General features: G+C 41.7%; 1 protein-coding gene across 1 annotated transcript; it reads right to left on the reverse strand.

The window, feature by feature from the left end:
• Positions 1-21,924: 21,924 nt before the first annotated feature.
• pard6a (par-6 family cell polarity regulator alpha) lies at positions 21,925-51,225 on the reverse strand. The gene is made up of 6 exons (XM_076112607.1): positions 50,882-51,225; positions 45,741-45,963; positions 26,583-26,872; positions 26,183-26,308; positions 25,777-25,976; positions 21,925-22,246 (listed from the first exon to the last, which is right to left on the reverse strand). Exons 1-6 carry the CDS (start codon positions 50,966-50,968, stop codon positions 21,925-21,927), a joined length of 1,248 nt encoding a protein of 415 aa, XP_075968722.1. The 5' UTR covers positions 50,969-51,225.
• Positions 51,226-72,089: the final 20,864 nt, after the last annotated feature.

Below are 72,089 nucleotides of genomic sequence, written 5' to 3' on the forward strand. Positions count from 1 at the left end.
TGATTAAAAGTTATTTCCCCTAATACTCACAGCGCCACCTGCTGGCCAAAGGAAATCTGCATTTTGTGACAAACACCATCCGATTTACATGACTTTTACACAATGTGGTTTACATTTCATATAGAGCTACATGATGCACGTGTTCTGTAGCGCCAGGCAGCGGATACAGGAAGCATCGGACTATTTGCAAAGCATCATTTCCAGCATCAGGCGGTCCACGCGGGATTAAAAACGTCTCGCTCGCGGACGCGCCGTCCGACGGAAGGATTGCGAGGGTCCGTTCATCGCTGCTCGCAGTTTTAATTTTCATCATATTTCCTCTTTTTTTTCCCAGTCTGATGCTCACTCTCGTTTCCTATTTTTTCACCTTGACTCCGTGATGGGCCTATGTGCTCCCGATTTGTCTGTGCTATCCCTTCCTCCTTTTCGGTCTCCTCCGTCTCATCTTTCTCTGACTCCTGCTCGATTTCTTCTCCCGGTCTCTCCCCAACGCACCTCTCCGCTCCTCTCGCCTCTGATTCCTCTCTCTCTCTGTCCCTCTCCTCTTTTATGACTGATAGCTTCAGATGTCCCACCTGACAGTTTCCCAGATTTCAGCCAGTTTAGCATATTAGCATGAATGTTGCTGAATGGATGAAGTTAGCTGTTAGCTGACGTTAGCTGCACAAGCTAGGCTAGCTAGTGTTTACGTAAAAGTGTACATAAAAGTGCATTTATTTATTAAATTGTAAGTTTTAAAATTTAAATGTTACAAAGGGAATTTTTATGATTCATGTTTTTGTGAAAAATCCCACTTAAATTTTTTTAAATTATATTTAATATCAATTATTACACCATTAGACCACCATTACATTTTTCCTCTCGCGCACCCCCTGGAGGCACCCCGCGTACCACACTTTGGGAATCCCTGCATTAGTGTATAGTCAACTAAAACCAAGAAGTGTTGATCTTTTGATAGCTTAGAATGAGCCGCTCATATCTACATTCGTTCACTAATCAGAAGATCGCTGGTTCTATCCCCGACTCTTCCGGTGCCGATACTTGGGCAAGATACTGAACCCCAAAAATTCTCCTTAAGCTATGCCATCGGTGTGTATTAGATCAGATCCTGATGGATAGATTGCAGTGGTGGGCCGTCAGGGCCAGCTAAGCCTTCTCTGCTGGCCTAAACAGAATCACAAAGTTATAGCTATTTTATAATTTAATCATTTTTCACAAATACACTACATGTATTATAATTTTTTTTCCCATTAGCTTATTTTCTCATTGCACAGCTACTGTCTTCCTCTGTTGCTCTCCTTCCAGTGCAACTTGTTTTAAGTAGAGCTTTTATCCAATCAGATTTCACCTCTGTGTCTCTAGGTAAGAAGAGAGAACCGATGACCGCCAGAGAGACTTTGCAGTTTAAGTGAATGGGGACGATATTGTTGATTGTCATAGTCTTCAACCAATCAGATCTTTAGTTTGACATGTTGGGCGTATTCTTTGACGTGCCAGTGGTACCCAGGTAGCCTCCTAAGTACGTCGGCATTAACGTGCGCCGTGATTGGTCAGTGTGCCAGCGCGTGACTAATGTGAAATATAAGGAAGCTGGCAGAAGTTAGTTGGAGGAGTAAGAGTTCAAATTGAAAGATATGGAATAAATTACAACATTTTTTTGTGTTCCTGGCTGACAGCCAGGAACACATGTTATGGCTGTGAATGTGTTTCATTTTAACTGAGCGTCTTGGTGTTTGGAGCTACGCTACGCTAACCTGAGGACGCCATAGGGCAGGACACTATGGTGCTTTTGAAAACTTTTGGAGAAACCTGAGTGGATCTACAGATCAACGAACACGTTCGCAGGGAAACTGAGCCCATGGTGGGATCCCGGCCCCGCTGCGAACCGGCCGCGGCAGACCGGCGAAATACAACTGGGGAGGCTCGACTGTCACTGAGGTCCATGAATCGAGGAGGACTTCTTACTGGAACTGAAACGATGTAAACTCTTTGTCAACAAAGAAAGGAGGATGGACTTTGTCTTTAAGTGAACAGCATTCGGTCAGTGACAAACTGCATTTGTTTTTTTTATATCTGCAGTAACGTTACTACTGTTCATTTGTCTATTGTGTTGTTTTATGAATAATATTTGAATGGCTCGTGCTCTTGTGTGGTGGAATGCGTGGATCCGCTGCAGGTTTGCTGGATTGATTTGTTGCTTTGTTGTCATATAAATATATGTGACTGGTTCTTATGACTTTGTTGTTGTCATTGTGTTAATTACATTGATTTGGACTATATGCATTGTCCGTTAATTACGAAGCATCCCAGACAATTGAATCCATTCGGGCTGTTGTTTCCCCGCTAAGCTAGTTAGCTTAGCCTCCCTGAAGACACGTGCGGTGCCGCAGCTGTGTTATGTTATTGTTCCGGGTTCAAAAGGTCACACAGTCCGTTGTCTGTTCGTAAGCCTCATACCGAACGGTTTTATACGAATACATGTATTATTAAACTCCTAGAAACAAATTATCATAGCTGTGGCCTCATAATGAGGTTATTAGGAGATGGCTCAAGTGTAGCAGGACAGCACAGAAGGCCCAGGTATAAAATGCACGGCCCGCCACTGCTAGATTGGAACCTCTGCTATCTGTGTGTGAACGGGTCAATGTTAACATGAAAATGTCTGTACAGTACATGAGAAGTGGACAGAGTCACTGTGATGTCACCCATTGATTTGTGGGCTACGACTGTGGTTTTAAAGCCTTGATTTTGGCCTTTTTGTCGTCGCCATCTTGTTTTTTTGGAACTAGAAGTGACACAAGAGGGTAGAGACGACTTCAAACCAGACGTCTGTATGAGAATACTGGTGTGCTGTTTGTGGAAACTACAATCAAGCTGCTGCCCTGTCGTTGATTTCTCCGTTCCAGTTGACAGCACTTGCATAACTACTGAAAGGTGAAGGTATGACACAGTCTTATACATGTTTAACGTTAACATGGAATGTTAACGTTCCAACGTTTCTAACATTTAGAAAGTGACAGCATGTTTGTATATATATATTACAAATGTTGAAATTCTATACTCCATTCATATCGCCACTGGCAGACAGTTACTGTTCACTGTGTTGACGCTACCACCTGGTGGTGTGGTTTTCCACACGCCCTCGCAATATGTACATACCTGAGCAGGTTGCAGTCATTTTCTATATAGCCTCCAGAATGATATACATACATATATATATATTAGTGCTGGGCAAGTTAACGCGTTAATTTTGCATTCATTAATTAACGCCGACAATTATTTTATCGCGCGTTAACGCATTTTTAAAATTTATTATTATTATTATTTTTTTTTTTATATTGAAAGACAAGAGACAATACATAGATATAACAACAAGAGGATGACAAGAACAGTGGGATAAAAGCCAGCAAACATCCTATAGTCAGTTATGTATGTATGTGTGTGTGTGTGTGTGTGTGTGTGTGTGTGTGTGTGTGTGTGTGTGTGTGTGTGTGTGTGTGTGTGTGTGTGAGTGAACGTGTGTGTGTGTGTCCTTGAGCCTTTTGAGATGGGAAAAAAAATTTATAATAATAATAAAACAACAAAAAAAAACAGGTAAGTATTTTTAATTTATTATTATTGTAACAGACTGTCTCATGTTTATCGTTTTGTATTGGAGATATGATGTCCCTTCAGGGTTGCCGTAGAGAAAAGGCGACTTCCGCTTCTGGTCGAGGGGGGCAGAAAGAGAGAAGCTGCACCAGCTGTTGCTCTCCCTGGAGACTACTGGACATCGCTGCAGACACTCAGATCTCCGTGGTCAACTCAGCAGACACTTACACTTTAGTGCACCTATATGCTAACATTCACGGTAAATGAATTTAAACGGCACAGATCGGGAGCGAGCGAAGGACTTTGAAAGTTAGCGGAAACATTAACGTGAGACAACATCCGGTTTCTTCAGACGAACATCCGGTTTTCAGAATAAGATGCCAAGAAAGTATGAATTATATTCACATTAAGTATAAAACATGCTACCTGCATCTCCTGAACCAAATGGTATTGCCCTTTTGTTCATATAGCAGTACTTTTTTAAATAAAAGTGCGCAATACACTACTTTTGAATTCATTATTGGACTTTGCCATAACAATGCGATTAATTTTAATCGATAAAATAAAATAAATATTTTAATCGTTGCCCAGCACTAATATATATATATTTATATAAAAATGTATACATAATATTTATATTTACATAAAAATATTCTATATATTAAAATATAGTGTATCTTTATGTAAAAATATATATATATTTATATATATATTCTATAATATATATATATATGAAACATACATATTTAAATGTCAGTTCACCTTTAATTGGTGCCCAGCACCAAATGTTTGCCCCAAGGCCAACGAACAGGTTAATCCAGCCATGTGAAGTTGTTTACCTTCATATCTATATATAGTCCATGCATGTACTAAGTCCAGTTCATGAAGATAATAGGGGGTGGATGGTGAAGGCTGCGTACTCGGACTGTTTGTGAAGATGAGCAGTGATGCTCAAGCTGTAACCTTTCAGAAATGAGGTCAATTCCTGATACTGGGAAACCTCTAATGGAACCAGAAACAGCAGCAACGTGAAATATTTCTGTGTTACTCACTAGGACAACAGCTCACACACACAAACACAAAGCCCAGCACTCGTGGGCATCACACAGCAGGGCCATACTATTGATGTTCCTCACTGCAGATCACGGTCGTGACGTCAGCCTGTGTTTTTGTGCTGTTTTTTTAAACCTCCAGTAAACAGGAGTCCCGCCAGGCCTCACGGGGAGCAGGATCGAACCTGTTACTGCCGCGGCTGCTGCTGATGGGGGATATAAGCAGCCCGGAACATTGGTCTGAGCCACACACACATGCTGCTCCCACTGCAGCAGATATGGTAAGTGGAGACAACTTTACAATCACTTTAATGTGTTTCTTCTTTAAAAACAGTGCAGGTGCAGTTCTGTCTGCTTTCTCTGAACTTTAATGTAGTTTTGTAAACGTATATTTTATGGAATTGTTTAACAATCTACATTTGAAATGTGTTCTGTTGAACCTGTCAAATTACATTTGTGTAAAATTGCTTTGCTGTAGAAAATTATGAATTGATTTTTGTTTAATTATTAGTCTAATTAGTCTAATCTTCTCCTACTCATGACACAGTCATTAAAGTTAGGATAATGTATTTGTGTACTACTCAGTGTTTTGAAGTAATACTCCCAGTAAACCGTCAGCATGTAAACAGTGAACATGGCTAAAACATGCAGACATCCTGTGTGTACATTTATAAATGGTATCATGAATGTTGTGTTTGAGTGTGTTTTGTGTGCGGAAGAGAGAAGAGTCTAACCCACATGGTTTGTGCTGTTTGCATGTTCTTGTTCCAGAAGATCAAAGCCACAGTTGTCTGGACGTGTGCTTTAGTCGTCTCCCTGTTCGTTGAGTCCTGTCACGCTCAGAAGGTAAAACTCACCAGCTGCTCTACTTTCCCTTTGACTTCCTGCATCACACCCTCTTACTGAAGCAAACTGTTGTCGTCTCTCCCCTCAGCTGAACATCCACTGGGGTCCTCAGTCCATGATGTACTTGAAGGGCAAATGTGAGTTTAACCACAAAGCAGACGCTCTGCCGTCTCTTTGATTTACAGCTGAAGTGAACTGTCAGGGGACAAAACCACAGCTTTTGAGTCGGGTTTGCTTCCACACTGAATGTAGTGTGTTAACATCACATTCACAGTGTATTTTAAATGCACCACAGCTCATTGATGCTTGTGAAATATCTGTCCGCTGTGTTTTCATTTGCCGTCTTGTCATTTTATAAACATTTCTCCGACAGTCAGCCTCACATATTTTGTACATTTCTAAACTTTGGAGTCTGCACAAGGAGTTTAAGAAGGGTTGCAGAGATTAAATGTGATCTATAATCAAACATCTGATACCAGCTAATGTAATTGTTTATTTGAAAAGACTACATGGTCAGACATGATGATGAGTTCATTACTGTAAACTGTAGTTTGGTTCTGCATTAGCTGTTTCTTGTTACACTGTTCCTGTTGTTTACCATCAGGCCATTGTAGGTAAAAATATGTATATAAGTATGTACAAATGTTATTCTCTGAGATTATTATTTTTTTCTTTCAAATCTATGATTTATAATCTTCAGGTTTTTTCTGGTGAATTTATTACTTTAATCTCTTAAATGCTCGTGTTTGTCCTCTGAATATTACTCCCTACCTCTGGCTCTTTATTGTTATTTTCTTTTGACCTGCAGTGGCTTTATTATACGCTGCGTCGGCATGCTGTCATTATGTCAGACAGTCCACTAAGCAGATGTTAAGATCTGGAAGAGATGCACAGAGTTTTTGTGCCATGTTTTATCACCGTCACACAAATGTAAATATTTGGACAGAAATGACAGCACCCCCATCTGGCCAGTTGGGGCAATATTTCTTTCTTTCTTATTCATTTGTAATTATGCAACAGTTTGTCCTGAAAGGAGCAGTGTGATAGAATGGTATCTAGAGGTGAGGTTATGAATGTTATATTCCATTTCTGCCAATAAATCCCCCTTAATCCTACACATTGCTCCTTAAAACCCTTAATAAATGTGCAACTCGTTAAATTCACTTCGAATTTGTCGTTAAAAACCGGAAGAAGTTATCAGTTGTACCACAGATCTGTAATAAATCATCAGTCAGATGCTAACGAATCTCTCTATCTACAATATCTACACTATTGGCGCAGCAACACATCAGTGTCACCCTGTTTTCTGCTGTTGATTCCAGATGGCAGGAGGTTGGTGTCGGAGGAGGACAACAGTGTCCAGGGTCTGCAGGGCTGGTACGCCGTGCTCAGAGGTACGACCACTTCTCCTCAGTCTGTCAGCGCACACTCACTGGATTATATCCTTAAAAGCTACATTATTTGGTTGTTCATATTACCAATGAATGAAATGACTCGTGACACATGTAGTAAGAAGAGAGAGCAGACAGACACAGCTGGAGACCAGCTGCTGGACGCAGTGCAGCATTTAGCAGCTAAAGAGACAGATGTTCCACCGTTCATCATCAACTCCTAATGAATGATAATGTGTCTCTGTGTTTGCTAAATACTTATTGCTGTGTGTGTCTGTCTGCTTGTTTTAAAGTTAGTGCGCCCCCTACTGGACAAAGATGAACTAATGCGGCTTTAATATGATGATATGATATATTGCTCCATATATGCACTGCTATACATTTCAAGTTTCAGGTTAGCGTTCTCTCTAAACTCTTTCCCTTCTCATTCCTCGCCCCACAATATTGTCGGCAAGTAAGCAGTTTTGTCGATGTTTACGTGTGTGCTAACGAGCCATGTGTTCCTTTGTGTCACTGATTGTTACCATGGAGACATGTCTTTTCTGGAGGCTAACTCATCTCAGTTAAACCGGCCCCATATATCTGTTCTTTGAATAGTGTATTCCAGGCAAGTGTGTGCTGGCATGGAGAGGTTAGCTTAGCATCAGTTCTATCACTGAAAGAAGAACAAAGACCAAAGACCGACAATGAAGGCTTTTCTCCATCGTGAAGATGTTTTCGCAAGAGTTTGATTGACAGGTTCATCCAATCACCTTCCAAGTACTTGATTTCTTCCTTTAGGGGTTGTACAAAGGCAATAAAGTAGTCCATGATTATGAGGTATGAGTTTACAGATCGTTAAAATACCTTGGTTGGTTTATGGATTTTTGCCGGTTACACCTGCAGTCTATGGGCGTATCTCTGAGTTACACTCGTTGTCTTTTGGTTTCTTCACAGTTCATTTTGTTTGTACGCCCTCTGGTGTTTAGGAGAATAATGCAGCGCACAGAGTATAAACGCCTCCGGTTATGCTCGGAGCTTGCTCTCCTTCTGCGGAGACTCGTGCTGCAGCGCCGAGCACGAGTAAAAGCAAAGCCTGAATCGTTTGGAGGAGACGCGCCGGGCTTTCTAGTAATTTGCATGTAAACCCACCCGTGTCAATATTAGACGCTCAGAGCAAGTGTTCACCTAGTATAGAAGACGTTCCCAGTGGGAAGTTTCACTTTCGCTTGACAAACGTCATTTTTACCAAAACCGCCATTTTTGTCCCTAAACCTAAAGAAGTGGTTTTGTTGCTTAAACCCAAGCAAGTTATTTTGTTTGAATTCACAACGTCAACCATGTGTGTCCTGCAACCACAGTGGAGCGGCATAGTTTGACGCGCTGGGCTACCCAGTGTGTTATATAATGACACCAAGGGGGCGTGGCCAAGCGTCAATATGTGATGAGTCGGGAATGAGAACGGTTATCAGACCATCTGGTTCGAGCCCTGGTGGCCTGACCATGAACCTCAAAGTGCACAGTTTGAGTCGTACTGAACCTGCGTGTCATCTCTCTCTCCCGTCATCTCTTCTCCCCTAACTACTGTCTAATAAAATATATTTATATCTTTAAATACTTGGAAGAGGCTCCTCAGATGCAAAATACAGCCCAATTTATTACTTACCCCAAAAATGTAAAAAGTTTTGGTTTTAGGATCATCGTTAAAACAACTTACAGACTGTCAGCCAATCAGCAGGAGCAATGCAGAAGGTGTTTTCCATGAACTCGACAGATTATTGAGTGACAGGTAGACTATTTACAGCTTGAAAGTATAGATAAAACAGAAACATCTTTCCTTTGTCATGGTCTCTTAGTGATTGTTTTGCGTCTCTTCGTTGTCATTTTGTCTCTTTGTAGCTGTTTTGTGTCTCTTTCTGGTTATTTTGCCCTTTTCAGTCCTTGTGAGTCTCTTTGTCTATTTGCAGCTGTTTTGCATCTATTTGTAGTTTTTTTGTGTCTCTTTCTGGTTAGTATGTGTTTCTTTGAGTGACATTTTGTAGGTTACCCACCCTAGCTTCAGGTTGTACAAATGAATATTTGCAAGCCACAAAAGTTTATTTTGAAAGGATGTTTCAACCAACAAGATCTTCATCTAGGAGAACATCTTTGACCCTGTAGTTCAAAAATAATGCATCAATCCAAACCTTTCGGAGCTTACAAAGTACAGTGTACATCATTTTATCTGAATAGAGTAAAGCGATGGACTTAATAATAATAATAATAATAAATCGATTTTCTATAGCGATTTTCAAAATACCCAAAGACGCTTTACAGGGCAAGGACAAACAGAACAAACAAACAAAACAAAAAAAAGATCAGGTTTGTGCTTTATTTTTTTATCTGAAACCGCCTCGTGTGTGTGTGTGTGTGTGTGTGTGTGTGTGTGTGTGTGTGTGTGTGTGTGTGTGTGTGTGTGTAGGCATCCAAAAGCGGGACTTTAGTAAACCCAGACACATCGTGAGCTCAGAGAAAGTCCTCATCCACTACTTCCAGGAGAGATGAGACACGCCGAGTCGGACTGTCTACACGTGGGAACAGAGCTAACACTGAGAACATGCCCTCAACGACACGGTTCATACCACAGCAGTCCAGTTTCTATTGAGTGTGACAGACAGAGACACAAGTGGTGCTAATACCCGACCGGACCATCGGCAGGTTATCATGAAAGCTCTGGTTTTGTTGTTACAGTATATGAATATTTCACAGTTTCCTCAGTGAACAGTCCCGTTTGTATTTTTCATGCATGAATACCCTGTGTGTACAGATTTCTGCTTGCTGTATATAAAGCAACAGGAAACTGCTAAATGCTCTGAATAAATGATGGAAGATTGTCTTTACATATTTTCTGTCTTGATCCTTCTGGCTGCAGTGAGTCCTTGTGGCCACCAGAGGGCAGCATCTGACTGTAGAAAGCCTGATCGTCACACAGAAAGGCATTCACTCTCACTCCCGTGTGGGACTACTGACGGGTCACACACATTGCCCATCATATTTTCTCTTTCTACTTCCCTTCATCTTATCTTGTCAGTGTACCAAATCATCAGATGAAGTCATTAACCAGATATGCCTGAATGTATACGTGTATGCAAAATATGTTCAATGAAAACTAGCGTTGGAAGTATAGAATTGAATTTAGAGATATTAGTTCTGTGTTTGAGTAGCCGGTCGTGATGGGAGTGAAGCCTCATTACAGCCACTAGTTAAGCTGTCTGGCTTTGTCGGCACTAACTGAACGAGCCCTGCTAACATGAACGCTATTATCACACGATTAAAGTAAACACTAAAATCATGGTCATTTAGCAAAGAAACACTCTTTTCACATCTCTCGGGGGCGTGTCCATAGTGTGAAAGATGTTCGCTGACGGTGCTCTCGCGCTCTTGAAGCTGGGATGGATTCCGTGTCTGTTCAAAGAAAAGAGACTTGCGCCCTCAGAACAAGTACAATTGTCAATTACCACAAAGTTCTGTGAGATTCAGGCAGATTGAAGCAGGTGTGGAGGCTAACAGCTGGCTGAAATGTTGCATGAGTGGTGCAATAAGTCATGTGTAGTGCAATAAATAAAATCATTTCTAGGTTGAAATGTAAGTAAGGAGAGTTTAAGTGTTCTCTGTGTTTATGGGGAGGAAATGCTGATTGTAGTTCATATTCGGGCTGTGACTCAGTCCTCTTTAGGCAGAGGTAACGCCAGTGGATCGCCAGTAGGTGTCAGTGTTGCTACATGAGCAGTTTATGTGACGGGAGAGTCGAGGGGAAGTCTCGCGTGAATAAGATCAACATAATCTCTGTAAAAGATTGAAGCATACAACGCTTTGTCGCGAATATACCTAAAGTGATATTTTTGCATTTTGCAGGTAAGCTGGTGATGTTTTTAGGTATCCCGGGCTAGTACAATGGTGTACTGTACGTCTACTGTACTGTGTACTGTACTGGCACTGTGTTCTGTTAGTGCTTGCATGCGACTGCATTAACTGTTTAGCTAATTAGCAGTAATTCAAGGTTCCCGGCCACCATTAGCAGTAGTACGAGCGCAGGGCGGTAGCCTTGGAGCCTTTCTCAATAACAAGTACGCTGAGTACGGATTTGTATACCTGGGAGTTTAGACTCCCAAGGACGAGAGGACGCAGTACTATCATGACCAGAAAAAGTATTTTTACTATCAAACTAAATATGACAACCCTGCCTTTTTCCTTTTTATTTAAAGTATGTTTATATATATATATATATACACATATATACGTATATATCACATATATGAGTGAATGTATTCACAGTCCCAAAGAACACTTTATATTAAGGCCACTGCATCCGTGTTGTTATCTGTGTTAGGATTCCTCGACAAAGACCAAGGATCAAGCCCTTCACCAGACAAACTCACAGAACGCTCTCTAAATCAATACTCACTCACATCCAGTCTGCTGGAGCTGCTGCCGGGCTAAAGGCTCTCGTCGGCCGCCTGCCAGTCGATGAGGGTCCGGGTTTCCTCAGTTGTCCCTTAATTACAATATTGCTTAATTGTTAGTTATAATGCACAATGATATAGCCAGCATAACAAGCCTGTACAACATAGATAGAGACAAGCAAACAATTCGGTCAAAAGTACAAAGACAGCGCTCTAGTTCAACGTGAAATTAAAATTAAAATATGAAGTTATGAATCTTAGCTTTGCCCTCAGCCAAACGGATTTAACGTTACCTGTAAACAAACAATAGAATCTGACACTAAATTATATCTCATGTTTAAACACGACGGAGACATCAGAGCCAGCGGATCATTTCAAAAAGTCTTGCTGCATGACAGGTTTGGGTTCCGGTGGAGCCCAGCGATACGGCCTGGGTCTCCAGGAATCATGTTGGCTCCCCAGCGAGGAGAAGCTCTGCTCCTGTCCAGGAGGAGGAGACGCCGCTGCCGGGCGCTGAGCTCTCTTCCGGCTGCCGGCGCTTCCGACTGCAGGTCGAAGGCGGCAGCAAAGCTGGATCGCGGTCTGTCCAGGGGGGGCTGGATGCTGAAGGAGTTTCTGATTGACAATCTTCTCACTGATGGTCTCGTCTACTTATGTAGGTCATACAGTATTAAACTGAGAATGTTTCATAACCGGTGAAAAAGTTTCTCACAGTAACTTTAGACTTGAGCAAGAGAAGCTCCATCTGAACACTGTGACCTCCCTGTTTCTCTCTCTCTGTCCTCTGCACAACCTCCTCCACTCCAAGCCCGTTTCCTTCAGCCGTATAAACAGCCTCTATTAGTCTTCAGCTAAACAAACAGCAGCGGGGCTTGGTTTAGCTAATCCCGTAATGGACCCCACCTCTGCTCAGACTGATCACCTTTCTAGGACGGACCAACGCTGCTCGTTCCATCACGCTGCTGCTGTAATCACTTTAGACATTTCTTCCTCTTTTCTTTTTAGAAGGAAGGCTGGGAGAGAGCCAGGTGTCAACTTAACCCTACGTTCACCTTGAAGGAGGTCTGAGGTTGACTGTAGACCTTGAAGATGGCTGTGGTCCGAATCTTTTGAATCATTTGAATCTTCGTGTGACGTAGTCATCGTGACGTCACCCATCAGTTTGTGGACTGACATTCTGAAGCTTTGAGTTCAACAATTTTGCCGTCGCCATCTTGGCTTTTTTGCAACCGATGAACTGAAGTGACCATATTTGGAATGTGGAGGAGTGACGTAGTGACACCGGATACGTCTCTGGTAGCGGCAGCGACCTGTCAATCATCGTGTAGCCCCGCCCTAAAGCATCCTTATGGTCTGTTTGACTCTAAATGGACCATAATTTACAAGATGAACATCATGCTGTATTGAAGAAGACTTGAAACTAGAGATTGAGACCATAAACTCATGTTTACAATGTTTACTGAGGTAATAAATCAAGAGAGAAGTAGAGTAATTTTCTCATAGACTTCTATACAACCAGAGGAGTCGCCCCCTGGTGGACAGTAGAGAGAATGCAAGTTTAAGACACTTCCAACTTGGCGTCACTCGGCGGAACCGGAGGTTGCCACCTGGGTCCGACCAGGGTGCTGGCCAGTGGCCCCCCTTACGCCTCTGGCCTGATTTGCTGTCGTGGCTGCTGTGCACATGTTAAATCGTGATATTTTTGTTAACCTAACGAAGTAGGTTTGTTACCTAAACCTAAAAGAGTTTTCTGGCAGAAAGTCCTGAAGAAAAAACTTCTCCCATGTGCGGCTGGCGTGATTCAATCGCAAGATCGTCTCTATAGTTTGTTTTTATTTTTTTTGTTTATAGGGTTTTAAGCCCCAAAGGAGCAGAGCCCTTTTGAACTCGTGTTGAATTGTTATTAATTCCTGTGAGCGTACACAAGCTACTAACGTGAAACGTATTCCAATAAATGAAAAATGATGTACAAGTGCCTCCCGAGAAATATGAGCACATGGCCACATGGTGGCGCACCCGGTGCAGATTTCTTTTCCCCATCTTACTTTGTATGTAACAACTGTCTTCATCATTCTGAAACAAACACAAGAACTGTTGAGGATGACTCATTATTACATTGTTATTATTTTAAAGTGACATAACACACATAGGTAGGGTAGGAATGTGAGTAAACAGCATGACTAATCTTGAAACCTATTGTTGTTCCACTGAGCTGGAGCAGAGTTCACAGAATGAACGACGAGCTGACAAATCTGCTACATTTGAATCCATACCATAATAATCTGCTGCTCTACACTGTAAGACAACAACTAATATATAACAATAATAGATAACTAATAACTGGTTTTGGTATTGAGTTCATAATTAAATGAAACCCTCACTAGCTATTCATTTAATTAATTAAAAAACGAAGGCTTAGGCACAGTTATATATTACAATTTGTGTATAATTTTGATACAAAGAACAATATCACACAATAGTGTAAGGTTTCTAATATGACAAGCAGCAGAAAGTATTCCAGGAGGCTTCTGTTGCTCAAGCCCCACATCTTTAGTTATTTAACTGTCCTGACCTCTCATAGCTCAGTGATTAGAGCAGGCTGTTCTCTTCAAATGTCCAAATAGCACCCTGACCCGTCAAGTGTCCTTGATCGGGACACTGAGCCCCAAGTTTACAGCAGCCCCACTGCTCCTACATGCTTAGGATGGGTTGAAATGCAGAGGAAAAACTTCATGCGTATGACGATTAAAAAAAAAAAGACAAAATATTCAAGAATTCCAAATGTCATGAACTGACCTTCATGACATTTGACTAATTGATACTTAGCCTCCCACCTCCTCTCCTTCTCCTCTCTCCTAAAGACAAATGGAACCCGAAAGGAGTTGTGAGCAGATTTATTCATCACGGCATCATATAGATATACTTTTCATTATTTTATTTTAGCTTGAGGGTGTCCGGTAGGACACTGACCTTGGTCCTACATGTCCGAAGACTCACAGCACCTGTGCCTGCTGTGATACAGGTTTCCTCCATTGTTGTGATGCTTTTTTTAAACACTGTTATTTTACTGGTCTTTGGGCCATAGCTGTACAAATGTTAACCTTACACGTGTACACCCCGACATCACACCTGTATTACTCTTTGCTGATTTTTTTCACCAAATGTGAAACTAGACACTTGATGTTTTTAAATTGGATATGACGTTACTAATTGATCATGTGCATATTGGTACAGACTATACTGTTGAAAAAGGTCATAAAAAGCCATATTCTGGTATCGTAAGAAAAAGTGAACATATAGTGACTTTTTAGTATAGTATAGTATATTTCGAAAACAGTTACACATGTTATCGTATCATATGTCAAAAAACAGTATAGTATGTCCAAAAAACTAGAAAAGAAATATGTCAAAAAAGTAATTTAAAAAACATGGTATAGTATGTTAATAAAAAGGGGGCAAGAACGAGGACAATAGGAACGAGAGAGAAGGAAAAAAACTAAAAGATTTGCAGGAAAGAAAAATCAGAAAGGAAAATAAACAAAGGGGATGACTTTACTTAAGTCATCTGAAAACAGAAAGGGACACACATAGGGCCTTTTAATAATACTTTATTTTTGATAATCATTATATTTCATCTTCTAATGACATTCAGTTTAGTTACAGACTCCTATAGAAACCAGCTGTGTGTTCATGTCCATAAGAGGCTCGTTGTCCTCCGTCCGACACGAGACGCTTACTCAAGTCTCCTTACTCAAGTCTCCTTACTCAAGTATCCTTACTCAAGTCTCCTCACTCAAGTATCCTTACTCAAGTCTCCTCACTCAAGTATCCTTACTCAAGTCTCCTCACTCAAGTATCCTTACTCAAGTATCCTTACTCAAAAAGGCACTTCCTTTGTTTTCTAACAGCTTGTACAGTCCGGGCAGGTCACCCTCACTTTTTGCTCGACCACACGACCATCCATAATCCTCCTCATCATCATCATCATTAAAATGATGTAAACGGACTGCAGACACAGTTAAGCGGTGATGTGACATTGAAGGGTTTGGCAACATGGACCATCACAAGCACAGACATCAGCGGTGTAGTTTAGATGTCATGTTGGATCTTTCTCCCACAAGAGACACTTTGCATCGATCACACTCGGCCCCGTAGGTCAGCCTGGTCTCCTCACGATGACGCTCTCATACAACAAAGCTGCTGTGTCAAATACGTTCCGAGGGAAGCGGATTTTTTCCCGGATCACGTTTGTTTTTGACGCACCACAAAAACGTTTTGAATTATAGTCCACGCAAGTCAGAATAGGAAGGAGGTCAGAGTGGAGGTGTGGGTCAACAGAGGACCTTCACCCAGAGGACCACTGTTCAGACAAAAAATGTCCATGTTGACCTATTTGAATTTATATCCGTAACTTAAATAAACTTATTTGAAGCAAAACCGTGATGTTTTACAAAACATAACCAAGTCCTTTTGTTGCGTTTGTTTCAATTTAAAACTTTAACTATTTATTTAAAACTGTAACCTGGGAGAAAATACGTTTCCCTCAAAATGTAATTGAGGAAGCAGTTTAGTCATATGCACGTATTGTTTTTCGAGACAGGGTTGCACATTGTTAACATGAGCTTCATTTCTTTCTTTATTTTATTTAAAAGGGACCATGTAGAGTTTAAAACATAAATGTCACCATTTAAAAGAACAGTCTGATGTTTTGATACTTGCTTACGCTCTTATTCAGAGTCAGATGCTCGTCCAGTACTGAGATAGGTCCAGGACATGTTTAGCCTAGCTTAGCACGAAGACTGGAAGTGGGGAGAAACCACTAGCCTAGCTCTGTCAAAAATGTAAATAATAAACCATCTAAAAAAACTCCACAACTGTCTGATTTAGGGCCTAAAGAATGTAAATAGTAGCTTGGAAGCTATTTACCAAGCCGTACATTTTGTAAGTGTTTAAACAACCCGTTCTCACTCCCAACTCGTGAAATAGCGACGCTTGATCAGTGCTCCTCAGCACCGACACACTGTGGCAACCTTTAGTGTCTTTACGAGACGCACCAGGCTCCAATGTAAACCCACTTGCGTCAGTATTAGACTGTCAGAGCAACTGATGTAGTATAAAGTAAGTGTAAGACGGGCAGGAGGGGAGGTTTGACGGGCCAAACAAACACACGACTTTCACCCAGGGGACCGCTGTTTGTTTCCCGTGTGAAACAAAGTCAACGTTGACTTATTTTGCCTTAGTTTTGTTACAGAGCTTACGTACTTAACGCACTTATTTGAACCAAAACCACAATCTTTTCCTAAACCTAAGGAGTTTTGTTGCGTAAGTAAACCTATGTTGGAAGTTTATTTTGAAGACACAATAGGCACGTAACAAGTGGTAACTGTTCATTTCCTGTGAACACAGAACGTTATGTTGAAAAGACACTTTGCATGTAACGAGCGGAAACTGACACACCGTCCGTGACAAGTCTAAATGTGACGATGGAGGGTTACATAGAGCGTCATAGTTTGAAGCTCAGAAGAGTTGGGAGTGAAAATGTGTTTAACCAGGCGACCCCTGCCACCAGGTGTTTCTGGGCAAACTACTGAACATTTAAATCCAGACTGAAGGGCTCAAAGAACCTCCAGGACACACATCCAGGTGTGTGATAAAGTGTTTCTGTACCTTAAAACCCAAAACAAAAGTGACATTCAAACCAAATGGAAGTTGTGAAACGCAGTCACAAAGAGATTCATGAGCGGTTGCGAGGGGTGACAGCGGCAGCAGAGATGTGATTGAGCCATTTATAGCAGATCCGGGGTCAGTCCCCAGCACATTAATGACATAGCTAACTGCTTCCCAATCAGAACCACACCATCTGCTATTACAGAAATCAAGCTGAAATGATGTCATGATGATGGTACATTTTACGTTCTTCTCGTGCAAATATCACAATTATCGTGCAACTGGCAACACACGCCTGATTGGTTAAGAAATAGCTCCACGCTGATGGCTCCTCAACAAAAACGTTTTTAGTTTTTTACAATCTTACAATCTTTTATTCAGCAAACTAGAGGAGGAGCTCGGCTAGCTAGCTATGCTCCCATTATTTGTGCTAAGCTAAGATAAAGCGGTCCTGGATCTGATGCTTCTGATCTTTTTACCAGACTCTGGGTAACTGCTTCACTAATGCTGGGGTATACTCGTGACCACCCTCCACCTCCCACCCCAAGTTAGCTTGAGATCATTTTACTAAACAGCTTAAATAAAGAATACACCCCATGTCAGCGCAACATCAGCTACATATTACAGGTAAAGAAGGCCCCTGGTCAGTTCAGTTTATGTGGTGCAATCTACTAAACAAATCTACCTTTAGTCCAATTGCTGTTGGTCTGGTACAGTTTGCCCAGTTGGTAATACATTTATTATTATATTTGCCTTCAAAAGCTCAGCTCCATCATTTCAACCCTCGTTGGTACACAAGGATAAATGATGCATATAATGAATTTAGAAGCCATGATACGCACAAGTGAACCTCGGAATGACTGTGCAGACATGCACACCAATAGTACTTCATTTTGGGTAATATTCCAGGGTTTTCATCATTAACATGGAACATTTAGGCATGCATTCAGTACAAATAGACTTTAATTAAGCTAAACTCAGAAATACCGAAAAAAGACATCCTTCATCTTATATTAATCTAATGGAACCACACATGCTAAACTCAAAGAGAACGCTGTGTGTCGACACGTTCAGCAACGACCTACCTACCGCACGCACGCACACTTCATCTCAGTCCACCGTCTCCTCTCATATACAATTTAAAAGTCTCCTCTCATATACAATTTAAAAGTACAAGAATAAGAAAAATACTCTCCATATTTTACAGATATTATAAAATGTTCTCTTACATTAAAAACATTTCCCAGGTTCTGAAGATCTCCCTCGTTTCATAATCTCACATTTACATTTCTATTTTACAGTAAATTACAGTTAAATAAACAAAATAAAAAAGGTTCTGTGTTTTGTGTGTGTGTTAAATCACGCTTTCTTCTAAAGTCCTCCAGCTGTTTGCTCGTAGCATTTTAACATTAAAATGCATTTAACATTTGACCCACTGATCAAGGTGGAGTGAACTGGCTTCATGCTGCATTCACACGTAATCAGGCAAACAGTGAGCGACACCTTCTGGATGGCACAAGAAAAAAGGACCAAATAAGCCGATGGAATGGCGGAGCGGCACAACGAAAACATGCACGATGATACGTGTTGCTATGGTGATGTCGTATTGTTAAAAAAAGAGCTTTCTCTTAATATTCTGTTGCAAACTTTTTAAACGTTTTCCTTGTCTGCGTCTGCGGTTCCCGTTGTGGGCCTCGCCTCAGCGCCCTGGTTCCGTGGGAATGCAGCGCTAGTGTGGAGGACCTCAGGGTTCGGCTGGAGATGCTACATCTACTCCGGCCTCCATGGCAGCTCCGCCGTTAACGGGAGCTCAGTCCACGTTGTAATTGTAATTTGAACTGCAGCAAGAGACAGTTTACATCAGGCTTTGCCGTACACACAGAGTAGTACTAGGGTTTAGGTATTTGTCTGCTGCAGGAAAATGCACTGGCCAACCAAACCTTTAATGTAACCTTTCAATGTAGGTTCAATGTCACTTTATGGTTGAGCTGTGAAACAAACGGCGTGACGACCAGGAATTCAACTCTATATGAACGGGTCCAACAGGGGCTGAACGTGTTCACTAGACCGTGTTTATCTGTGAGGGGTTGGAGAGCAGGGCAAGCTTTGATGATACTTTAAAAAGGTTGTGGATCACTTAATCTCTATAAACACGCATACGAATGCAGAATCTGGAGGTCACAGGACAAGATTTTGGGATCAGAAGCATTCTGCTTTCTGTTTGTAGCATTGGAACATGAAACAATCTTGTCGCTGACGCCGTCTTTTAACTCAAACTCCAGTTTTGCATCTGAAGTTGTTAATCGCTCTGTAAACAAGCAAGTCTTGGCCCTGATATCCCTGATACCACCAGAGGGTGAAATCGTCATCATACCCATGGGCTCCGAAATTGTTGATCACTTTATCTGTGGGGGGGATTTCTTTATGTAAGTCACTGACCTTTCCGTCACAAAAGACCTCTCTTACGCACTGCTTCACTTCCACACAAGCTAACAGACGGTTGAAGAACTGTCTGGTCATCTCTTCAATGCTTGTTCTCATGTTTGCTGTAATTTTCCTCAGTGTGTTTCTTAGATGTCGTCCTACAAAGCTATGTAGTGTGTCTCAAACTAGAGGAAAAAGCCATCAGTGACAAATAACTGGTTCGTTAGTATTTACTTAAAAGTTGAAATGCCACTTTAAAAGGACAACTTACCATAATCGTTGCTTTCAACCAGTTAAAAGTCTTGATTCTTTCAGCCTATAATGGGTTCAGTAGCCAACTTTCCATTTAATTGTTGTGCAAATGTTGGTTACGTATGTCTGTAATCCGCCAGTTAACAGAAAAGAAAGTAAAGGTTGGGAACGGCAATCAAAACAAATCAGCAGGGCCGTCTAACCAGCTACGAGAGAAAAATTGAATTTATTGAGTGAAATGTTTGCAACGTCAGAATTTATTTGGCAAAAGTGTTTCCGTAACCCATTTACCTTTTCCAAAAAGGTAAAACCAGCTCAAGTGAGGGTAAAGAAACATCGTTCACACAATTGAGGACGCTTTAAATGTTTCCGTTTTCTAACGCGAGACTCCAGAATGTTGAGTGGAAACAGGGTTTCCTCCCCCAGGGCACAAGGACTGTTCAGAGCAGGATTAGTCCAACTGGCAGACGACTCGAAACACAAGCACACCATAGAGCACCATCATATTTCTTTTAGGGTGTTGTGATTTTTATTTCTGACAAATAATAAACTACTTGGATTCATAATCATCTGTCCATCTTCTGTTGCGCTTCATAAAGCCGATATTATCTTGTAAAAAAAAACGTGACATTGATTCGGTTTGACCCAAAAATGTTTTGGTGTAATTGGAAGCAGAACGCGAGACAGAGGAGGAAAGTAAAGAAAGAGTGCAGTGCAGAGCAAGACCGCCAACATCTCGTAAGGCGATACTCCCAGAGCCCAGAACGACCCGGCCTCACACACATACACACATGCACAAACACTGGTTTATACGGTCCAGATAGCAGTGACAGGAGTTTCCTTATTTTGACCCCTGCTCCGTGATGCTTATTAGTGTGTTTGTGTGCATAACGCATGAGTGAGTTTGCTGCCCTTTAATTCTCAAATTTAGTGTGAAAATCATGAAATATAATCGCACATTTCCTCCCAATCCTATTTTCTAAATAAATGTTGGTGAAATTATGATATATGCGATTCACAGTGTTTCCATATTTGCAATGCCAGAAGGTAACAGCTATATCTTAGCCTGACAATACCATAGAAGTGACCGTTTTAACCCATAGTTTCTCTTTATTTATACACATTTAAAAATCAAACCAATGAGATCATGATTATTGTTCGACAGCTGATTTAGAGAAAAGAAAAAAAAAATCTAAATTTAAAAAGAAGAAATTTGAAAAAAGTATTGCCGAAATCCCTTTTGGGTCATTTTACTCTGTCTTGAATATATTTTGGTATGTTATGATTTCTAAAACATTTAGGGCAATACTTTAACGTTGCAAGTGCGACAACCAGTGCAAAGCTTTGTGACCTGCTATTTTGGTGCAAACGGGTCGGCTGAAGTGGAATATAGATTAGAAGGTGTGGGAGATCAATAAATACACTCTCAGCCAATCACATCACTGCTCTCGCAGCTCTGAAACAGCTGCCTTCTGATTGGCCCTATTCAAATCTGAATAATCCACGTGTGTGTGTCCTGATGCCTTTAGGTGTCGGCACCTTTTCATACAGTATAAAGCAGCCGTGAAGAACCACTCACATCCCTTTCTAGATAAATGCAGACAGATTTCATTTTGCAATGCACATATTTAAAAAAAATTATAAATCCTGCAAGTATTAACTTTGCTTGTGTCCATTAAAATCCCCATAATGGCAAACAGACGTGGGCAAAGTCCGGAAACTACCAAACCGTTGGAGCGCTGTTTGCACTGGTCGTTGTGCTGCCAAGAAAATAGAGCCCTGCCCATTTAACTCTGTACCGTTCTGTCACCGTCTTCTTGTGGTGAACAAGTCGTCAGTCCTCCAGCTAATAGTGATGTTTCTGATTGGTGCTGCTGGAGAAGAGGTGATTTTTCTCCAACGTGTTGACATCAAACTGACTTATGGCTTTTACAGGAGCTCTCTGCTCTCTAAAGGTCTCCACGGATTGGCTAATACATTATGGCATTTAATCATTTCCTTCCGTTGACTATAAATTATTGTTTTGAAGCTGATAAATCAGCTCTGTACATTACCTCAGCCGCATGAGGCAGACCTATAAAAAGTGTTGTTATGCCGGGAGATTGTGAAAACACATGATCCGCCAAGGCTAGCTAGCGCTAAGAAGCTAGCAGAACCTTCTGTCCCGTATCTCGGCGTTGCAGGAGCACAGCCATCTGTCGTTGTCCTGGTAACCGCACCGTGCGGGTGTAACATCTCAGAGTCCCAACTGCCACAGGGTCGCTGTCAATGTCGCCACGGCTACAGTGTGATTATGTTGCCGTCTTCTCTCATGCTCTCTTGACTGCTGCTAGACGTGTGGGCGGGGTTTCCGTTGTGATTGGACAGCGCCGTCGAGCTGTCACTCAGGGACGCTCCGACGCTATTGGGCAACGAGACGCTCTGTGGGAGGGGCCGAGCCGCGGCCGGGCTGTGCGGCCTGCCGCCGGCCGCGTCTCTGTTGAGGTTAGTGTTGTTGCTGTTGGTTACCAGGTGGGAGTCGTAGGGCGTCAGGCAGTCGTTCTCAAGAATGAGGTCGCCGTCGTCGTCGTCGTCATCGCTGTCGCCCTCGGCAATGCTGTTGCTGTGGTAACAACAAACGACAGGGCAAATAATGATTATACAACAGTTCCTACACCTGAACAATGCAAGTCCAATATTCTCTCTTTTAGCTCCGTTTTTGGTCTCCACCATCTCTTGAGGGAAATACATTCCTTTTTAGCTGCTAAATGCTCCACTATGGTCACCTGCTAGCAGTGGTGTATAGTAACGAAGTAGAAATACTTCGTTACTGTACTTAAGTCGTTTTTTTGGATATCTGTACTTTACTTTACTATTTATATTTCAGTTGACTTTCACTTTTACTTCACTACATTTTGCAAAGAAAACTGATACTTTGACTCCGATACATTTCCCCTGAAACCTTCGTTACTCGCTACAAAATCAAATCTATCTTTAGAAACAAAATGAATCATGAGACCAGCGTCGGGGACTGTGGTGGAACACAGACTGCAACAAGCAGGTTTGGCGAATCAGTGGTCCTAGCTTGCAAGTTAAATCATTGGTTAATCACGTTAATGCGCAATTGCAAACAAGTGCTCTCAAAGCCGCGGTGTTTTGATTCCCAGTGATGCCCAGGATGCTATATGCTATAGCTAGCGAGCGACTACATGAGTATAATTCCACTCTACGATGACTGATTTCATGACGGAAGCAGAAATGGAAGCACCTGCTACTCCCGCAACAAACGACAAAGACCAACACCCGTGGATCGCTAGCGAGTTAGTGAGCTGAGGAAGTGTTGACAGTTGTGAGATTTTGTTGATTTGAGTCATCTTAGGTATAATCATTGCAGCACTAGTTGACGTTAAGTTAGCCAACATAACGTTAGCCAACATAACGTTAGCTAGCCACCACACCATAGGATTGACAGGAGCCGCGAGAGCGCAGCATTAGGGTTAGCATTAGTGTTAGCATTATGGTTAGCATTAGTGTTAGCATTATGGTTAGCATTAGGGAAATCCTTCCCAGCTGTGCGCAAGCTGTCTGTGAAGCTGAACACACCTCTACCTGCCTCAGCGGCCTGTGAAAGGCTGTTTAGCATCGCAGGACTAGTCTTCAGCCCAAGAAGAGCGAGACGGAATTCTCGCAATTTTGAAAACCAACTTCTTTTGAAGATGAACAGGACATTTTTCAGTTTCAAGTAATGACTGGGTTGTTACTTTCGGTGCTGCTTTAGTATTGATCATGTTTTGATATTTGAGTCATTTTGTGGATGATCAGATGGAGTTATGATGGTAGCAGTCGCCCAATTGCAGATTCAGCTTGAGCAAAACCTTTGCCTATTGTGTTCAAATCAGGCCCATAGGAGTTTACAAGGCAGGTGTCCTTTCTCACAACACTGACCTGATGCATCAAGTGGATATTTTTTGCTGAACACAATATTATGCATTTGCCCTCTACATCCTCTAGTCCAGTGGTTCTTAACCTGGGTTCGATCGAACCCCAGGGGTTCGATGAGTCACTCTCAGGGGTTCGGCAGACACACACTGCGGTCAAGTGAGCCGCCGCTTTAAAAATGAATGACCGTCTATTCCTTAAGGTGCGTTCACACCGAGCGCCCCGTTCGGTGTGAACGCAGCATAACGATAGGTGGCTTGGATAGCCCTACGGTGGCTTGGGTAGCCCAAAAAGCACGGAAAAAGCTAAAACTTATGCTGCGTTCACACCGAACGGGGCGCTCGGTGTGAACGCACCTTAAGGAATAGACGGTCATTAATTTTTAAAGCGGCGGCTCACTTGATCGGTGGGGTTCGGCAGACACACACTGCGAGGTAGTTTACATGTAAAGTCAATGCACAGACGCGAATGGTTGCGAATGACGCGAATTTCCACCGGGCTGCGCGAATGACGCTGGAAGCGGCCGTCATTCAGACGCAGTTGTGCGACTACGGAAAATATTATAAACCCAGACACGGGGGCGTTTGATTGTCCGACGTTTGAGGGACTTCCACAACAAGTATAAAGCAGAACTAGTGGTTAGTTCAATGGTGGATGGCGGAAACGGTACTGTTTTTAGGGAGATGTAACAAACTCACACCGTTTGTTACAACGTATCTTTGTGAGCAATCCTTTTCGAGGATGGTGGACATGAAAACTAAGAAAAGGAACAGACTTTGCTGCGAAAATAATATGAGAGTGGCAGTTGCCAAGGTGAAGCCGCGCATTTCTGAACTTGTATCTGAAAGGCAACAGCAAAAGTCACATTAATTTGCAGTAAATATTCACTGAGTTATGTTTTTGTGTGAAATTCATGTTTTGTTTGTCGACAAACCGATCCTCACAGCATCGTACGAAGTTGCGTACCTGATCGCAAATCATTCATTGAGTTATGTTTTTGTGTGAAATTCATGTTTTGTTGGTTTTGTTCTTTGCACACAGTGATTTTGTGTGCAACTGATGCATGGTTCATTTTGTGCACTAATAAAATATATACCTATGTTTTGAAGAAATCATATTTTATTTTTCGAATTACGAAGGGTTCGGTGAATGCACTGATGAAGCTCGCAGGGTTCAGTACCTCCAATAAGGTTAAGAACCACTGCTCTAGTCGGAATGAGCATACTTATAAACGCACTGTTACAACTCCTTCATAGTGTCATATTGCTTTTCGGAGAATTATGATGATAAGTTCATAGTAGATGCAAAAGTATACTATGTACAATATATTATGTTGAACATTGTTGCTCCTGGATGGATCACAGCCAACCCAATTATTTTCAACACAGCTCCATGTCCTTGGTCCTGGTGCCACAGCACTTAAAAGAATAAACTTCATAATTCTCAAAATTCTGACCCTTTTGCTTTTTTATTAACAGCATTTACTTGTACTTTTACTTTCAATACTTAAGTACATTTAATATCAGAAAATTACTTTTGATACTTAAGTACAATAAATATCAGATACTTTAAGACTTTTACTCAAGTAGTATTCTAATAGGTGACTTTTACTGGAGTCATTTTCCAGTAAGGTATCTTTACTTTTACTCAAGTATGGCTTTTGGCTACTTTATACACCACTGCCTGCTAGCCTGTGTGTGTCTGCTGTTTGCTGCTGAGCAGGTAGTGTACAGTGGGTTGATCTGAGCTTTTAAACTGAAAACAGCTGCCTGCTGCTGCTGGAGACCAGGTTGATGAAAACAGTGAGACAAACCCAGAACAGTAAAGTTGTGAGAAACCAAAACAATGAGCTAAAAGACTCCGTAGAGCCGAGGGGAACTGCAGAGCTGAAGCTCATTGTCTGTGGGTTCTTCTGCTGCAACACCCCCTGCTTGACTTTGGACAATATGGGTATTTGAGTTTTTTTTAAAAACTCTCAATTTATAACGCAAATGAACGCTGGAATAAAACATTTAAGAGGCAGTAGCTTGGCCTCTAGTTTGCAGAGTGCATATTAATAACCATAAGCGTTCATAAAGAATACGCACAGGGTCACAGTTACGTTTACGCTTTCATGTCCTGAACGATGGAAGGTTTGTTAAAATGTTAGACAGTGTTTTTTGACTCAGTAACTTTGGTGCAAAAAGCAGGCCCTCCATCATGGCCACGTCTCACCTCGCAGTGATGGGGTTGCTCTGGGAGGCGGGGCTTGGTGAGTCATGTGACAGGGCGGAGTTGTTGGATCCAGCTGAGCCCACGGAACCAGAGTTGCCCATTGAGGTTTTGCTCCCGCGATGCACCACGTTGTTCCTCTGGTTAGCCGGCTTGACAGTCACAATGAGATTGTGACTGTTTGCCACCATCATGTCTGTAACCTGAAATGAGACTTTATTTACCATAATACAACACAAAACCTGTGAGAAAAGCCCAGAATTAAAAGCACTGTATTACTGTATACTATGCTGAACTGCTTTCACAATAAAATATCAGCTTTTGGTAACCTTTCATAACAGCAACAAAAAAATCCTCTTAAATCCTTGGCAGGTCTCCATACACGGTTCATTTTGGACACTGAATTTACCTGATCCAACGATTTTCCTGCTACATCGATGCCGTTGACCTCGAGGATCTCGTCATTAACTCCCAGCAGCCCTGTGCTTTCTGCTAGCCCACCGCGTACCAGACGAGATATGAACACCCCAGGGACCTACAGGATGACAGAAGAGGAAAATTGTATGTTACATCTGGACATCCACATCAAATTTATGACGCACTCAGACATGTCCAAATATTTTTTAACAAGTTCAGTAATTAAGTTGACATTAGGGTCAGGGTATTATTCAAGACAGACAACCCAAAAATGTCTATGGTTTTACTCCCATTAGAGCAATAAAATAAAGTGCCCTCAAAAGTTTAATCCTCCAGATTAAAATGTCACGTAATATTTCCAGAGATGTATGAAATTAAATAGCTGATCACACCTTCTCCACGCCCTGTGGTGTCACGCGCACGCTCACGCCATCACGGATGTAGAAGCCCAGTGGCTTGTGGGTGCCGTGCTTGTGGAGTCGCACGCGCCGGTGTGTCTCGGGTAAGATGTCCACGTCAATGATGGATGAGATCTGCCGGAAGTTCTGCGGCAGGCCAATCATGAGCCCCGGTCTGCTCTTTGAGTGGGTGGAGCCTGAGCCGCTCGTGCGCAGTCCGGTTAAGCCAAGCCCCTTTTTACGCCTCTGGAGGGAGTTGGTGGCAAAAATGACAGGTTCGCCCTCTAAGAGAAGACACACAGAAGGATGGAGGGGACAGTTAGTAATCTAAAGTGTGGCGCTTTAACAAAAAAACACATTTACAAAATTACATTCAATTCAAAGGAATATTTCAACAGTCTGGGTAACTTGCGATTGAAACGTAAGTGATAGAAAAGTCAAAGGAACATAAAATCCTTGTGTACCTGGTAGTTCATGGACTCAGCACTCTGTGCTAGCATACAGAACAGTAGTGTATGATAGCCTAGAGCAGGGGTCACTAATAGGCGGACCGCGATCCGGACCCAGACGCTGTCCTATCCGGACCCGGACGTATAACTGATGGATAATTGAGCATTATACATTTTGGCAGCACACTTCTATTTTAACCTGCACAGCTTTTCTAGCCTTTACGGCACTCGGTCAGCAGTCCAGGAAATACACCAACAAATACATGCGTTGTAAATCATCTCACGTGACGCTACTCAGCCAATTGAATATCTGTATTCTGAGACTCATCGTGAGCCGAGTGAGACTTGCACACAGACAGGAGAGAGACGGGGAGAGAGAGCAGTGGGAGAAGTAAGTCCGAGGAGCAGATTAACATGCCGTGCTCTAAAAGGAGAAAAGTGGACCACGGAAATAGAGCTTTAACAAAGAATGGACGGACTCTTATTTGTTCATTCTTCCTGCTGGCGCTACTAAACCACTCTGACTCATATGTTCAGATACCGTGGCCATTAATAAAAGCGCCAAACGCCACTACGAGACCAAACACACATCTTTAGACCAAACATACCCACTCCAGTCTGAACTGAGGGCAAGATGTTGAGATGTGTAGATTGTTTATTATAAAGTTGACTGAGATAGTTATGATGTGAAATGGCTTCAACAAAAGAGAAGTAAAAAGTTAACTCCAGCCACACTCTTTCATTTTCATTCATATTTCTAAAGTCAAACACTTTCTTTTAAGATGCAAGTTTTTAAATTAATTTTATGTGTATTTTATTTTTAGATGGAGCCATTATTTTACTTGAAATGAGAGAAGAACATTTATTATTATTATGTAATTCTATGCGTTATTTATAATCCATCCAGTTAAATTTGAAAACTGAGAATAATTGTTGAAATATAATTGATGTGTACTTTCTGTATTTGATTTGTTGTTGACGACACAGTGACGTTACTACTACTAGGCTTCTTGAATGAATGAATGAATGAAAATATATATATATATATATATATATATATATATATATATATATGGCACTAAATAGTGCAATATCGCTCACAGCTGCTATATAAAATCAACGGTATTTGCTTCGATTGACAAATAAAGTTCACCAAATTCTAACTAATAACCATGAATGCAAAAAGAAACATAAGAAGTGGATGTAGTCACGGTGACATCACCCATTGGTTTGTAGACTACTATTTTGAAGCCTGAAATTCGTTTTTTTGGAACCAGAAGTAAAGTTGTTAAGTGGTGTTAAATGTACGTTTAGGTTTTGGTTTGTCCATCAACAAACACTGCGGCTCCTCAACACCCAAGGAAAGTTCCCGTGTCTTGCTCCTAAACATTCAAATCCACCGTTGTAAACGTTACAGCCCAGGCTAAATAATATCTGTACAAATTGAAATGTATTGCTTGTACATTTTTTGAGCACTCATGTATTAGCCTGAGTGGGTACAGGGTCCACTGAAAGCCACGGAGTAGCCACATTTAGCATGCATGTAATGTTTTTTTCTGTGTAAATATATCGAACATTGAATGACAACATATTGCGTAGATTTCAAAAGCGGCAGATTACATTTCTGAGGGGCAGACAGAAAAAACAACTTGCCTGCCGCAAAATTCAGACCCTGATGATGACATGCCATGACATACTGTAGATGAAACATGCAGGTATTGCAGTAATAATCAACTTAAAGAAACAGTGGCATTCATTCACACAGAGGTGGACAGAGGAGGAGTACAGAAGGACTGCTAAAGGGAAAGGCGTGTGTATTCACCTACTCCAGAGCAGAGGTTTATCTCTATAATCAAATCAAGTGGAACAGTACATTCGAGCGGTTTTCCTCGCTTTTGTTTGGAGGACCATTAACACAATTCAGTGCAAAAATATTATTCTCCGAGTCAAATTTCATATCTGGATCCGCTACCCTGACCGTATGTGGGAGGGGCATATTTATACATTCACATCATTTTCTAATTTCACACTTTTTGGTGTGCACACATCACTTTCCTCTTTCTGTTTATTTTTCCATGCGCTGCTTCAGCGACGACGAGCTGACAGCATGACTTCACAAAATACATATTAGATGACCAGTAAGATCGGATATTTGATAAGTTCATATTCCTGAATTCTTCCTCTATTGCTCTTGAAAACACTTGACCGGCTGCTTCTTAAATTTCATGAGTGCAGCTACACTTAACGCTTCTAGTACAAGAACTACGAATGCTTTTATGAACTACAACAAAAACTTAAAACTTTAAACTAGTAACACAAACACTTAACAAGTGCATTGACTGCAACTGATATTTATTGTTTCAAGATTAATCTATACATGATTTTTGATAAATGAATGAACCTTTTTCTCTACTTACAGCTACATTTAAGGACAAATTCCCATCACCAATAACCAGAACTCAAAGTGATACACCATATATTCTAAGATATAAGCAGGTATTCAAATAACGGCTGATAAAATGAATAACTTGTCTGTTCTCTTATGTCTCACGTGGTACATTCAGTATATTTTACACAGTGATTCCCACAGTGCAACAGCATTCATGTCACACTCAGCGCTCTGCTGCTCACACGTTCTCTGTTTAACACAAACACTGTTTCCACTCACTAATTATTTCCAGTTGCTTCTACTCCACTGTACCAACAGTCGCTGATGCACAATACTTCCTTCCGAAGAATACTTTAAATTATAAACCACTGGAATGCTTTTGATGTTAAACATCTGTACATGGTCAGTTTAATTGACAGTAGCTTAACAGAAGAAAAAGACAAAGTTGAAGTGACTGGAAATAATGAGTTTTCTTTTGTTAAAAAAGAGAAACTCAAAGCAGCAGATTGATTGATTGGGTCAACATGGCAGTACTGAGTTTACACCAACAGCAAATTACAAGAAGAGCAGGTGAGAAAACAAGTCTGACTAAAATGTGATTAAATATACTTCTACGGTAGTAAAGGTCCATCTCTGAGAGAAGCCTGGTTCAAATAGAAGCCTCGCTAAAGGAGACATAACTCTTGTGTGTTGGTTGTTGATGCTCGTTAAATCATTGAATCATATTTTCACAACGCTATTAGAACATGATTTTTGTATTGTAGGGTTCCGAATGTGTGTATCCCCCTTTAGCTATGACTGCAGCCCTCACCAACGTGCCTGATTGATCCAAGATTAATACCAAAGGATTGTAGCAGATTTCTAGAGGCCTTTGTGTCCGAGCAAGCAGTGGAGGGGTTTTAAGACTCTGAAGCAGATTAAACGGCAACAGATTCCATCTCAATCCATAATCCCATCGCTGTTGTTCTGCAGCAGAGGACTCTGTCTTTGGTCTCCTTCTATGACACACTGAGCGACGGCCTTGGGAGCATCTATAAGCTCGGCTGTATTGACAGGGATGATCGGGGTCCGATTGAGAAGGTTTAAAGGGTTTATTCCATTCCAGATGTGACTCAAATGACAACCAATCAACCAACTGGTTGGAGACCTGAGACCTGACTTAGACTTGAATTCAATGTATTTTTGTGTAGCCCAAAATCACAAATTTGCCTCAGAGGGCTTTACAATCTGTACACATACGACAGATCCCAGGACCCTCACACTTGTGACCAGAGGCTTGACTTGGACTTGCCCCTCAAAGACTTGAGACTTGACTCGGACTCTAAGTCAAAGACTTGAGACTAGACTTGGACTTGCACCTCAAAGACTTGAGACCTGACTTGGATTTTCTTTTGTAGTCAGAAAGCAGCATAAACTTTACGACTTTTGCAACATGAAATACAGTAATATCTTGACAGACGTAGCATCCGATTGATTCCCATTCTATCCATTTCAATCATTTGTTTATTTATTTTACCTTTATTTAAGTCAATTGAGAACCAATTCTCATTTACAATGACGGCCTGGCCAAAAAGGCAGCAACAGGAAGTTGTTACAAATGAATAAAACATAGAAACATCTCAATCAATCTCATACAAAAATAACAAAATATGTACAATATATAAAAAAACTAACTAACAGTGTTCAGGTAAGCAAATTCAGAAACAGGTGCAGTGACCAGAGACTATGGTTTGTAATGAGTTAGGAGGATAGGAGGGTACCGGAATGAGGGTGTGGAGTTTTAGCTCGGCTTGGAGCAGCAGACTGGACGAGAAGCGGCCGAAGGCGGTGCAGACTTTCAGAATGATCATGTTGATGAAGTTGCATAAATTACGGTTACTGTTGGAGATGATGAATTTTTATTGTACTAATGAACTGTCAAACCCCACACCACCTCGTCTTAAAACAGGCCTCACAATGTCTTACTGACAGACATCTGTCTCGTTTACCTACGTTGCTATGACTCCTGAGCCAAACAAACCAACCTGCAAATGATTTGAATAAAATGTGCCAGCTGAGGGAAGAACACCTGCTGTGATGTCATCGATTGGGGTGTGACCAAAAGTGCAGGAGGCTTAGTTTGAGCTCATGAAGAGCACTGAAGGAGCTGTTTGCTGCTTCTTGCGAGTCCGTGTTCATTTAGCCTTTGAATGGAACGGCCAGCGTCCGTCCCTCCAGACTCGCCTCTACATGATGTACTGTTTTTGAGCTGAGTACTGGCCTAAAGAAACACCATGGAGACAAAAAACTAAAGCAAGGGATAAAAGATGTTCTTTTCTTTTTGGAAGGAGTTTAACATGAGGAACAAAGACTTTATCCAAAAAAGAAAAACTATTACATCCACACAACGATTCACAGATAAACATCCCAGATCAGCTTAGCTCATGGTGGCAGAACTTGCTGTATGTGAATCAAAAGGTTTCACTCTTTGACCCCCACCACCAACAGTTAAACGGTTGGATCTTCATGGGAGACAACGGGAATGCCTAACTAAGAGCCTGTTGTGTGCATGACGCTTAAACAGAGGGCTCTTAACTTCAGTATGTCAGCTATGTGGCAAGCTAAACTACATTCTATCAGCACTGTCATGTCATTTCATCATCTATTGTGTGATGATTACGTTTGCCTTGCTAGACATGTTTATACCTGATGTCGAAACAGGCAGACAACTACTATTTCAATTATGCTCATCAAAGGTCTTCAAGTCTATTGCAATGGCTTTTGTGTGCTGAGCTTCATTGTTTTCATTCATTCTGCTTTTGGTCTTTATGTACCTTTTATTTTGATACGAGTACTATAAACTCAGTACCTTTCTGACATTCGACAAACAACATCACTACCAATAACAGCTTACAGGCGCAAGATCAGGCCAGAATTTTAGTCTAAAACATTCGGAAAAATTAACGTTACCAATGTGAAGAAGTTACATTGTTGACGTCATGTCAAAGACGTTGACGTATTGTGTTGCGGAGACATCTACTGAAATGAGCATGCTAACCAGCTAGCCCCAGCCCATCCTGTCTTGTAATACCACTTGTACCTGGAGAGGCGATAGTGAGTCGCTGCAGCATCCCGTCTGTCCTCAGTCCAACATGAGAGGTTGAAGAAGTAGAGCTGTCTCAAGGGCTTGTCAATCACATTTTAGTAGTTTGTTTAGTGGATTGTTTAGTGGATAGACCTTCAGTTAGCGGTTAGCTGTAGCAACTCACATTCAGCCAGCGCAAATCCCAGCGGCGGTGGACTGCCCCTACTCCCCGTCGGATCAGCAAACGTTCTGTTGCTGCATTACACATGTTAGACCCAGTGCCAGCCTGCTGTGACTCCCGACGCTGGGGCTTGCCTGGCTGAATGCTAGTTGCTATAGCTAACCGCTAAGTTTCGTATCTCGGTACGAAACTACGAGTCATTTTCTCGTCTCTAAATCAGACTATCCAATACCTTAAGGCCTCCAGTTAGTGTCAACGTAACGTACAGATTAGAACACAGCAAAGTTTCATCAGTCTTGGCGTTTTTGGCAGATTGTTGCCCTGCTGTTAATTTGTAATTTGCTTTCTTTACACAACTGTTATATACTGTAAATCTAGATTGTATGGACCCAGCAGTAGAGGTGAAATGTGGCTCCTAACTTTGGGAGGGGACACCAGACTGGTATGTGCGCACAATGTCACAAAGTTTGAGATTCACAATATAGAACCATGGCTTCATAAACCGGACTAAGTATGCAACTGTCTTTTTGCAGACACAGAGTTTAGTCTGAGAGGGTTTACTGTCAGTGGAGTCACACAGCTGTATGAACTAATAAGAGAGCTTAGCACACAAAGACAACTGTACACTGTTAGTGGTTGAGGTACAAACAGCTGCTATAATCAGAATCAGAATCAGCTTTATTGGCCATGTATGCGTACGCATACAAGGAATTTGACTCTGGTTTCCACTTTGGTCTCAATATAAGTACACAAGTTTACAATAAACAAGAAAAAATATATATATAAAAAATAAAACAAGGGCAACAAAAAAAGTAGAACAGATGTAGGTATAAATATTTAACAACTATGTACAATATAAGTATAAATTAGTGCTGGGCAACTTAACGCGTTATTATCGCGTTAACGCATTAATTAATTAACGCCGACAATTATTTTATCGCGTATTAACTGAGTTAAAAAAAAAAATGCAAACACACCGTTGATGCCAGCAAATCACCCAAACAAACGGTGGAGGGAGGCTTCCGCAGACTACATTGGATGCAGCGTGTGGGAGAAGTATAGATAAAGCAAGACAAGCTAACAAATACCACAGAGAAATGGATACAAACTGCAGCCGATTAGTGTTGTGGAAGATGTCGGTCTGAGGAACGTTCTTAGGATCGCAACGAATGACGGCACGTATGGGCCTCAAGACGCACCGTCACAAGAAGAATACACGAGTAGGGTTGTCACGATACCAAAATTATGACTTCGATACGATACCTGCCATAAGTATCACGATACCCGATACTTACGATACGATACCAGAATTCGATACAATACCACAAATACGATACGATACTGGTATATTTATCTATAATAGTAATAAATAAAACATCTGTACGGTTCCCTTTTTTACCAGCTTGTTCCTGCCCAGCTTTTTGAACACTTAACAAATGGCATTAATATTAATGTTGAACCTCTTCGCATCTTTTGAGCCTCTCTCATATTTCCGCTGGCTTTCAAACACAGCTGAAGGGAACTCTGTCTCTGTGTTGCTACCGACTCTGCTGGCATCTGTTTGAATGTCTGTGGGACTGGGTGGATAAACAATGCTTCATTTACTTGCATAGCGAGTTTGATATTTTCACTTCATATTTTATCTTAATTCATGGAATAATTATTTTTCCTTAACTAAAAATAAAAATAATTAACTCAAGATCCACCCTCAGGCTCCACCAGCATGTAGCCATTTTGCATCAATTGTGTTTCATTTAGTACACTTTTGTGTGCATTGTGAGTTTGTGACCTCATCATCATGAGGCTTTTCGTCAAACTAGGCTAAGGCTACTCCTGTTAGGCTGTATATGGGAGATTCGGGGTGTTCATGTTTATAATCACATTTGCTTACCTGTCGTTCTTTGAACTCTTTGAAAAGTTCGGGGTGTCTGTCGTTAAGGTGCTTTTGCCATGTTAGACGTGTTGCCTCCCTTTGTCTGTGAGGACTACAAAAGCGACGGCGTTACAACATGCACCAGCTGTTGCTCTCACTGGAGACTACTGGACATTGCTGGGTAACCATCATCACCTCGGAGTTACAGCATTAATGGCTAAAAATTGGAATCGTTGCCCAGCACTAGTATAAATATAAATCCCAAAAGGTATATATATATATTTATATATATATGAATATAAACCTATAAATAACAATGGCAATGGAATTGAGGTGATCGTGCAAGTGGTGGTGATAGTGCAAACAGAGGTAGTAGTGCAGTATGTCTGATTAATTGTTCATCAGAGTGAAGGCCAGTGGAAAGAAGCTGTTCCTGTGTCTGGTGGTTTTGGCGTACAGTACTCTGTAGCACTCAGACATGGCAGTAATGAAACTTTACTCATCTTTCCACAGTTTATTGGACCATTGTAACAACAAGGCATGAAAAAGCACGTCACTGAAACAAGTGGAATGCTCACACACACACATTGATTTCCAAGTCTCATACCGGGACCAGTTGGACAAGAAGAAGAGCAAACAAAGTGAAGTCTCTGCTGGAGACAAATACCTGACCTGCTGCATTCCTCACACAGCATTCTTTCTTACCATCACTCACACTCTCACACACACACAGAGAGAATGTGCGTTCATTAGGTCACTTTCTGAGAAGCGGTATCGACCAACGGGGAGCGACATTAACGCAAGAGCAAATGCACCCAATGCATGCACATCACATGAAATACAGGCACACACACACCCACACTCTCCATTTAAAGAGTGTGTGTGTGTTTCCTGATGAGGCAGACAGAAGCACAGCAGAAAGGGCCAGACTGAAGCCCCAGAAGGCACAGACACTGCTAAATCCCCTCTAAACTCTCTCTGTGTGTCACACACACACACACACACACACACACACACACACACACACACACACACACACACACACACACACACACACACACACACACACACACACACACACACACACACACACACACACACACACACACACACACACACACACACACACACACAATTATTGTAGGCTTCCTCATTTCCCAAACATATGGGACCAACCCAGTCCATTAATACAGTGAGACACCCACAGTCGGATTTAAATTATAATCTCATGTAAATCAGACAGTATTGTTCAGACTGTCAACTTTCCTAAATTTCAGTTCAAATCTAGGAAAGTTCATGTCACAGACGCGCAGTGGGACTTTCAAAATAAAGTTGTATCTCAAAGATGATGATATCTATATATATATTACTTGGCATTGGTGATAATGGATCGTTGATCCTTGAATATATATGGACCTGTCTGCGGCGTTTGACACAGTGAACCACCAGATCCTCCTCTCCACCCTCGAGGGGATGGGCGTCTCAGGCTCTGCACTCTCCCTGTTTGCATCCTACCTGACAGGTCGATCCTACCAGGTGACATGGAGGGGGGCCGTGTCGGAACCACGCATGCTGACTACGGGGGTTCCACAAGGTTCAGTCCTGGGCGCCCTTCTCTTCTCGCTCTACACAACATCTCTGGGTTCTGTTATTCGCTCGCATGACTTCTCTTACCATTGTTATGCCGATGACACCCAGCTGGTCTTTCATTTCCCCCCCGGTGACAGTCAAGTGGAGGCACGCATCGCTGCGTGCTTGGCTGACATCTCGAAGTGGATGGCGACACACCACCTCAAGCTCAACCTGGAAAAAACCGAGCTACTCTTTCTCCCGGGGAAGGGTTGTCCGCACCGATTGACGATACCGTGGTTACACCAACTCGGACTGCGAGGAATCTGGGTGTGACCCTGGATGACCAACTGTCATTCTCAGCAAACATTGCATCGGTTACACGGTCCTGCTCGACAACATCAGGAGGATTCGCCCCTTCCTCACTGACGAGACGGCGCAGGTGCTCATCCAGGCTCTTGTCATCTCCCGCCTGGACTACTGAAACTCACTACTTGCCGGAGCCCCGGTGTCGGCCATCAGACCTCTGCAGCTTGTCCAGAAAGCTACAGCTCGCCTGGTGTTCAATCGCCCCAAGTTCTCCCACACAACTTCCCTTCTCTGTTCTCTACACTGGCTCCCTGTAAGAGCTCACATCCAGTTTAAGACTCTGGTGCTAGCCTACAGGGCAGTGAAAGGAACAGCTCCTTCCTATCTCCAGGCCATGGTCAAGCCCTACACCCCCGCCCGACCACTTCGCCTCGGGGCGATTGGTTGCCCAGTCGCTCAGAGGTCCCTGCGGTTGATCGACCCGGTCACGGCTGTTTTCTGTCCTGGCCCCACAGTGGTGGAATGAACTCCCCACTGACGTCAGGACAGCAGAGTCGCTGCCCATCTTTCATCAGGCTGAAAACTCACCTCTTCAAGAAGTACTACCCTGAGCCTTCCACTCAGCACTTATTGTATTTGTATTAGTTTGTTGCACTTATTGTATTCATATTAGTCTGTTGCACTTATTGTATTTGTTTGTTTCTGCACTGTACTTTTGCTCTGGTTTATACTCTTAGATGCTTGTTTAAAAAGGAGATGCACTTATGCCTTCTGGTGACTAGTAGTTCTCTTGAATACCTACGTTGAATACACTTATTGGAAGTCGCTTTGGATAAAAGCATCTGCTAAATGACTGTAATGTAATGTAATATATCGATCTATCAAGCTGGTCCATGTGTTTTTTTTGTAAAACTGGATAATGTATGTTTATGTACTACAATGCAATTAGATCAGATGTTCATACATCTGTGGAATTCTGTCTTCGTGAGAACCAATCATGAGTTTTAACCTTTTACCCCAGTCTTCGCATTTTCAAGCAGCGGCCGTGTTGATTGGTCGGATCTTCATAGTGAGGGTTAAAGTTATGAAGGTGTAGTTGTCGGATAGGTTTAGGGGGATAGCTAACGAATGCTAACAAAGAAGGGTACTCATATAATTACAAATATTAGGTGTGCGTGTGTGTTTAGAGCCACATTTGGTTGTATATTTACGCACTGCGGACCCAAAAAGCTTGATAACATATACGGATAATGTCAATAAAGATCTGTATTTCACGAGCTCGAAGAAAATTAAAGTAAACATAGTGAAATGCTGATATGTTCTAACTATTGGGGCTGAGTTTATTGATATGAAGGCCGTTCATCCCGGCAGACGCTGAGAACAATAAATAACTACTGCTGCCTGGATGAAACACGGAGTGCTGGCTGATTCATCGACAGACTGTCTGACCTGTATCTGAAATGATCTCATATGATCTGCAGCTGTCATGAGCTTGTGTGTGTGTGTGTGTGTGTGTGTGTGTGTGTGTGTGTGTGTGTCAGAGCATGCTCACTCCGTAGTGCCCACCATCTGGAGCCCAATAGGCTGCCATATGGCTGAATCCAGTGCAGGTCTACAATGGGCGTGTGTACAACAGAGAGAGACAGAGGAGACACTTCATGCTGTGAGGGGCAAGGCATTAACCCGTACCTCATATTCACCACAACAACAACAAAAACAACAACTGGAAAATACAATGTCAGGCTTCCCTTTTAGACAAACTCGTTTCAGTTCATGGGCCACGTGCAGCCAGATTTGGCATAATAACCTCCAAATGTTTCCCTTTTGGAGGGTACTGAAGAAGTACAAGTAAGCCTCCATTCATAAAGAAGTTCACAGTTAATGAACAATCCGTTTACAAAACAGATGATGAACACTGATTTCTCGGCCACGACTAAAAACCGACAGGTGTTGCCTCATACCTGCCAACAATTCAGTCATCTTCTCTGTTCACTCCGGCAAGTGGAGGAGAGCTCTGCAACCTGCAGCAGCGTCTCCTCCTCCTTCCAGGAGCCTCGCTGCCTCACTGGTCCCCACTGGAGCCAGCACCGACACCACGTTGCTGGAGGCCCAGGCCGTATTGCTGGGCCCGCTGGAGAGAAGGGAGGCCCTGGAGAACCAGGACTGGGCGGGGCAGACTGTCAGACCCTGCTGTGGTAACATTTGAGGTTTTCTAAAGGACCTGTGGTACTCGGAAACACTACCGCGTTCATCCACAGAGACCGCCAAAATCAACACAGAATTAAAATTCCTTCTAGTAGCTCGCATCAATGTAGATTCTAAAATATCGTTTGCCATCCCAAACCATTACCATGGAAACACTAAGGGATGTACCTAATTTAATCATTTGCACATCCCTCTTCTACACACCTTACTGTACTCTCCAGTGTTAATAAACAAGCCACACAGTTCTCATTCACTTGTAGCTCGACTGCGAACCTAAATCCACCAATGGTTTTTACCTTAGACAACACAAACACAATTATTCTGCTATGGCACTGAGAAGTTGCCAGGTTGGATAGGAGGACTGTACCTGACACGTGTGTGTGTGTGTGATTGTATTATGGGCGTCAGGCAAGTGAGCCCACTAAATTAGAAAATGTTAAACTAGTTTAACAAAAAAAAAAAGTCCAGTTAAACATGTTTTATGTCTGTCATAATGCAATATGATTGGCACGACTACAACCAAAAAAAATCCCACAAATGAAAATACTACATTAACCTATTCAAAATGAATCTTTAACATTGTTTATGGTGCTTAGCATGACTCGTCAGTTGAGAGCCCACCTGGCCTTCACTATAGCTCTATGTTCAGTGACCTAGCGTTTTTTAACAAAAACAAAAGTATGCAAACGGCGCCATCAGACTTTTCAAATGAAACAAAGTGCCTCAAAGACGAATTCAAGGCGAGTTACAATTCATGTAACGTTACATTAACAACGACTCCAAAGTGTTATCCTTGTTATCCCGATCCTGAAATACACGTCGTGTTTTTGTAATGTTTAAATGTGAAGTACGTGGGATTAATTGTCTTGTCTCAGAATTTTTTGCAGCGAGGAAATCAAAAGTTTGGAGAGCTTCCCGTCTCTTCACTTCTCTCTCTGTCTTTTGATTCGACCGCAGTCACCAACAGTCGGATGATGAGTCATCAATGACTTAAAAACTGACTTAAAAAAAAAGAAGTTTGTATTACTCATTACTTATTTACTCATTCATGTATTACACTGTAGTAACAGTTTTATGACTTTACTCATCACTTGTCTTTCAAACCCATTTCATAGGTTATTTGTTTTGTTCCAATATGAAATACAGAAAAAAACATTTTGTGAATGGCTGAAACAATACAATGTTTTTGGGATTATAAATGCAAACTATGAATATGTGTCATAATTCAGCATTTCTGAAATATTTTACTTGATATATTTTAGGGTGTAAAATGTCAAAATGGCCTGGTTACGCCAAGGAAAAAGTCAGCCTATTAATGGCTCGATATGCTGAAACTATTAGTTAGGGTTAGGGTTACCTAATATTACACTACTGCTTATCGGTTCGGTTCCTTATCGACGCTCTTATTGGTTCTTTTTGATTATTTTGTGAGAGAGAAAAAAAGCCAATTAAGAAAATAATTGCTTTATTATTCTTGTATGTATACAAATAGTCCAATTGCCAAACAATTAGCTAAGTGATTAGCTTTAATTCATTAGCCTGTTCTTATGATCAAACTCCGTATGGCGTCGTTAACGTTACCTGCAGTGGACGAGGATGGACGGCTGCTCCACAAACAGTAGAAAACTGAGCATTTCTGCACATTTATGTTCTGTGTGTTGGTCACATGTTGTGATAAACTGCTGCGGTTACCTTTCTTACCTTTGAGGCTTTTATTGTGTTTGAGACAACGAGAGTTCTCAGCATCTACTGGAGTAAAATGTAGCCACACTCTAGATTTGTTTTGATCTCTCTGCTGCGATGTGCGTCTCACGCTGTACTGATCTGCAGTCAGTGTGTGTGTGTGTGTGTGTGTGTGTGTGTTGGATGAACAGTGAAGGTTAGTAAGTAATTGAAAGTAGAATTTCTCTCATCTCTGCATCAGTTGCGCCCCTCCATCTCCTCTTCCCTCCTCTCCCGGTCAGAGCGTTCTGTGCCGGCGGCGCCAAAAGCGACACACCAAACATTTACATGTCTTCCTTATGTCACAAGTCCCACTGTATCTGCTCATTCTAAATACTGGACTCATTTCATCTCATTAGACGGATTACAGTGATGGCAGGGCGTCAAGACAGACAGACGGCAAACCACTTCCTCTCCAGACTCTCCTCCACTCCCTGCTTCTCGGGTATAAATATTTGATTGGCCTCCCCCTCTCATCATGTTGTACACTAGATATTTTCAGCCGACCACAGCTGGCTCTCCTGGGGGGGGGGGGGACTTTGCCACTCTTATAGAAATGCATTCCTCTTTACGTTTATAGACACAAGCATGTCAGCAACCGTGCCAGTGTCCGGGTGTGTTATTTCTGGAAAGTAATTTCTGTGGCGCACTACTGGCAGAAGAAGATAACAACCCCCCCATTTCATCATCACCTCCTCTTTTTTCCTCCTCTCCTTCCACCTGCTCTTCTTCCTCTAGCTCCGGTTTCTCTCTTTCATTTCCCACACACACACACACACACACACACACACACTTCTCTTTTATCCGTATCTCAAAGCTCGCGGTACCTTTCCCCTCAAACAGAATGCTACATTAATCTGCCGACTAAAAATACTTCCCCAGCGACGTCATTATGTCATGGATTATTTCACAAAAACATTACTGCTGAACTTTTGGTTACAGGACAGTTGTTTTGACTTAATGAATCATTTGCACAAAACCAACCATATGATCAAGACAAGTTATAGATAAAAGCCATTTTTACCACTTAGCCAGTCAGAAGAGAGTTGCCTGACACTGATATTGGATGATAATAATAATAATAATAATAATAATAATAATAATACTACAGGCATGCAAACTCATGGTGGTGAATCATATGCCTGTTAATATAGTTTCCCACTTCCAAGAAAAAAGATTTTACTTTCAAAAAAAGTATGCCATTAGTGACGTAGGAGTCCTATTTCTCTCCTTATCCCAAATTTCTTTTATTTATTTGAACTATCTAATTGTATTTTTTTAACAGGAATAACACAAATATCGATACCTCTTTATCAAATTTAAAGTCAACCAGAATAATAAAATAATTGTGTATTCCACTGTATGAGCAATGAACGGGCACAAGTCACCAGAAGCTATAAAACTGAAAAGCATCTCTTACGCTATGAAATTAAAAATACCAAAATGCATGGATTAATACAAAAATGAAACATGTAGGAGGAGTTTCACTTTGGCTACTTGCCAATATAAATGCCAATCCAAGTTCAAATATTCATCGGATCTGCACAAATGACGGGAGGTGACCTGTTGTGGATTCAACACGGAGAACAAGTTGGCATCCCTGATATCATTTACAATAATAACAATAACTTTATTTTACAACTTATTTTTGTTATTCTCTTACTTGTTTTTGATTGACACACATGATGCATCAACGTGGAGAGAGTCAGGGTAATGAGTCATGCCGCAGCACAGAACCCCAAGCAGTTACTATGAAGACTTGGTGCCTTGCTCAAGGGCGCCTCGGCAGTGCCCAGGAGGTGAACTGGCACAACTCCAACTGCCAGTCCACACTGGACCGGTCTGTCGGTACATACGGACTGAGGTACTGCCATCAGGCCTGTTTGGAGCTACTTACTGTGATATCATGAACATATTTCATTCTCATTTTTTAAATTAAGTTAAGACAAATCTTTAACCACATTTAAAATGTTTCACTTTCTTCCACTGTGATACTAACACAGTATGAGACTGTAGTACTCCTGCAAGCTGTTGCCATGGCTACCCCTGTCATACTACAGGTTGAGGCCGTTACCTTAATTGCCACTGTGGTACTCTGGCAGAATTGTAACCACGGCTACCACTGTAATACTAACACAGGAGACTGTTACCCGGGCTACCACTGCAGTACTGTTGCAGATGGATGTAATTCACATACTGTGTACTAGACATCACCCTCCTCCATGTAACACACACACACACACACTGGTGGCAGTGAATGGAGCCGATATGATTGATGAAGTCTTTTAGAGTACGATAATCCCACTCAGTGGCTAATGGATTACAACACCAGATGGGCTGCTATCACTCTCTCTCTCTCACACTCACACTCACACACACACACACACACACACACACACACACACACAAAGTGCAAACAAACACAAAGACCACCGGCGTGAAGGTCGGGGCTGACGGTTAGTAGTATGAATTTGAGGACGGAGAGAGCGAGAGGGGCACGCGTAGAAAGAGGGAGAACAAAATGAATGCTCAGTCGGAAAGATTTTTACAACCTTGCAGAGCCACACATTCACTTAACACAGCAAGACGTCCTGAGAGCACGGTGCCATATTGTAACAGGGACGCAAAAACTTCTGTGAATAATTTAAGATGACAGGGATAACATCCAGAAAACCCTTTGAAAATAAATGTATCATCAGCGCTATTATTATACTATATTCTTCATGTAGCCTGATTTTCCCTGTGTGAGTCTCTCCATTCACGTGGATGTGACGCATAAACAGGATCACACTTGAAGGATGAAAGTTGAAGTGATCGGGTGAGTGAGATTTCACGTCCTAATCCTCACTAATGAGGTGCAAGCTAGCCTCGAAAGCACAACGGAGATTGAATTACGCCGTTATTTTCCAAATGCAACTTGTGAGTGTGTGAGAGTGTGTGTTTGAGACTTTACCGGTTTTGGATTTCTGCAACATTTCTCCATGTTTTGGCCGAGGAGCTCGCAGCATATAACAGGATGTTAAAAACCAAAGTGCATGTCTCCGCCTCTCCTTTCTCTCTCCCACACCACGGAGTTAATCTGATTAGACCAGCAGCTGTCTGCGATTCTGTGGCAACAATAGCGGCCTGCTAAGCAGCAGATTAGCATCGTTACATCATGAATTATGCAAGACGTGGAGGCAGAGACGCGGCGAGGAGAAGGCTTGAGCCGGGAGATGACGATCATTCGATAATAATTCGGTCAAACAATAACCGAGCAGGAGTAGAAGATAGGTGGGGACGTTTGTTTGTTTTATCACAGCCAACCGTCATGTGCCACAGAACTAGGAATTCTTTATTAAATCAAACTCACAGTATGTCCGAGGGGTATACAACATGGTCGGCTGACATCATTATTGGCCGAGACAGTTGCAAACTACTCTCTCTGAATGTGGATGAGGTTTTGTTTTCTACTATAAGAAAGAAGTGAAATGAAAGTGAAATGAGGATGCTCACTATCAAATATTCGGTTTGGCATTACAAAGGTAGACGACCAGAGACATTACAGCAGCCCCATGTGATGAGTTTGCTTGATCTCGGTCTCGGGTAGTTTACTCTTATTGTTTCGCCTTCATTGCATGTGTTGACTGATGTTAAGTGATCGTTCAGGTTAGTAAAATCCTTTGTCTTCGTCTTCAGGTTGTCACGCCGCGCGCTGAGCTGATGACACTGTAAACACAGCCGTGTGAACCAAAACTCACTTTAAAAAGGGTGAAGTGCCTCTCCATTACAGGAGGACCAGTCAAAAACACAAGGTACTGGAGCTAAAATACCAGTATTACCGGGGAAAGGGTGAAAAAACGTGGGTCACACGTCAGACGGAATTAAAATCAGTGACCTCACTGACCACCTCCCCATCACCCCCACCCCCGAGAGAAATCAATCCAGGCCAAATGGGTTGTTAGAGCTTAGTGTTTACTTTGATACTGAACGGAACTTGAACAAAATCTAAGAGTGGCTTATTGAGAAAGGCTCCTTTTCCTCATTATATTAATTGCCACACCATCAGTGATCCACATTCACTGAGAACAAAATCTAAATGTCATTCGTTAGCTCGGGCTGCTGTCAACCAGAGGAAATCGATCTACTCTGCATGTTATCTCTAGATTAACTAAATCGAGTGCACTCCACCAAGTAGCCGAAATGAGTTATAAATAAACATTAAAAAAGCTATTTTCAGCATATTCAATTATTTTTAACCTCGTTATTTTATACTTAAATGACAACAACAGCCTCAAAGCTGACCACCTGCCCATTTTAATATGATTTCCGAAAAAATGCAACGAGCCGTCGAAACTGATGCGGGATGCACCTGTTCAACTTATCCTCATGCAACGGTTCAACATGCATACGGACTTATTAAAATACATTTCTGGCTTCACGGAAAACAACTCAGTCAGGTTTAAGTAACGGTCGTAGTTTGAGTTCAAATAACTGCACATGTTATGTCACAAATAAATACATGTTGACTTCTCCTTTCACGGTCTCCTGGGTGAAAGAGCGTTTTTTGTTTGTGTTATAGAAAACATAGAAATGTTAAATACTAAAAACAACTACAACAAATGAGACCAAATAAATGGGAATGTATGCTACCCTTCCATATTTGATTCAATGTTATAAGTAGACTACAATTATCAGAGCAATACAGGCTGTACTGTGGATAGAAAATCGACAACAGATAGCCAGCAAGCTCATTTCTGAAGCTGAAGAATAACAAAAAGTTTCAACATCCACAGCTGAGCTCTGCTGATGAAGACCCTGTAATACAGTCAAAACAGCCATCACAGTGAGTGGTTGGTATTCTTTTGTCAACTGCTGTTTCGAAGGTCAAGAATGATACTTTAAAGCTTAACAGAATATGAATTCAACACTTCCACTGTGTTCTCCGACACAAACTCTGAAGTGATGCTGTGTCTGACAGTGTATCTGCTCCTCTCTTTGCCGTCTAATGAAGTAGACATGGAAAGAAAGAACAAACAATCCACGAACTACCCAGAGGGAGAGCTGCATGAAAGCAGAGAATCATCAGGTGGCGTTGTGTTTAAAGAACAAAACCTGTTTGATGTGGAGAACAAGGAACCTTCCCCTGCAACTGTGCACAGTCCCTGGCAGGCAGGCAGGCAGGCACACACACACACACACACACACACACACACACACACACACACACACACACACACACACACACACACACACACACACACACACACACACACACACACACACACACACACACACACACACACACACACACACACACACACACACACACACACACACTGCTTGAAAGCGAGGAGGGACAGCCCACAGGTAGAGCAGCCTGTTGTATGAGAGAGCCTTTAATCGTCTTACCTTTCTTAGTGATGATGATGCGGAGCAGTGGGTTGGCCGCCGACACGGCCTTGTGGTAATTGTCGTCGTTGTTGATGGGGAGGAGGTCCCCGTGGACGTCGGCGTATCCCAGCAGCACGTCGGCGCCGGGGATGCGGTGGATGGTCTGGAGGAGGCAGTAGAACTCCTGGAAGCCGCCGGGGCCGTTCCTCTTCAGGGCGAAGCGGCGGTACTCCGCCTCGAACTGGAGGAGACAACCAACGCGAGCGTGAAAACGGGGCTTCCCACTCCCCCCCCCCCAGATGCTCCTCAGTTTAGGATCGACTTGTATAATCGAATACACTGACAGACATTGACAGTTTGCGATTTCATTTGAGAAGCACTCGTACGGACAGATTCATTCCTAAATGTATAGTCGCCATAGAAGCCGGCACGAGGCACGCGTGATCAGATATGACTGTCACAAATAGTTCACTGATAGAAGCACTACAACATGTCGGAGGATTTTACAAAGACGGTCAATTAGTTTTAAGACGCAGGAGGTCTTAAAAATCTTCATCTGAGAAAATACTTTGCAGCCAACAGTTAACAGGATATTCAACCTCTGTTTCATTTAAATATTGACTTGTTTCTTTGCAGGGCTCGTATAAAAGGCAAAAAAGTAGGCCATGAATATGAGATAACAAATGATTACAATCCCTCCTCGGCATTGTTGAGGTTGGTTTCATAGACTGTACATAATAAGTGCACGTAGTCATCGGGATGTCACTCATTGGTTTGTGGACTGCCGTTTTGAAGCCTCGAGTTCGGCGATTTGGCCGTCGCCATCTTGGATTACGGCCGTCGTCTTTTTTGCAGCTGATGAACAGAAGTGACCATATTTGGAATGTGGAGGAGTGACGTAGTGACACCGGATACGACTCTGGTAGCAGTAGCGACCTGTCAATCACAGTAAGCCCGCTTGACTCTAAATGGACCATAATTTACGAAATGTACATCATGCTGTATGGAAGAAGACTAGAAACTATAGAGATTGAGACCATAAACTCATGTTTACAATGTTTACTGAGGTAATAAATCAAGAGAGAAGTAGAGTCATTTTCTCATAGACTTCTATACACCCTGACTTCTTTTTGCAACCGGAGGAGTCGTCCCCTGCTGGTTAGTAGAGAGAATGCACGTTTTAAGACACTTCTGCATTGGCTTCATTCGGCAGAAATGGAGGTTGCCGCCTGGTTTCAACTGACAATAATATTGCGTAATCCGGCATTAGTCTGACCTTTTGAACTCTGGTCAAGTCGGGCCTGTCCTCAGCTCAAGGGGGGGGGGAAAAGCATCTTTCATTGACAGCTGCCAGCAGGACGTATGCTGGGTTTGTCCTTTCCTGGATATAAAATGCCTATTGTTCTCTGGAGCTGGCAGGACAGGTACTGCATGTGTGCTCCACACACGCAGCCTATAATTAAAGGGCACCGTGTGCACTCTCAAAGTGTTTCACAATTTCACATGGAAGAGGTCAATGGCCTTGTTTCAAAGGTATACTGTGGGTTTGTAACGCACACATACCAGTAGTTAGTGCAGAGGTGTGATTGCAGCACACAAGAAACATTTTGTCTTGGGTGGGGAGCTAATTACAACACTGGAAATACTCCAGTCTAGTTAAATGGATTATTGTAGGGAAAGGCGGGTTTATGTTATTATGTAAATGGCTTAACAGGAACGTTATCTCACTCACTGTGTTGGTATGCAGAGCTGCACACAAGTAAATGGAGCCATTATTAATGCCACAATGGAACAGCGACAGCCTGTCTTATTCAGATTATGATGAAAATATGATAATGAATCACCGGTGTGTTAGGCTGCTGATCAATTCCTCATGTCAAATCTTGTTTTGTTTTTCCTCAAATAATACACTAAAAATGTGTGCAGGAGGACGGCGGGCTCTGCCTCCAATCACATCACAACTCAGACTTGACTTCAGCGTGAGACTTAACTTGAAGACGGTCAAACACTAGAAAAACTGTGCACTGAAAACTAACTGCTCTTTCTAATAACCATCAGGGGGCGACTCCTCTGGTTGCAGAAAGAAGTCTGATAAAAGCAGTGTATACTTTTAGGGCGTGGCTACCTTGTGATTGACAGGTCTCTGCCGCTACCATAGCCTCATAGCATCTCTACGTCACTCCTCTGCATTCCAAATATGGTCACCTCCGTTCACCGGTTTCAAAAAAGCAAAGATGGCGACGGCCAAAACGCTGAAGGCTCTAGTCCACAAACCAATGGGTGACGTCCACTTCTTTTTACAGTCTATCGATCAGATTCATCCAGAGTGGAACTTAGCTGTGTCCAACTGTGTCAACCTGCCCGATCGGATATATTTCGTGGTCAAAGCAGCAGCTGTAAAACGGTGGATAAACACATTTAATTCCTCTTAAATTCTTCACAATAAAAGTCCCCCCCCCCTTTTTTTGTTGCTGCGTATTCTTCCTCCTTGCAGTATATTAGTAGACTTGTTTTATTGAAGAATAGCCGCTAACGAAGCTACGCTAATTTGGGGATAAACACATTTTACTATAAATCTTCACAATAACAAGCCCCCGTTATTTTGTAATTCAAAAGCTTTTATTTTGAAGTAGCAAAAATCTGAAAATGTTCTATATATGTATGCATATAAATCTGAAAATTGAAATGTTATATATGTCATTTTTGATGATGTATATATATTTTTCATTTAATGTTTAACTGATAGCATTAATTGGTCAAATTTGTTATGGTCGGTAAAACGGTTAATTATTAACATCTCTAAATACAGTGTGTTGGAATACAAATGTCTCCTTTTCTAGATAACGTTTGGTACCCAGCAGATCCAGAGCATGTGCAAATCTACACAGGCCTTCGCGAAAAGACCTCCCAGCTTATTTCAGCACAGGTTGAAAATGTACCGAGCGTTGGCTAGTTCACTTCCCTCAACGCTTTCTGAACAAGAAGCTGCACACAAGTAAATGACGTGACTATTTGACAGACACAAAAAGAGAGAGAGTGAGACAGACAGTGAGACAGAGAGGGAGATGATGTTTGGCAGTTCAGAACATACCCGTATATGAGACAGACCATTACAGACAGTGTGTGTAGGTCTGACTATGTGTATGTGTGTGTGTGTGTGTGTGTGTGTCCTTATTCCATGCTTAGTGAGGTGGGTATGTTGAAGTAATTCCCTTCAAATCCTGAAAACTTTGCCCGTTAGATGGAAATCCTTCAAGTGTTTAAAGGTTTGTTTTCTGGGCTTTGGGTATCGGCCCCCAATACTGAGATCCGATGTGATACCAGTGTTTCATTAATAAGCCGTACGCCTCGCTGTGTGGAAGAGTCTGGGCTTTTTCTTTCATGTGTAAAAGATGCACGTGTGTCCGATATCACCATGACTGTCTCTGAGGACGGATATTTTCATGCTTCCTTCGTTCATAATTCTCTCTTTCTCACTCCTCCCGCTATTCTATTCTTACAACAGCTGATCAAAGCTCTTTTAGTTGAGCCAACCAGATCTCGCCACTATCTCCAATCAGCCAATCATGTCAAACTTTAAATCTGTTCTCCTCTCTGTTACCGTCAGCTGCGATTTCAGGGTTCGGGTACGGTCCCTCATCAGAAATCCACTCATATTGGTGAGATCTTCAACATTCTCTTCATCACATCAGTGTCTCTATAGGGGGACTTGAAGCTTCATCACCTGCTTAAAATACACAATCTATTAACCAAAGACTACACGCATTTCTCATCTTGCGCACAAAAATGACTGAATACTGGCCTTCATTACTCTAAACTAAACTGTGATCCTTTTTGGAGGAGAGCTTGCAGAGGTCAGGAGGCGCTCCCAGGCCCCCGCTACCACTTCCTGTTTCAGTATGTGGTCAGGGGGCTGACAGAGACAATATCCACTCTTTACTACGAGACGTTCAGCACGCAGAGCTGCAGGTTGTCTCTTGACAGCCGTGTTTTAAAAATTGCTCTTGTCACACATCAACATCATCCAGTTTTAACTCCCTAACTGCAAAACCTGCTGACCATTCACTTTCTTATCCTCATTATAGTGGGGAAGTCATGTGAAGAATGCTTCCTTCCACAGCGGTGCATTATTAATGTAATAAGTATTGTTTTGATGCTTTAGCTGCTCTAAGTACTCTATGGATTGTTGGCATATGCGTCTTTACAAGGGGGCAATATTGTCAAAGGACATGTGGACACAATGCGCTGTCTGTCAATGACAATGTATGGAGCTCCAAGGCACAGCAACCAAGCAATGAAAACACAAACTGAGAATCCATTCAAATGAAGATGCTCCAGACTGACTGAGTATAATCTTTTTTTTACTGACTGATTTTTAGTGATGTATTAACTTGTTGTTGACCTGTCACACGGGAACAACTCGGATAACCATGTTTTGAATGTCATGCATGCACCTTAAAATGCATGTTGCAGCTGGCAGCAACGCCTGTTGTTTCTCAATTAGTGGAAAATTAGCCTCCAAAAAAAAAGGAAACACTCAAATAAAATAGGCTTTTAAAACTACAGACTAGTAGCCTGCTGTACGTGTGGGCTCGTTACACAGTATACACGTATCACTGTAGCTTAAAAGTAAGCTAGTACTACACTACAATAAAACAGCCTAAGTAGAGATAGAGTAAAAACAGAAGAGATAGACGGGGTCACATTGACACCCAATAGAGGCGGAGAGAGGACGAGAGTGCGGAGGCTGGATGTCAGAGTCGGTGTTTTGACACAGAAGGGGGAAAAGCGACGGAACAAATGCGGAATTAAAACGGAGCGGCGGGGTCGGGTAGCCTGCTGCAAGTGTAGCCGACAGTAGACACACTCGGGCCGCCTGACTGCTGCACCGCAGACCGCCCTTTCATGTATCCAGAATACGCTCCCCTGAATTAGCAGCATCGAACGGTAAAACGTTTGCGTAGGTCCGTGTGTATGGAGAGCGAAGCCTGGGAGAGACGTCACGTAGCCCATCTTATGAACGACAGCCGAAGGTTATGTCGGTGTCGTTTGTTGTCAGTGTACAGCGGGCGGAGAGCGGTAGCATGAACCGGACCCCGTATCCTCTTGTTAACACCTTACATTAACAGCCGAACGTCCCCATTAGCCTCGACACTCACTTTGCTCTTGACCTCCACCACGTTGTCGGTGAGTTTTAACGGCGTCCGGTGCGGCTGGTGCGGCTGCTGCGGCTGCTGCCTTGACATTCTGCTTCCCCGGTTGACTGCTTGGCTGAGGCACTGCGGATAAAAACCATCCACCGGAATTATGGTTGTTTCCTCCTCTGTCCTCGGGAAAATTGACCAAAACAAATCTAAACATAAAGCAGGCGAACAGAGCTGGAGCTGTCTGTTAACCTACCGCACTCGGTTTTACAAAAAAAAAAAAAGAAACAGCCAGGTCTCGCTCCTGTTGTTGCGTCTCGTGCAGACCTGTCAGAGAGCGCGCTGTTATCGCTCGCTACCCACACGGACAGGGAGAGAGAAAAAATAGCTCTCACGACAGGTGGAGTCCTGTAAATCCAGTATGGGATGTGAGCGTGAGGTGCCAGTGTAACCGTCCTCCTCTAACCTGACGAGGCTGGAGGACACAACAGAGGAGGGGATGGGGGCGGAACATGACGCTGGAGTCACAGCACCACAGCACTACTACTGCTGTAACCTACAGTACGCTGCTAATGGTGACATTGTCGCTACGACCTGCGTACTGCTGCCCCTCTGTTGTGCTACTGTTGACACTTGCGTTGCTATTGCTAATGCTGCTCCCAGCTAACCTTTGACAACCATACCTCTATATATATATATATCTATATATCTATATATATATATATCTCTATATATATATATCTATATATCTATATATATCTATATATAGATATATATCTATATTAGTGCTGGGAACGATTAAAATATTTATTTGCGATTAATCACATGGATTTTTTGCGATTAATCGCGATTAATCTCATTGTTATGGCAAAGTTCAATAATGAATTCAAAAGTAGTGTATTGCGCACTTTTATCTTAAAAGTACTGCTATACGAACAAAAGGGCAATAACATTTGGTTCAGGAGATGCAGGTAGCATGTTTTATACTTAATGTGAATATAATTCATACTTTGTTGGCATCTTATTCTGAAAACCGGATGTTCGTCTGAAGAAACCGGATGTTGTCTCACATTAATCTTTCCGCTAACTTTCAAAGTCCTTCGCTCGCTCCCGATCTGTGCCGTTTAAATGCGTTTACCGTGAATTTCAGCATATAGGTGCACTAACATGTAAGTGTCTGCTGAGTTGACCACAGAGATCTGAGTGTCTGCTGACTTTACCGCAGCAATGTCCAGTAGTCTCCAGGGAGAGCAACAGCTGGTGCAGCTTCTCTCTTTATTTCTGCCCCCCCCCCCCCCCTCGACCAGAAGCGGAAGTCGCCTTTTCTCTACGGCAACCCTGAAGGGACATCATATCTCCAATACAAAACGATAAACATGAGACAGTCTGTTACAATAATAATAAATTAAAAATACTTACCTGTTTTTTTTGTTGTTGTTTTTTAATTATTATTATTATTATTTTTTTTTTTTTCCCATCTCAAAAGGCTCAAGAACATACACACACACACACACACACACACACACACACACACACATACATACACAACTGACTATAGGATGTTTGCTGGCTTTTATCCCACTGTTCTTGTCATCCTCTTGTTGTTATGTCTATGTGTTGTCTCTTGTCTTTCAATAAAAAATTATAATAAATTTAAAAAATGCGTTAACGCGCGATAAAATAATTGTCGGCGTTAATGAATGAATGCGTTAATGCGAAATTAACGCGTTAACTTGCCCAGCACTAATATACTGTATATATATGCACAAAACAGCAACCATTTATGTTCTCATGTTTGCCATTCACATGGATAGGACATATGCCAAGTGAAGTAAAAATACTTATTATAATTATTATTATTTTTGCGACAACACTAATAAACAACTTTAACCAGAGTGAATGTAGGCCTTTATAATTTCACCTGTTTTGTGTGTCTGACACTCACTTTGTGTGTGTGTGTGTGTGTGTGTGTGTGTGTTTGTCACTTTGGCTACGTAAGCAGCTCTCTGCATCTACCCTACCCACACACAGTGTGTCACCCCTCATTGTCGTGCTTAATCCCGGGACAGTTCACGCGCAGTTCAGTTAAGGAGATGAGACAAAACCACAGTCTGTCGTCAAACAAGTCTTTTTGCATCCTGCATCATATGGCCCTTCAGTAATTGATTATGGTGGCCACTTGTGCAGGACAAGAATAGTGCTAATAGTGCATTATATGCACTGTTAGCATGTATGGCAATCTACTGTAGCCATTATGTAGCCTACATGTCCTAACACCGTTTTGTTTTTTCTCTGTGCGGTTGCACTGGCTCCTGTGATGCTGCCGATCACTCTGGCTCCTTGACCTCTACCCTAACCCCTCCCCCACCTACCTGAAAACCTCATCCTAATGATGTTTTGTTTGTCTTCTCAGAGAGCTTTTGCAGGGCAGAAAGATTTTGACCTAGTTTAGACAATGTAAGTAATATTGGATTATACAAATAAACTTGTCTTGACCTGCAGTGCATTGCTGTAGTAGAATAGCCCCCCGTGCATTTGAGTGGCACATTGGTATCATCTCCTTGGGAAAAATTACAATTACACAGTGGTGTCCAAATACCACTGTGGCAACCTCACTCCAGGAAGCTTCACACATCCACAGCTCACTGAAAAGTTGGTATTTCACCCAGGGGTGCAGGGCCTTACGACCTGTCACAGAGCGTTCTCGTTAGCTCACAATGTGTTATCTCGTAGTTTTCTGGGTAAGCTAGCAAAAGTCGTCACCTAAAAAGCTGCTTATGGACCAAATCTTTGCCCTAACACCAAGATTAAACCATGAAACTTCAAACAGAGATGTTATTTTGAATTTTTTTTAGATCGATTCACGATACACTTTTTTTTTTTGCTCCGTGCACTGCTGGCCCCGCTGCAACCGCGACTAACTTCCCTACAGATTTTTCAAATCGATTTTTACCTATTTTACTTGTGATAAATTCTCAAATTCACCATCATAACGTTATACTGGAAACATTGTAGAATTAATATTGCCAAAAAATATTTACATTTCGATGGATTAAATTATGTCCAACAACAAAAATCTACTCAGATTCATATAATCAATGAAGTATCTTCCAGCCCAAATGGGTTTACAAGGCAAACTATCAATTTCCATGTGTATAGGTGTCAGAACAAATACACAAATTATAGGAAAACATACATAAACATCTTGATGTGCATCAAATAAACAGATTTCACACTTATATTGTATGTGTGTTTTATTCAGCTAATTTGTCTAATAAACAACCTGCAATGCAATCGCTATGTGCGATGGGTCCTCACTGTCAATGTACGTCCACTAAAAGTGCTTGTTTTTGTGACTGTCGGGCTCAGAGTCTTATTATAAGAAGATACAACATTACGGAAAGAAAAGAACCTCACAGAGAGCGTAGCTCAGTGTTTCCTTAAAATATTTTCAATGTCCATCCATCCATCCATCCATTTTCCACCGCTTATCCGGGGTCGGGTCGCGGTGGCAGCAGGCCAAGCAGGCCGACCCAGACCTCCCTCTCACCGGCAACATGTCCCAGCTCATTCTGGGGGATCCCGAGGCGTTCCCAGGCCAGCTGGGAGATGCAATGTATTGTCTCTTGTCTTTCAATTTAAAAAAAAAAAAAAATTATAATAAATTTAAAAAATGCTTTAACGCGCGATAAAATAATTGTCGGCGTTAATTAATGAATGCGTTAACGCGAAATTAACGCGTTAACTTGCCCAGCACTAGTTTTTTGTCAAATTTATTGACCAACTCCCAAGGATTGAAGACTGAACACATCACTTCACATCCTGCTTAACTATACCAGCCTACATCAATACTATTCCAAGTGGTATAACAAAGCCATTGTCTTCTGATGGCGTGCATGGTCGTAATACTCAGCCCCATTATCCGTGTTTCTTTTGGCTCATGTTATGTCTTAATGATCTCTCAGATCCTGACAACAAAGATTGTAAAACTGTCAGCTGGGACACTTTACCTCCCGCGAGCCCAAATATGAAATGACGAACAATTCTCAATCATTCACTTTTGAATCTGATAGTTTGCAGACGTGGGGAAATATTTATCGCAACTGATCGCACCAAGCAAACTAACAGTCAAACGCTCCCAGTATCTCGGTTCATCTTCAGTTTCAGTTACGCGTGTTTCTCTCTTCTCTTGCTCCTCCACCTCAGCTTTTCCTCCTCCTTAAGATTTACACCCTGTGCTAGCCCGTCCTAATCATTTTGAGTACCAGCCCGTACTGGGGTCGGTGTGTGTGTGTGTGTGTGTGTACCATGGCAGGACCTCCACATGCTTATGTTACGTAAGAGGCTGTTATTACCAACAACGTGTAAGCCTTCCAGATAAGGATGCATTCCAAAGAGAGAGAGAGAGCAGAAAATGATCCTAAACTTTCAGGTCCTCTATTGAACTCTTTCACTCTTCTCTTCTTCCTCTCTTTCATATCCTTTTTTCTTTTCTCTCCCTCCACTCCTCATATGTCCTTGCCATCGTCTTCCCGTCTTCCTCCTCCTCCCTCAGTGATGGTGGAATGTAGGAATGTGAGGAAAGTTGGAAAAGGGAGGAGTTGGATCAACAGTGTGATCTCATACAGGCCAGTCAAAAAACTTTGATGTTTACGCACAGTTTGTGTGTGTGTAAGTGAGTGGCATGTGTGCAAAATTAGAAATGACAGTGACTATTTGGGCTCAGTGTCGAGTCACTGCGATGCCTCAAAATTCCTCCGACAGCTGGAATACGCGTGGTTTGCCGATTAACTTGAATTGATTAATATGAGAATCTGGAATAACGTTTGGGATAGTGGTGATGGGTTTGAGATAGAGCCTTAATTTCACATCATATTATGAGATCAAGAATCAAAAGAGATCAAAGAGATCAAGCTACGTTCCTATTTTAGGGGTCTACAATAGAGGAAGGCGCTTTGGCTACGTTTCCATTCGATTGTCAAGCTAATTTTAAGCAAACTTTTGAAATGCCGCACAAAGACCCGTTACCGTAGACTGCGTAGTTTCGTGGAGGTTGAGGCTATATGTTCTACGCATGACTATAATCCTCCGGTAAACAGAGTACAAGAAGTAAAGGTTGCGAATGGAAACAAAACAAGTTGCCTTGGCCATCTAACCTATCTATGAGAGAAAAAGGGAGAGAGGCCTTCAGGAATTTGTTTCAATTGGGCAAGTTTCATTAGTTCGTTCATGTCCGCTAGTATTGGCCATGTTTCATGCTAAATGGAGACAAAGACGAATACAAATATATATATCAGGGAAGACACCCACAGCAGAAACAGCTGATCAGGCATGCGAGTTAAATGTTTGCCAAGTGAGAATTTATTCGACAAAGGCGTTTCCATAATCCAAAGACAAAAACCACTTCAAGCTATCGAAAAAACGGTTTCGCGCCATTGAGAACATTTTTATCAGATTTTGCCCTTTTTACAACTTTTCTCATGCAATACTACAAAAATGCGCATTCAAATAAATAAAGATGTATATATATAAAAAAGTTTTTATGCTCTCTTGAGGTGGTTTTTGCCTTCGTCAAAAAAGAGTTGATGTGCTCAATGAATAATGGAAACGCCTTTGACAGATCAATTCTGACGGAGCGAACATTTAACTTGCATGACTGATCGACTGCTGTCTCTGTTGACTTCTTCTTGGATATTACCATAATGCATGAATGCTTGTCTTTGTCTCCGGACAGCATGTAACATTACCAATAGTAGCTGACATGAAAGAACAATAAAAACTTGCCTGATTGAAACAAATTCCTAAATTCCTTCTCTCCTTTTTTCGATCGTAGATGGGTTTGTTTCCGGTTAGCAACCTCGAATACTTCTACTCTGTTTACTGGCAGATTAGCACCGACTTCCGACAAAACTATGCTGTAGCTATTTCAAAAGTTGTCAATTGGAAACACGACTATTGAGTGTTGAAAATGAAATGGGTTCATCTTCACGGGAGCAAGAATGTGTTCAGTAAATTCCATGGCAATTTGGATAGATTTCTTGTGACATTTGGCCAGATGGTGGTCTTTGAAGAAAGGTCAAGGGGTCACCAGAACTATTGGCAATCATCCTCACAACACATTTCCTCTCTGACCAGTAGTAGTTAAGATCTTGCTCTGGACCAAAATGTTGGATTGACAGACCAAATCAGAATCAGAATCGTTTGTTGCCACGGTATGTTGCACATACAAGGAATTTGACTCGACGGGTCTCCTGACTGACCATCATTACCATGTGAATGTCCGATGTGTTATTTATATGGTCAGAAATGTACTGTCTGGGCCTTTAAAAAAAAGATAGAACGCATATTTCTTAAAATTTCATCAGGTGGTACCAATCCATACAGATAGTTTAGCTTTTTCTGTCCAGGTACACAGATATCTGCCTCAACCTCAATGCAATGGAGGTGGATGGAATTAAACTTGTGGTGCCGGCAGAACTGAAACATGATATCGAAAAAATGCAACAACAGCATCTCTTTCTGGGAACAGTATCCCTGCACTCGAAAAAGTAGAGACTACTTTCTACTTAAAAAATAGTCCCTATGTGTTCTGTGCATTATCCAGACTAAATGTCACCAAATACAACATGAACTGAACCAAGGATGTTGTGGTTTTATGGTATGGTACTTTAACCAGAACGCCCTACAGGAGATGGACCTTCAGTTAGCGATTAGCTGTAAAAACTGAAATTCAATCAGTGCAACCCCAGTGGCAGGGGTCTAAACGCTGGGGATTGCCCGACTCCCCAACGGATCAGGAAACTTTCTGTTGCTGCCATTACACAGGTTAGACCAAGTGCCAGCCGTCCTTGACTCCTGACGCTGGGGCTTGTGCTGGCTTAATGTTCGTTGCTACAGCTAACAGCTACCTAAAGGTTTGTCTCCTGGAGCCGCCGCCCGCCCTTCTCCAAGTGAAGTAGTCTCTTGTTGGCGTGGAGGAAAAATTGAAAATACAAGTAATTCTCTCGTTTCTGCCACTTTGGTTTCAATCCAATAAAAAACTTTACGTACACTGACCCTGTGCCTTCGACCTTATTGACAACCCTCAGGGCAGCTCTACTTCTTGAGCCTCTCATGTTGGACTAAGGACGGACTGGATGCTACAGTACAGTACAGTATCGCCTCTCCAGGTACAAGTGGTATTAAAAGACAGGACGGGCCGGGGCTAGCTGGTTAGCATGCTAATTTTAGTTAATATCTCTGGGGCACAATAGTAGACGTCTTTGACAGAACCTCAAAACTGTAACCTCTTCACATTCTGTTGACGGACGTAGAAAATATTTAACTCAATGGGAGTTAAATGTTTGGTTCGTCTGAATTCATCCGGCAAAGGTGTTTCCATATTCCATATAGCGCATCAACTCTTCTTTCAACAAAGGCAAAAATCACCTCAATCAGCTTAGAAAAAAGCGCTATTGAGGCAGTTTTAACAAATTTTGCTGTTTCAACAAAACTTTTCTTTTCAGCATGAATTCAGGTCAGATCTTAGACATTGCACCTAAAGGCGACAGGATACTTACACAATACACAGAGAGTGGGAGGGATGGGAGGGGATCAGTAGGGGCCCACTACTCGTTGTTGCCCCTATGCAAAATTAGGTTTTGGTCCCCTTTAATCCAGCCTTAACTATAAATCTAGAGTCTCTGTCCCAGCATTGAATAATGAATGGACCATATGTTTCCCTTGAGACACTGAAAATGTTTTTTTTGGGGGGGAGGCAGAACAAGAGTAACCATTCAAACGCAAATACTGCAATTAGCAACAACTGCTAGCAGCAATAAGTACTGCATGTGACTCTACTAACCTGCTGGAGCCACACCCAGGAAACCAGCTAGCTCGAGCTTAATGAATTCAAGCCTGACTCACACCTCCACTTCAATCCCCCTGCCTCTTCCTCTTGGGGATGCATGAGCGGGAGAGTGAGACAAAGAGAGAGAAGCGCATACGTGAGCAGGAATGTCAGCTATGCAAACCAGTCAGGGCGGTGAGCCAACCTGTTGCTGCTTTTAATTCCAAAGCTCCTCTCCTCTCGTTCCCCTTTTTCGTATTTCATAAAGTATCTGTTTCATTTTTTCATGTGACGTGTTTTACCTCCCTTTGAACCAAGCTTTGTTGTCATTCCCATGCCACGCTTCTTGAAGCAGATATTTAAAGTCAACGCTTGAAAATGGAAAACCACTATATTCCACCGCAAAAGTGGCGAGACCTTGTGATGACTTTAATTTAGTCCTGTGAGTCACACTCCTCTTTTTTGCAAGGTGCAGTTGAATCACGTCCAGCTCACGTATGTCCGTCATGCACGGTATGTCCCGGGGCCTCCAGTCAGGGTAGTTTTGGTTTTGTGTGTCCGGGTGTGACAGGTGGAAGGACAGGTTTGTTTTCATCTGTGTCAGGTGGCTTCATTCATTTCTGGCTGGCCTCCAGTGTAACAATACAGGGTGGATCTCTCCCTCTCTCTGTCTCACTTACTCACTCACATTCTGATTTACAATAGGAGGTGAATCAGGCCTCTTATCTGCTTGTCACAGTGGGATCTACATACCAGTGTGTCTGCCTGCACCAGATGATTGAATGATTGCATTATTAGTTGTTTAGAGGAACAGTGACGGACTAAAAAATACATTTAAAAACCTGTGTTTATAAATGTATATAAACACATATATTACACACTATAATACGTGTGTAATTACTGGTTCTCTAATGTCGAGAACCAGTAAGGCATGGTGCAGACCTGTGTGAGTTTAAATACAACTTCATCAAAATTAAATAAAGTCACTACTCCAACAGGCTAGTCCATCAGTAAAGATAGTCATCTAACTTTATGAGAGGCGTACAAATTACCACAAATACATTCAAGTTCAACATTAAAGCTGCAGTTGGCAACTTTTATCAAAATAACTTTTTTTCACATTTGCTCAAACTGTCACTATATCCTGATAGAACTGCACAAGACAGATAATCTGTGAAAAGCAATCATGTTCCTTTGCCTCTTTTTAGTGCTCCTAAAGACGTTTGCGAGATTCCAACATTCCTTAAGAAAAACAACCAATCAGAGACGAGGAGTCTCTAACGCAGCTGTCTGCTAACACTGCTTGTTACTTACATAATGCTTCCAGAAACGAGAGTTTGTGACCCGGCGGCCATGTTGAAAACAGTAAACTAAAACCAAGCACCGCCCACCGACCAAACTTCCTAACTTTACAGCTGAACAGTAACTAAAATATTCTTCTGAAAACAACTGAGGCGATAGATTAGACAATGTAGAATGTTAATTCAGATTTGTTCAGGGCTGGTTAGTAAAAGTTTGATCAGAGTTTTGTGAGCTTTGCAAGCAGTGATTGACAGCAGCGTTAGAGATCCCTCAGCTCTGATTGGTTTCTTTTCTTCAGGCCCTGTGAAATCTTTCAAATGACTATATGAGCACTGACAAGAGCCAGAGGGACCGGATTATCTCTCTCATGTATCACTGGCAGTATAAAGTGACAGCTTGAGCAAATATAACAAAAAGTTATTTTATTAAAGTTACCGACTGCAGCTTTAAAGTTAAAAATAAAAAAATGATAAAAGTTTTTACCAATCTTGCAATGGCCAAATCAGGCTAGGGGCATATAGTGTGTGTGTGTGTGTGTGTGTGTGTGTGTGTGTGTGTGTGTGTGTATGTGAGACACTCCAGATCTCATTTGTCTAATACAATCAACAGAACAAAAATACTGGACATGTATCCCGGTTATGATCGGGTTTTTGTTGTGGAGCATAACAAACCCCTAATATCCAAATTACAGAACATGTGAGCTAGAGTGCTCCGAAAGAAACACGTATACACCTCATCCAGGTTTCTGAGCGCCGCCAACTACCCGCGCAGGTGCCGCTTCATCCAAGTGACTCAACAGATAAACACGTTTATTAATGATTTCCATGCACTTTATACTGATTTAACTGCTTGGGCCAAGTTATTTGTTTAAAGTGCAAATAAAGGAGTTCTAAAGTTCTAAAGGAGATAACATGTTGTGTGATCCCCACGGGCATTTGAAGTCAACCTGTCTTAAATACAATATAAAATTTGATAACTTAGAAATAATGTACTTAGAGTTATCCACAGCACATCCCCCCTTTCTCTGAAATTGATATTTCAATCAGGAGAGACAAGTGAATGATTAGTAGTTAACATTTATTATGACAGATGCTGCGTTAATGAGTTACACAGAAATTCTTTGGCGCTTGAACTCAACGAGATTTGTCATCGAGTTGTGATTGCCCTGAGCGGCAACAATATAAATCCCCCCGTGGAGTCCAGACACTGGTGGTGATGGTGGCTGATGAGGTTGATAGAATGATGAGTTGATGAAGTTGATGAATCTGCGAAGATTGGGCGGAGATGGGGAGGTGGAGGGGTGCATAACAGCAGCTTGACCTAACTGAAGGTAGAGAGACAATCATATTTAAAGAAAGACAGCAGCAAGATGACAGGCTGACGATGTCCGGTGTCGTTGTGCTATTGGCTAGAGAGACCAGCTGATCTTGACAGCTGATATGATTGACAGCCCCGAACAATAACAGCCAGGAAATAATGAGTGTGCCTGCATGAGGAGTGATGGCAGATGTATGGTCAATAAGCTATGGGCTTAGCCATACGAGAGTAAAGTCTTCCTGTCTGAGACAAATGAAGCTTTAGCTTAAGTTCAAACAATTCATATTTTGGGGAACAATTGCTATCCCCTGAACTCAACAACAAAGGTTTCCAACATAATTCCTCATTTGACTTTTTTTGTTTGCGTTTATTGTAAAGTGAGAAATGTAAAGTGCTCCTTCAACTTTCAACTGAGATTTTAGTAAAGTGTGCTGCAGAAAAAAAAAAAACTATCATAGCACTGTAGCTAGACTCTTGAAAAAACAGGTTTTTAGAGAGCAGTTTACATTTTTCACCTAAACGCACGGTCAGGTGATTCAGATACCTTCCATTCTGTCCAAACAGGGGAGTCAGGAATGTCGACGAGCTTGTCACCTAAGACCCGCCTCCCCCACCCGCCGCAGAGTACTGCCCAGTACCAACAAAGTAACACAAAGTATTGATTTAAAAGTTAGCACAAAGTCCATGAAAAAGTATTTATTATTTATAATTAATAAAATATAGATTCTTACCTGAAGTTTGGCAGGACGTCTTAAACAGTAGGTTCTGAGCAGCTAGAATTTTTTATTTATTTCAGCGAATCATTTCTAAAGAATAAATGAACTCTACATTGATGATGTTTTGCCCGTTGACTTGTAATGACTTAAACCCCTTTCCTCTGGAAAATGACCCCACTAACATCTGGCTTTTGTCTTTAGTGGGAAAGCAATGTGACGTATTGAAGTGAATACATAATTTACATAGGGATTTGGACAATAATTAATATTCATTAACATTTTCAATCAATATGCTCTCCTCAAAGCCACAAGACTCCAGCCAGACAACATGTCATTTTACCTCGCTGGATCATTCAAAATCGACAAAAACATAATAAAACAGTCCTTCTACTGTTCTAACAATCACCAACTCTGGTTTGGTTGAAATAAACCCTTTATTCACAGAGTTAGACGTGAAAAGAAACAGATGTTATATGAGCTCCTCAAAGCCACGGGACTGTTGACAGCAGAGTAAGTTTACCTCACTGATCAAGAGAAACGAATGTAACTCGTCAAAACCGTCTTTGTTACTATTTTCGCTGTTTCAACAATCACTAACTCTGGCTTGAGAGATTGATAGGAGACTGAATAAGTAACAGAGGAACAGAACAAAACAAAAGAAGTAACCACTGTAACATTTCCACGGTTTACTAGCTCAGTTTTCTGCCCCCGTTCGTGACATTGAACGTGGCATACCAGAAGAAAGACATGAAGGTGTGCTCGTTTACTGGCAATGGGAAAGCTCAGCGGGTTTTACTGTGTTTAAAAAAACTGCATATACAGTGGGTACGGAAAGTATTCAGACCCCTTTAAATTTTTCACTCTTTGTTTCATTGCAGCCATTTGCTAAAATCAAAAAAGTTCATTTTATTTCTCATTAATTAACTCAGCACCCCATCTTGACAGAAAAAAACAGAAATGTAGAAATTTTTGCAAATTTATTAAAAAAGAAAAACTGAAATATCACATGGTCATAAGTATTCAGACCCTTTGCTCAGTATTGAGTAGAAGCACCCTTTTGAGCTAGTACAGCCATGAATCTTCTTGGGAATGATGCAACAAGTTTTTCACACCTGGATTTGGGGATCAAAATTATATTCTGTTTCAAAAATATATTCTGTTTCTCTATAAAGTTAGGAGATTGTGTTTTCCGTGTAATTTGATACAAAACAGACAAACCTAAAAAAAAATCAAAGGAAAATATAATCAGCCAATTGTTTCAGATGTCAGTGAGAGGGAAATACAATGTAATGAGTTCAATAAAAACAATAACTGATAAACTGAATGTAACAAGATCAAAACGCAACAGTGCAAGTAACTTGTTAAAGTACGTTGTTGGTGGATTTTCCCACTAAAGTTGGGACAAAAGTTTGGCAACGTGGACAAAGGGCAGTCAATGCGAAAATGTACATGCGCCCTATACAGACGTGCTAACACATGTGGTACATGTGATACAATTGTCTTTAAAATGACTGGAGAGCTGTTGCTTCAGCCTGACTGACTGAAATGTGGACAAACAGCACCATCATGATGTCAAAATACCCTATTACAAGAATAAAATCCTCTGGTTGTTCAAAGACAAAACCAGTATGAGAAGTTTGTAGTAATAATGACTGTTAAGTAAATAAATTAGTAAGTGCTACTCTTAAAAACCACACCTTTTCATACATATCACAAAAATGTGTTATAATAAATTATACAATGTATATAGAGACACAGACATATACACACACACACACACACACACACACACACACACACTAAGCCAATGCGGAAATGTCTTAAAACTTGCATTATCTCTACTAACCAGCAGGGGGCGACTCCTCTGGTTGCAAAAAGAAGTCTGGTTGTATAGAAGTCGATGAGAAAATTACTCAACTTCTCACTTGATTTATTACCTCAGTAAATAATGTAAACATGAGTTTATGGTCTCAGTTTCAAGTCTTCTTTAATACAGCATGGTGTTCATTTAATAAATGATGGTTCTGTTTAGAGTAAAATAGACAACACAGCATATGCTTTAGACCAGGGGTGTCAAACTCATTTTCACTCCGGGCCACATCAGCATCATAGTTTCCCTCAAAGGGCCGGTTGTAACTGTAAGACTGTATAAATGTAACGACTCCCTAACATATTGTTAAATAACTGTCTCTGCATTTGATTATTGTTTATTCAAGTGTAAAAATATTGTACATGCAGTTATATAAATGTAAAACGATATTTAAGCACATTTCTGTTATTATAAATAAATAATAAATAATTTTAATTTAGGGTTAAGAAACCCACATTACTCTATCAAAGATCAAACTTTTAAAGAAAATATCAAAGACAAATATTAAACACAAGTTATTACGTTAACTTTGTTCAAAGCTATTTTTGTCACCTCTCTGCATCACTAATGTCCCCGTCGTCGTCCCGCGCATGGCAGCTACATCCAAGAGCTCCTCACTGAGATCAGGACTTATAAACATGGATAGATGCTCTGTGTCCGTGTTGTCTGCTTTCATCAACAGCTAATGAAGAAGACGAGTACCTGCTCATCTCTTAGCTAGCTGTGTTGTTAGATTGCTGCTAGTTCCTGAACTCGGTCTGCGATGGTGTTTCTTCACAAACTGACATTTGTAAAAGTCTGTATCTGGTCGGAGCTCACCTGCTCACATACCTTTAGCAGCACTGGGCCTTAACTTCTGTAAATATATTCTGCTGTGATTGCAGTCTGCCTTTTAATTCTTGGACAATTTGATGTTTTTCTTGGAGGCTAAATTTAGCTCCGTGTTTGGTGTCAAAATGCCGACGTGAATTGTATCCTTCATCACCGACACGCATCATAACACAGAAGACAGACCCGTTTTTCTCCCTGAAGCACAGACATGTATTCGCTTTCTCGAATTTTTCTCTTCGTGGACATTTTGGGATTATTTGTTGATCTTTTTCAACTCAATCACTTTTTGGGAAACCTCTTTACGGGCTGTTCCCTCTCCTGTCCACCTGTTGTGATATGTCGGTACACAGACAACATGCTATCTCATAATTTGCAACTTTCTATCTCATAATTTCGACCATGGGGATACTTTTATTTTCAAGTCTAACTTTTAATTTTTTTTCCAAAATAAAAAAAAAATATATATATATTTTTTTAGCTGGCGGATTCGCCACATAAAATGACGTGGCGGGCCGGATTCGGCCCGCGGGCCTTGAGTTTGACACATGTGCTTTAGGGCGAATGGCTAAAAAATGTCTTATTCAGCGTTTGGTTGTACTTAGCTTCACCCTCTCGTGTCACTTCTGGTCGCAAAAAAACACAAGATGGTGACGGACAAAATGCCGAACTCGTGGCTTCATAAGGGCAGTCCACAAACCAGTGGGTGACGTCACGGTGATTGCATCCATTTCTTAGTTACAGTCTATCCTTACTTCAAATTCATAGAACAACGTGAAGGAGTTGCACGACAAGCTCCCACTCCACAGCATCAGAGGCTTGTTGAGGATCCTTCATTAACTACATGGTGTTTAGACGAAGGTCCTGGTTGGGCCCTGTGTGTCCTGCCAGGGAGTCTCTCTCTCTCTCTCTCTCTCTCTCTCTCTGCACGCTGTTCTGTGGCGCCATCTGCTGGTCAGTGTGGTTCATGTGAGGCGTCATTGCAGTGTGACAGATGCTGCCTGGTGGGTATTTTCTCAATGCCTATGTTTACATTTTACACAACTCTTCACATACTCCTCATCGACATCATCATCATCGCCACCACCACCATACTCCTCCTCATCGGCATCATCATCATCATCACTACCACCATCCTCCTCCACTTATCTACATTACTACCATCAACCATCACCATAATATGTAATCATCACCAACATTATCATCATCACTGTGGTGATCTTCATCCCCTTTCTCCTGTTTTAACCGATTCCAGCTTTCATCCACTTTGTGGCAGCAGCAACACACGGATGCACTGGAGCAGCATTGGCCCAGAGCTCCTCCGCTGTGATTGGTCAGCGATGCAAGCATCACAGCCTTGAGGAGGCGAGTGGAAGAAAGGAGCTGCTCTGTGATGAAGGTGTGTCTCTGTTTTTAATGTCTCCACACCTCTTTCAAGAGCTGCCATTGAGATTAGTATAATCATTTTGTGTTATGATTGCTGGTTTGGACCTTTCTACGGAAACCCTGAGAGGCAAATGAGAAAATAAATTCTGGTGATCTATTTTCTAAGTGTGATCCAGATTGTTGTTATTGCTGTGTTTACTGAAAAACAGTTTTGCCAGGATCAGTTGTTCTTAGTTTCTTCTCATTTGTAAGAAGTGAAAACTAAAAGTTTTGTTAGATGAAAAAAACAAGTTTTGCCAGGATCAGATTTCCTAAGCTTTTACTTTTTGTACACCTGTGAAAACAGGTGATTCATTTTAGTGTTTGTTGTTGTAATACTCATTCTAGCCACAAGAGGCTGAAGTGCAACACTACCACATAATCTAAATAGGACAAAAAGCATTCACGTTTCCCTCCAGGTGAGTTTGAATTTTCTCTATTCACTTTAAACACAAACTCTATATGTTGCTTATGTTAGCAAGTTATGTAACATCACCTACGGAAGAGCTGAAGTGGGAAACAGAAGACGGCATTTGTAATAAGATGTCAGGTAAGGTCATTCTTTTTGGTTAACTTCATGCGTGTAAGGTACATTTTGTAGAGACATTGCAGCTAACCTACTTCTGTCACAGTTCAGCTCCACACCCTCCGCACTCTTCTTGTCAGTCACTGACTCCTCATCAGTCTAAACTCCCTTCACCTGTTCACTCACCTGCCTCTGATCAGTAATCAAGCCCCTATATAGACTCCTGCCTCCCAGACACATTTGCCAGATTGTTCTTCGGTTTTCCATGCCAGACTCTCCAGCACACTCCCACGGATTGATCGCCTGTTACCGACCCTGCCTGCCCCTGTTCCACCCGCCTTGCCTGACTCCCGGTAAACCCACCAGCCTTCTGATCCTGACTCTGATTAAACTCTGCCTGCTGTATCTGGAAGCTTGCAATAAAGCCAAAGATCCCTGGAATCTGGTGTGTTGTATTTGGGTCCATATACAACCCGTTACAACTTCACTATTTGCATTGTCAGATACAAACCGCAGCTTCTGATTGTTCGCGTTGCCAGATGCTAATGTTGGCTTCTAACTTTTTCAAATAGTCACAGACAAACGTTAGCTTCTAACAAATGAACATGAATTCGCAAAACATTTGGTGGTTTATGGACATATTAACGCCATGTGGATTGTCGACACACCTGTATTAAAGTCTCAATAAAGGGTAGAACTCCACAGCACAAGCTGATTGGTCTGTTACACTGTGGTGAGCTAGAGACAGCCGAGTCGGAGACAACCAGGTGAAGTAGACGTTGTTCAAGATGACGACAACTTGTTGCTTTTCTGTTACTGTAAGTCTGCACATACTGTTTGTTTCTGCCATAAGTACCACCGCAAAAGGGTTCAGACTCCATAACTAGGCTGGCAATAAGCTAACTGGCGTCTGTATGCCCTGTATTACAGTGAACATGTAGTCAGCATGGTTTCAACATTAGTGGTTACTGCGGCAGTTAATATTAATGTTCACTAAAAATAGATACAATTGATAACACAATGGCAATTGGCATTTATATGATCATATAACCAAGGTGGAACAGATGCTTTTCAGTTTGACTGGTTATTTTGACCTGTTGTTAGAACATTGTAATAAAGATGTGCTTAAAATGTCCCTTATTTTTATAATGGATTAGTTTACCCCTGTGGAGACAGTCCATGCATCATGTCTTTCTAATGTTAGCTTACTATGGTATTACTAATGTTGGCAGTTACACTGGTTCTGTACATTTAATTGGAGTTCTAACTGTTAAAAATACTGAATTGATTATGATAATCAAACTAATTTCATTGTTTTAGTCATGAAGGATGCAGGCTGTAAGAGTGAAGTACAGAGATCGTCAGAAGTACATTTGGTATGAGGGCCAACCAACCTTCAAATCCTTTTTGGATTGTGGTGAGTGAAACATATTGCACACACTAACCTGTGGAACAATATACTTGGGATGTCAGTTTGTTTTGCATGACTTTTCCCTGGAACAGCAAAGGTCTGCATGGAACACTAAGTCAGTTTGGGGATTATCATTATTAAAGATGGCCTTGTGATTTCTGGCTGTTATGTTTTTCTGCAAATACACAACCGATTCATCACTAAGCTTGTCCCTTGTTATTTTGTCTTCACAGTTGCCAAGAAATTTGACCTTCCAACTTAAAAGTCTATGATGAATGGAAGACCGAAGTTGATGAGGCGTTTGAGTTTCTACTAAAGAAACAAGACCTCGGTGTGCTTGTTTGAGGGTGAGTTACTTATTAGCTTATAACTTCATATTTATCTCTACAGCTTGGTCAATCTGACATGTTTTGAATATGCAAGGCAATTGAATATATGAGTTTTTTAAACTTATTTAGATATTTTGAATAATGACCCATTTGAATTCAAAATGTGCAGTCTATATCCACAGCTGACTGTTTAACGTAGTTTACTTTGTCACCCAACAGTCATTTAATATTCGTTTGAGCGTAATTTTTGAAAAAGGTGACAGCCCTAACGGCCACCATCTCTGCCTTCTCCCCTAAGCTCAACTCTGGCGGTGTTAAAGCCCAGTTTACTTTCGCACCGTAAGGGTTAGACCATTAACAGTAAGACACAACACTAACAGTGTAATGCAATAACCTCTATTTGTCAAAATAACGGTCTTTAGAAATAAAGGCCTCATCACTATTTGAGTAAATATGATAGTTTTAGGTAAAAGATGAAAATATTTCAACTTGTTCAATCAAACTGAATAACGCTTTTGACTTTAGGAGCATTATTCCAATGCAGAAGATGGGAGTGGGTATCTGACATGGAGACTGAAATTTGTTCAGAAGGAAGCATCAGAGGGACAAAAGAAGTCTCATTCATAATACATGAGGGAATAATCATATAATAATGATATTATATATATCCTATTTTTCTTCTGGAGACATAAGTGCCTGCATAGCCAGAGTTTTCCAAGCCTTGTTTCTTATATCTTAGGACACAATATCTTATACTAACCCAGTAATTGATAAAACTTCCACCACTACAGGTGGTCCAAAAGCTGAAAGAGTGGAAAACTGGCTAACTACAGAAAGCCTGTGCTGCGAGGCCATTGCGCTTATGAAGCATACAGCTGATGAAGCAACTGTCAAGGAGAAGATGAAGCAGACCTGTGACGGCCCAGGGCCTCTGCCGGGGATTGTCTGTCTTTCAGTGTCCCTGGATCGTTGGAGAGTGACATCAAGAAGATTGGAGGCAGCTGGCCACTGCCTTCACCTTATAAGACACGCCCCATCCAGAGGAAAGGCTGGCTTCTTCCCCTCTGACACACCTGTGCTGCAAGGAGTGTCTGGCAGCAGTGTTGCAGCAGTTGACCCTTCTGGCATTTCCTATGAGAATGCTCATTTTGTGTTGCAATTTGAAATGTCCTGGCCTTTTTGTTATTGAAAGTATTTGTTTAGTTAGCTCCTTGCCTGAGTTTTCATGACATTTGCTATGGTTCTAGAGCCGGACCATAACAGACCTTTACCTATCGCCAAAACATGGTTCATGACCCAGTGAAGTCCTCTGAACTATTCACGTTTCCAAGATTCCTGGACATGGCAGGACTGGTATGTGAACATTCTACTGCCACTGTCAGGACAATTGTATTTCTGTTCTACAATAGCCTGGGTAGGGCTGTAAGATCTGTCATAACCATGGTGCTACACCATGTTTACTGTTCTGACCAATTCTATCTTGTCTGCAGATTGACCAGGATTTTGGTCTCATGTTTGGTGATGCTGCTGCTACAAAGTTCCTGGAGAGGTGGCCTACTATCTACAAGCAGAAAGTCCTTAAAGCCGTGGCCTCACACAGACAGCCGGTCTTCAAGACCTGGTTCAAAATGCTGAATGCACAACAGACGTGCTAAAAGTAAAGGATCATATTTATGGAAGGGAGAATTGTTTTTGAATGAAAAATGGATTGACTGTTGGCTTGTAGTCACTATTTGTGTATGAATTTTTACTTTCAGGATAGGACTGACATGTCATCCATTTTGGTTCTTGTCCACCTTCTACCACCATCACCACATGGCCGCAAGAGACCAGGAAAACTCTCAGCCAGACAAGCCAGTGACCGTCTTGTGAAATTCATTAAGGTGAGGTTGGAGTTCAATGAAACTGGAAAATCTTCCCTGTTCTGTCCCCTTTTCTAAACCTTTCAATCCCCTTTTTAAAATGATGGTCAAATAATGGTAAGATCATGTATAGCTGTAATTAAAAGAAATTTCCACAAACTGTTTGCAAACCGTGACAAATTTTATAGCTGACTAATCAATAATCTTTTCTGTTAGACTGGGACGAGCATCATAGAAAGCCTTCAGCCATACCTGCTAGCTGTGGGGACCCAGAAGAGTCTGATTCACAAGCACTTCATTGTGATTGACAAACATGCAATACCTTGTAAGTCTCCAGACACACTTGCCTGTTTTGATGAGCTTTTCAAAGCTCATTTTGTCTTTGGTACTTCGTACAACCAGGAACTTGCAAATGTGTACAACTTCTTGCAAACCACGATTTATGAAATCGATGTTAATACCACTAAGGTGAATCCAAGGGTTGCAGAGTTAAGGGCTCAGATGCTGCATTGAGTTGATACAAAGATGTTTTGTTTTATTTGCAAAAGCCTCTAGACAAATGCCAATCCCCTGACAAAACACTTGAAGTTGATCCACGGACTTTGTTCAGGAAAGACCCTTCGTCTTAAATGTTGTCAGGCTGATTGTTCACAAGTTTATGGCACTTTTTATGGGTTTCGAAAGCATCTCAATAAAGCACATGAACCTTGTTCTGGTCCTGGTGAAGGCCCATCTACATCTGAAGATTTAGCAGCAAGTCATTTTGATGACTTGCCAGCAAGAAGTTCACCTTCTGACTCAGTCCTTCTCAAAAGGAGTCTTGCAGACAGCTGCGCTGCAACAGTAGCCGAACTTAAAGCTGCAGGCGTAGGTGAAACAACCGTTAACTCTTTGGGCATTTCGATGGAAGAGATTGTTGACGATGTCCATAATCAAGCAACATAATCTGTGAAGAAGTGTCTCTTTACAGGAGCCTATCAAAAGTGAGAAGAGCAAAATTGATCAGTGTTTTGAAAAAATTGAAAATCCCTATGGTGTATTAAATTCTGAGAGTAAAAGAAGGCAGTATTTTACAGAGTAGACCTAGTTGAATATGTTCTTGGTACAAGATTTGATACCCAGCGCAATTGCACCACTGGAAATTTGTTGACATCCCTATTTGGAAAACTTTACAATTTATTCATAAACACCCTAACATAAAGGAGATAATGCAGACTTATTCAAGTTCAGGAGAAAATCTTCATGACTTGTGTGATGGAGATCTTTTTTTAAGGCAAGTTTATTTGTACAGAACATTTCAACAACAAGGTAATTCAAAGTGCTTCACATAAAAGCATCAAAACATAAGGCAAAAGGAGATTTAAGAACAGTCATAGAAACACTAAAAAGCAGTGTAAGAAATAAAATGCAGAAATGTATTCATATCCTTGAATCTGGTTTAATTAAAGGCAGCAGCAGCAAACAAGTCTTCAATCTGGATTTAAAGGTGCTGAGTGTCTCAGCAGACCTGCAGCTTTAAGGTTCATGATCTATTTTCAAAACGGAAGCATTCAATTCAGATTTTGAAACTGCAAATCCTTTAGGATCAAAACAGGGAATACATCAATCAGGCGCAATCTATTTCACCTTGCAGAATTTTTTCTCCCAAGTACAACTCAAATCTGCTTAATATTAATTTGGTCGCTTATTTTCATGCCCAAGACGTTAAAACGTATGGCTTTTCTAAAATACACTAATGCAGGGTATTCAAATACTTGAGAAGGATGGAATTGGGTCCCCTTGTATGATCAGCCAGTGTATAGAACTATT

This window comes from Anarhichas minor, unplaced genomic scaffold (genome assembly GCF_050575085.1).
Source record: "Anarhichas minor isolate MPS153535 unplaced genomic scaffold, ASM5057508v1 ptg000005l, whole genome shotgun sequence".
Taxonomy (NCBI): domain Eukaryota; kingdom Metazoa; phylum Chordata; class Actinopteri; order Perciformes; family Anarhichadidae; genus Anarhichas; species Anarhichas minor.

Excerpts from the sequence above, each read along its gene's own strand:
- pard6a (XM_076112607.1), bottom strand. The coding sequence starts at position 50,968 with ATGTCAAGGCAGCAGCCGCAGCAGCCGCACCAGCCGCACCGGACGCCG. Across the intron at positions 26,309-26,582 it reads CACCACAGGGCGTGGAGAAG|GTCCCTGGGGTGTTCATATC; the intron begins GTGTGATCAGCT and ends GTCATCCTGTAG. Across the intron at positions 22,247-25,776 it reads AGCAACCCCATCACTGCGAG|CAACAGCATTGCCGAGGGCG; the intron begins GTGAGACGTGGC and ends TTGTTACCACAG.